Source organism: Cupressus sempervirens, chromosome 11 (genome assembly GCF_028749045.1).
Source record: "Cupressus sempervirens isolate cs-2001-9-10 chromosome 11, ASM2874904v1, whole genome shotgun sequence".
NCBI classification, from domain to species: Eukaryota; Viridiplantae; Streptophyta; class Pinopsida; order Cupressales; family Cupressaceae; genus Cupressus; species Cupressus sempervirens.
Genome location: NC_143128.1, coordinates 59,832,433 through 59,904,521, shown reverse-complemented (window position 1 = coordinate 59,904,521; position 72,089 = coordinate 59,832,433). Strand labels below are relative to the sequence as shown.

Below are 72,089 nucleotides of genomic sequence, written 5' to 3'. Positions count from 1 at the left end.
CATCTTACCACCATTTCTTAATATGTTCCATAAATGTTGTATCTAAGAACCACATTTTTTCACATTTAAAGGCATTTCTAGAGGGTTTTATAGGTTCTAAAATATTAAGAGTTATAGGAAAATGATCAAATCCTGATATTGGGAGAATCTCTGCCATAATATCCATGCCAAAGCTACTTAAATCCCCTTTAAATAAGAATTTTTCCAGTCTTTTAGCAATAAAATTGAAGTCCTTTCTTCTGTTGTTCCATGTGAAGATTCCATTTTTTGTTGGAATATCTATCAGAATATTCCTTTCTGCCCAACTTTTAAATTCCTTGTTTATTTGAGATATTACTTGACTTCCACCATATTTTTCTTCCTTTGTCATTATTGCATTAAAATCTCCACCAATAAACACTGACATCTCTGGAAGATTAAAGAGAAAGGTGTTGATTTCTCACCATACTAAGATTTTATCCACAGATGGTATGGGGCCGTAGATATTGATTAGTAGGAATTTAACATTTCTTTTTAGGCTTATCACTTTGCAGCTCATCTAATTAGAGTTTTTGTCAAGAATACTAAGGTTGACTTCCTGTGGATTCCAAATTATTATGAGTCCTCTAGAGGCCCCCAAGGATTCTTTAAAGTCTGATTGCCATTGTTTTAATCTTTGTCCTAGTTTAGTACTTTCAGCCACATCTAATTTAGTTTCCTGAATAAGTGTGATTTCAGACTAAAAGGCTATTAAATTTTCTTTTAATAGCCTTTTTTTGCTAGAGGCGTTTAAACCTCTAGCATTCCAGGATGTTATCTTCATTGCGAATTGGGAAGGCTCTTCCCCTTCCCAACATTTAGTATATCATTGATTTTCTTCTGCTCTTTAGCTTGCCCTGATACCTCTCTCAGTTCTTTAAGAGATTTTCTCCCTCTTCTACCTTTAATTTGACTACACTTAGGGAGAGTGAAACCTTCCTCATTAGCAACTATGCCTGATAATTCAATGTCTGTCTATTTGTTTTCATCTTCATTTCTTTCTGATTCATCCATAAGTAGATCACTAATGAGAAGATTAGATATGTCATCCTTCTTAGTCCCAGAATTCTGATATCCTTCTTCAGTTTCTGCTTTTTCTGTCATGTTAGGCGTATGATTATGTCCTTGATTTTCCATTTCCAACCGATCTAATGTGTCTAATTTCAGATCCAATTCTAATTCATTTTCCTCTTTTACTGATAGGCCTGCTTCTATTAAAATCTTTGATGTTTCAGGTGAAAGCATCACTATGTGCTTATCATTACCTTCTATCTTTCTTCTATCCAAGTCTTCAGGAAATATATCTGAGCCATATGTTGGAGTTTACCAAAACTTATATTTCTTTTTCTTATTCTTTTTTTGAATAGTTATATGGTTCCATTGCTTATCATCCACTGGTGGTAATTTAACCGAATTTTGAGTAGAAGTTTTCATTACATTTAAGGAATCTGTCAGTTCCTCTATTTTTGAGGGTAAACCCTTAGTAACCGGTCACTCCAGATTTTCCCCATCATCAATTTTAATCTGCTCATCCTCTAGTGCATTAGAGTGTTCTTTGTGCATTTGTTCAGTGATAGTTATCAGATCTTCAATATCACTTTGTGTGATTGCTATTTCATGATTCAAAGCATTTAATTTCTTCTTATTCATTTCCAATTCCTCAATATTTATTCTGCATTTATTGCATTTCATGATTACTATAGAAAAGTCTTTATCCAATGTCATTTGCTCCCTGAGATTTTCTGCTACTATCCCTTCTTGAACCACCTTAGGCTGCTCTATGAGATGTCTTCTACTAGGAGAATCATCTTGTATTTCCCTAACTGATGGTTCTTTATTTTTAGATCCTTTCCTCTGACAGATGAAGCTGAGAGAGTCTTTTATATTTGTATCTCTAAAGCCAACTTCCATACTAGGAATAATTATGCCAGAGCATTCTCCCTCACAAGTTACAAATTCTAAATTATAGATCAATCTGTTTGTGATTAACTTTTTAAGTATAGGTTTTGCTAGTTTTGAATCTGATTCTACCAGAAATTTGACAGTACTTTTTTTGTAGTAATCAGATTCAATACCAATCAATTTACCTAAGGAGTCACCTATTCTGGTTAGGGTTTTAAAAAATTTAATTTCTGGTGGGAAATTTTTACATTTTAACCAATATGCAATCATGTTTAGATTTTCTTTTGACCAATTAGGTACCCATTTTATGAATTTAACTAAAAAACCTTTGTAAAAATAATTTGTTATCTTTGCTAGTAAGTTCCTCATTATCTTTGATTTGCATTCAATGAACAATGAATTTTTTGCAAAGAAGCTTATACTTACCTGGTCCTAACAGTATTTGTCAATCTTCTATTTTAAGTGTGGGATATACGTGCTAGGGCCATTCCAAACAGCAAAGAGTCCTCTTTCTTCGTACTCAAGCCATCGTTCTTCAATGATCGTATCACTGATGATTACTGTATTGGCAAAGCTTTGATCTAATGGTTTCTTTTCCTCTATTTTTTTGACTTCAGGGGCTCTATATTCCTTTTGTGTGGAGGAGTGTAGAAATTTTGTATCTTGGTCTCCAGAGTTCCTGATTCCTTTCTTTTGGCTGGAAATGACCACGACCCTAAGGCCGTATGATTGGCCTCAGATATTTGTCACGGGGGCAACCATGCATTAGATTCTGATTGTTTCACTTTACTTTCTGTATTACTTTTGAATGGAATCTCCTATCTTTGGCCTTTATTAGGGTTTAGCCATTTTTGTACTCTTTGTCGTGGCAAGTGAGTTTGATCTTGGGTTTGCTTTTTTTCCACCTTTGGATGATTTGCCATCCTTTACCTGTTGTCTATGGAAATTCTTCCTCTATGCCATTGTTTAGGAGCTCATGCCTCCTATTTTCATGTGCTTCCACAAGATTTTTGAATGATTTAGTGCGATATGCTTCACTATATGATAAAGCTTCAAATCTATTGGATGTAGTAATTTGAAACCCAACATTCATAGCTTTCCCATTGCCTTGCAGAACTCTGCGATTAGTTTGGTATGTGTTTGCCCTGGGGGTAGGGTTTGTTGTTCTGGAATTAAGGTATGAATTAATTATGACAGTCATTTGCTTGTCACTTTTTGTATTGCCCATAGTTTGCAGATTATTATAATGTCTCGAATCCGATGGTTTTGCTTCGGTATAATATCCCTGCTTTTTTTCGAGTTTCACAATTTGCTTGGTTTCTGCCATTTTTTTTGTCCATACCATTTTTACTTGCTTCTTCATTTTTTTCCAATTATGTAGCTTGTTATAATAGTGTATGTAATTTAATTAATTTGAAGGGAAATGTGCAATTTGACAAACTTGTTTTCATTATTTATCTACAAAATACCAAGTGAGCATTTAGGGAAGAATGTGACTGTGAAGATTGAAAATATCAAAAAATACCCATACTTCCTTGCCCTCCAATTTTTATATTAAAGAGGGTAGATGTAATGAAATAACTTGCACAATAGAAGAAATAATATAAAATATTATATAAATACTTGATAATTACTAAGAGTAATAGGCCACTTCGAGGGGGCAACCTCCAAATATCTCCAATGAGAACACACTTCACAATATGATGATGAAATAAGACTCGCAACCTCCTATATATACCTAATTATGATTAGGTTGAATAGATTAAGATTTATTGTTAATGTTAAGTTAATTTTGATTTAAGCATTAGTAAGGATTGCATGGGGTTTTGTGTTAGAGTAACTATTGTTAGATTTTAATTATTTTTAGCAAGTTAAAATTAGTTGTTAATTCTTAATGTTAGTGAATACAAATTATTATTATTTTTGAAATAATAGTTAGTTTTAAATGAAAATGATTGTTTATTCTTATGAAGGTTAAATTGTTGAAGATAGAAATATTGGGGTAAATTTTATGTTGCATTATGAATGCTTAGTGATTAGGATGTTAGGAACTTGTTATGGATTGGTAAAACTACTAAATGTTAGTGATTAATTAAATTATTTGTTATAAGACTGAGATTTTTTTCGTTTGAAACAATTGTATTTGTTGATGAAGTTGAGTGGTTAAATTACTAGGTGTTTAGTTATAATATCTTCTTATAAGAATATTATTAATTGAATTATCCATTTTTTTTCTATTTTGAGTATTCTAGAAATGCTTTAGAAGTAATATTATGTATTTAATTATAAATTAGTTCAAGTGGCTATAACAGGATTCAAAAGTAGAGTTGTCTAAATAGCTAGATAGAATGGGTTGGTTTTTAATTATAAGATGCATCAATGTCATGATTAATTTGATGATGAGCTATATTGACAATAAGGAGATAGTTGTAAGAATGACAGTAAACTTTGACAAATGGTTTATACCTAACTAGTTACAACCCTACAACCTCAGGATGAATTGCATAAGTCGTTTATGACTAGGAGACATGGAATATCAAATTACTGATAAGAAAAATAGCATTCAGTAGATTCTCGGATGATAATTACAACTTGTGTAAACAATGGAATAACACAGATAGTGATATAGTTATGAATACCAGATCATACCAAATTTGGTGAGATTGATAACACAACTTCAACTGGTATATTGTGGTGAATTTTACCTAAAAAAGATTATGGGTATGTGCCCTAATATGTAATTTTGGTAAATTAAGGATGAGAGATTTGGTTTTGTAATTTCTAACTTAGAGTACGACTCTGCTGACATTGAAGTTTCCCTAATGTTTTGATCTTTCGAAAAGAAACCAATGTAACAACAAGAGGATTGAAAGGGACTCATATTAATATCCTCGCATTAGCACTTTTGAGTGAGTTCTAATCAAGGAAAAACCCCCTTTGTACAACAAACTCTAATCATAGGGTGATGTCGATAAAATGAGCTATGTAGTTAGTATATGGGATCAATCATGGTTTGAGCAACATGATCATTTGACCACCATCTAATTTCAATTCAAGATCCATGCAATGTTATTAGAAGACCTAAGATCCCTCATTTCCTTCAGAGACCTTGGTATGACTGCATTATGTCAATAATGCAAATTTTGTAAGTAATTGGATTTATGTCCTTGTCTGTCTGATTTTAGATGTTGATATTTTAATATTTTTTCTTTTTGCTAGCAGTATAATGTGGGGCTATTTAGCCAATTGTATTATTGATGATTCTATTTTGCCTCTTGTTTATATCTTTATTTCTTAATTTAATTTTACTATTGTGGCCACTCTCTATTTCTTTGATTTCCTGACTTTTACATTGGATGTTTCATCCTTGATGTCGAATTTAAATTGTGAGGCACTTTATTTTGAATTTTATTGGCAAAGTGACATATGATGAGCCTACTGAAGGGATTTTTGACTTTCACGTGGATGTACAACATTAGGGTTTCGAGTTATTAGTAAGAGTATTCGTGCCCCACCCTCTCCCAGACTTCGAGGTTAGGACTAGTGATATCCATTGGATGTTATGAGTAATGAAATTGCACCCCAACATAAACTTGGTTATGGTTACAACTTAACCAAATGGACTTCTAGATGGATAGGTGCATGCGTAGTGAAGGTCTTGTGGAGTATCCTATCAAGAATCAGTGCATTATAGAAACTCTAAAAGGAAAGTATTTAGCCTTAAATAAAGGGACAAGGTGCTTAATATGAAACCTCATTTGAGGGAGTCTCGTATAGTTGATTACATGATGAGTGGGTATGTAGAAATTAGAACATCTTATGATATTATTATTGCTAGAGACTCTATAAGTATATTTATATTATATTAGCAAGTTGTTAATATGTGACTTATATGTTTAAAGAGTGTTTGACCCTGGAAAATGTAACCATGTGAGAGCTTTGGATTGAACTTTGATTTTAGTATGAATAATTAGGTAAATATGTTATCTCCCCCAAGTATGTAAGTGAATTAATAATCATTCTTTTTATAAGAGTAAATTTTGAAAGAGGTCTAGACAAAGTCTAGCATAAGATGAAAATTGTAGTTGTGCAACTTCCAAGAGGAAGTCAAAGGCTAGTGGAGGAGGATGTGAGGTCCCTTCTTGCATGTACTTATTAAATATGAATTTCTCTGTCAAATCTATTGTAGGAGATTTGAACAGATACGAAGTAATGTTTGATGTTGTGAATGTCCTAATGAAATTAAGAGTAGTTGATACATCCATGTTTTAATGCTTCGTGATTCGAGAACTACTACATTATCTTGACTAATTAAACATTAAAATTTCACTAATAATGATACAAGGCATTTTCACCTAATGATAAGGATGTTGATTTTGATACCTCGATGATTAAGCTTTATGCTTCAAATAATTCAATATTCTTTAATTGGTGATGTTATGATGTTTAGGTATATGCATACCTAATGATGACTATACTAGTACTTAATTTGAATTAATAAATAAGTTATGTTATTTTGATTATGTGATTACTGATGATTAAATGTGAGTAGAAATGAATTAAATAGTTAATTAATTGAAGCATTATGTTCTAAGTTGTGTGATTTCCCTGATAAGTATATATGTGCATGAGATTTTCTTGAGCTACTAATGTGTGCAATGAGTGTGCAGGATATTTTAGTCGAGAAACCCGACGGAGGAATGGAACTAATCCCTATGTGCTATTGTGGAAACCTTGTTGTTCATAACTAAATTATATTGTGAGATGTATGAATGTATCTTTTCGTGATCAATAAATGTTAATGTTCATAACTGTATTCTTATAGTGTCACTTGACACTCGTGAATTTGTTTACAATTTCCTTCCCTCTCTTGTATACAATTTCAAAGTCATATCCCAACATCTTAGTGACCCATTTTTGTTGCTCTTCTAAAGATAATCTTTGTTCCAAAAAATATTTTAGGTTATCATGGTCTGTCTTAACCTTGAAGTAGCGACCCATTAAATAAGGCCTCCATTTTTTTTACAGCATGAAGGGTTGCTAGCATTTTCTTCTCATAATTAGGTTTGAGTTGATTTTTACCTTGGAATTGATGAATCTCAAAAGAAATTGGTCGACCTTCTTGCATGAGAACTGCTCCTATCCCATTTCTAGAAGCATCACATTCCATAATGAATTCCTTGGTGAAGTCTGGAGTGGCAAGCACTAGAGTTGTACACATAGCCTTCTTCAATTGCTCAAATACTACATTAGCATATTCGTTCTAATAAAAAGAATCCTTCTTCAATAGAGTGGTAAGGGGTGTTGCTATACGACCATAATTCTTCACATATCTTCTATAGTATCCTATCATTTCCAAGAAACCTCTTAGCTTCTTAATAGATTTTGGAATAGGCCATTCCATGATAGCCTTAATTTTGTTATGGTCCACCTTTAGTCCTTCATGTGAAATTATGTGTCCCAAATGCTCCACCTCCTTAAGACCAAAAGCTCACTTTGATGGCTTAGCATAGAGTTGATGATCTTTGAGTAATTGCAATGATTGATCTACATCTTGAAAATTTTCTTCCCAAGTCTTGCTATAAATTAATATATCATCAAAAAATACTAACACAAACTTTCTCAAGAACTTGTTAGAAATGGAATTCATCAAAATTTGGAATGCAGATGATGCATTGGTAAGACTAAATGGAATCACCAAAATTCATAATGACCCTCATGAGTTTGAAATGTTGTCTTGCAAATATCTTCCTCCTTAATTTGAATTTGGTGATACCCCAATCTAAGATCTAACTTGGTAAAATACATAGCTCCATTTAATTCATCTAGAATATCATCAATGACTAGAATAGGAAATTTATCTTTAATGGTGTACTTGTTGAGCACTCTATAATCTAGACACATGTTCCAAGTTTCATCCTTCTTACACACCATCAAAATAGATGAGGAGTAAGCACTTTGGCTATGCTCGATAACTCCTGCCTCTAGCATTTCCTTGACAATTTTTTCTATCTCACTTTTTTTGTATGTATGGGTACCTATAAGGCCCAATTTTTGGTGGCTAGCTCCCTAAAACTAGTTGTACGGTGTGGTCATGATCCCTCTTAGGAGGAAGTCCTCAAGGTATATCTGCAAGAAACACTGAGTGACGATCAATTATTGCTTCTAAATCTGGATGAGTAAGAGCATTAGATTGAGAGACTTCTAATGAACATTTTTGGGCCACAAATCCATCTCCTCCTTTCTTAAGAAACTTTTACATTTGATGAGAGCTTACCATCTATGGGGATTTTTCCTTCAATCCCCTTAGTTCCACTACCTTTCCTTTTGATTGAAATCGCATGAATAGTTCTTGGAAGTTCATCTCAATTGTTTCCAATGTAGTAAGCCGTTGCAGTCCCAAAACAATATCTTCCACACCCATGGATATCACATACATTGGGGTATCAAGTTGATAATCTTCCATGGATAATTTGATGCTGCAACACTTCCCTGAACAACTAATTGTGCCCCCATCTGCAATCAAAACCTCAAACTCTGGGGCTGGATATATAAAACAATTTAGAAGAGTTGCCAACTTTTTATTGATGAAATTATGAGTGCTACCTGAGTCAATCAACACTATTACTTTTTGCTTCTTTAAGAAATCCAGTACCTTGAAAGTTTGTGGTGTATTTAAACCTGAAAGTGCATGACAAGAAATGATTGGTTGAGAATCATGTGATTCCTCACCTGACTCCCTATCCTCCTTTGATATGGGCTCATCCTCTTCCTCCTCATTTGGACCTTCAATATAGAATAATTTCTTTTCATTACATTTATGTCCTAGACTGTAATTGCTATCACAATTGAAACACAACCCTTTTGCTCTTTTCTCCTCAATTTGTTATGGAGTCAACCTAGTATCTTGAAGAAGATAAGGTGTTGAATAACCTTTCTCTCTTCTCACATTAGCCCCTTGCTTTCTAGGAATCAAGAACTTCTCCTCTACCCTATGTGCCAATATAAATTTCTCATTTACTGAGCTAGGACTAAACATGTGTACCTCATGTTGAATGTGATCCTTGAGACCACCAAATAATAAATCAATCAAGTTCTCCTCTGTAATTGTACCCACTCTTAAGTATAATTTTAGAAGTTTTGAATATAATCCTGAACCAGTTGATCTTATTTGTTGAAGCTTAGCAAGGTGGCTAAAGAAGTTTTCTATCACACTATTGCTATATTGTGCTTGGAGTTCTTTTGTAAAAATTGACCATGATACAATGAGACCCTTTGTCCTCCTATGAGTACAAAGCCAGCGATACCAAATGAATTGATCTAGTTCTAGATATAAGGAAGCCATTGTGACCTTTTGTCCATATGGGTTTTGATGTACCTCAAAAAAATCTCCATTTGATTTATCCATGTTAGAGGATCCTTGCCATCAAATTTGTGCATATCCACCTTTGGAAAAAATTTCCTATATCCCATAGGAGTACTAATTTTTTTGTCATTATTAGTTGACTTGAATGTTTCACTTTGATTTCCTGACAACTCCTTCCTTGTTTCATTCATATAGGTGCTTAAAATGCTTTGTATATCTAATATCTCTCCTTTTAGGATGCACATATCAACTTACTTATTTCCTCATTGGGATTACTATCCTCTGTTGTCTCCCAATCTTGATCAGAAGATTTCCCTAGTGTGATAACATTCTTTTTGCCTCTTGTTGGAGGCACTGTCATGATGGAAACCAATATTTTTGAAATAAATCACACAATTAAAATATAATTTCTCTAATTTTTTAATTATTTTTTTTATTGTAACTTACTAGGGCCAAGATACCCTTACTAAGGAAAATAATTTTTTTTGGCAAATTTGTTGCCTTCAAAGCTAATTTTTTGAATTTTGTAATAACTTGCTTATTTTTGCTTCAATTTCTCCAAGCTTTGAAATGTAGGCTCCTCTAATATGTATTCAAAAACCCAATACAAGTTATACTTCAATTCGACAGGATGTGAGAGATATGTAGATCTTAATAAATTGTGTAGAAATAGTAATTTTGCAATAATTTGCTCAAATTTGCTCCAATTCCTTTGAATTTTGGACTATACCTTCTTTAATGTATTCTTCAAAAACCATTTAAAAATATTTGAAAAATTTGCTAAGATCTGAAAGTTATGCTCCTCTCAAAATTGCCCTAATACTGAGAAAAAATCTTGCCTCTATGGTGCCAAGATCATGCTCTGATACCACTTGTAATGAAATTACTTGCACAATAGAAGATATAATATGAAATATTATATAAATACTTGATAATTACTAAAAGTAATAGGCCACTTCGAGGGGGAAACCTCCAAATATCTCCAATGAGAACACACTTCACAATATGATGATAAAATAAGACTCACAACCTCCTATATATACCTAATTATGATTAAGTTGAATAGACACAACCCTACATAACACCTAGGCTGAGCCATCTACCTAAATACTACTATAATAATGATAACATGACTTAATTAAGGATTAAGATAGCCACAAGTTGACTACTCATAACCCCATATACACCAATATTAAGGGTTTAACAATAGATATATATCATGGGAATTGAAATTTCTTGGGGAAGAAAGTGTCTTGCTCAAGACTAGGTCTCTAAACCTAAAATTTTCAATTTTGAGTGAACAATTACGTGGCAAGCTTCTCTTATAAAGTTACTTCAAACCAAAAGCTGTCTTAAACTAGAAAATAATGACCTGTAAATGGTTTTCACACTATCAGTAAAGAATTTTGCGATCATGTTTTTTCCTACAATCTATGTACATGCTTTAAAAACATTTCAAAAATTCCATGAAATACTCCTTAGTGGTTGCAACAATGATGATAGGCCATAATATAGGTGAAATATTATTTGTGCCTACAAATTAAGTGTACAACATTCAATAGTAAAACAATTTTTAGGTGATTTGAGTTGATAACAAGCCATTTCACATATAACATTAATGAGGAAAGAAGGCTCTAATTGAAAATTTCCTCCATGACATGCCATATTTCTCTTTTGAAAGTCAAAAATAAGAAATGGTACATATATTGAATTATAACTTGAAAAACAACACTTGTAGGAAGATTGGTCACAAAGTACTACTCGTGTTCATGTGTGTAGAAAGGAAACCGAAATGTGTAGATGACTCCTAGTGGGCTTTTGTATGTGTAGAAGTGGACTCAATGTTTGTAAGCTGCAAGGGGATTTATGCAACCTAAAACATGTATGGTTAGATATGGTATCAAAACCTAAAACATAAGAATTGAAGTTATGATTGAGATTCTTTATGTTGAAAAGTGAGCTACCAAACTATATTGTATTAATGACAAATTTGAAAATTGAAGTAGCATGAGGTTCAAGCACATCCTTTGGGTGGTCAACTTAGGTTATAGTTGTGTGTATTGAAAAGTTAGACTAACAAACTTATAAAACTCACACATGTTTAAGAAATTTTATGTAATTTCTAAGATATTAATCAATAACAATTTTTTTTTTAAAAATTATTAAAAGGATTTTTTTCCTTTTTCTAAATAGTTGATCTTTGTGAAATTTTATTATTCCTTTATTTAGGAGGATAGTAAGTTGGGGAGGGGGTGTTATTGACATGATTACAACTATTTAACTAAAATGTTTCAAATTTTTGTCACTCTTTTTATTTTCTTTCTAATCCTATTTAGATGAAACTTTGATGGGGTTTTGTCATTTTGTGGGATTCTATTGCTTTGCATTTAGCCATGTTGCATGCACATCACATTTCAAGTGAGCTTCGCCTCTCTGTTAATCAAAGATCATCTCCATGTAGTGGAGTGTTTCACATCACAAATACCTTGCTTCTTCGGTGAAAATAGTGTATGATGGTCTAGGATATGTAGGTTATTCATTGACAAATTTGTAATAGAAATTTTTACAAACTTCAAGGTTATTTGGAGTAATCACTACTAATAACATTAATGTTTTATTTTGTAGTTTTCAATATTCCTTTAATAAATCATATGATATTTAGCTCGTACCTTTTAAAAGTTGTTGGTTAATGGGATGTTAATATTTTTTCAAGTTTATAAAATCAATTTTGGTATACACTATTTGATTGGGTACTAAAGCTGTGTCTATGTATTGATTTTGTATTCAAATTTTTTTATGATGTTAGGATGACAAGCTATACTACACATTATTTTTATATTCATTTTGATAATTCTATAGGTGATATGTATGTTATTCATTGACAAATTTGTAATAGAATATTTTACAAACTTCAAGGTTATTTGGAGTACATTACTACTAATAACATTAAGGTTTTATTTTGTAGTTTTCAATATTCCTTTAATAAATCATACGATATTTAGCTTGTACCTTTTAAAAGTTGTTGGTTAATGGGATGCTAATATTTTTTCAAGTTTATACAATCAATTTTGGTATGCACTATCTGATTGGCTACTAAAGTTGTGTGTATGTATTGATTTCGTATTTGAATTTTTTTGTGATGTTAGGATGACAAGTTATACTACACATTATTTTTATATTCATTTTGATAATTCTACAGGGTTTTTTTATTGGACTACTTGCTTGTATTTATTAGAAACAATTTTAAGAAGCTCACCTGTAATTGTTCTTACAATAGATCTTGGTTACTTTTGCACTTGACTTCTAAGTAGTGCACTTTAACTATTCCTTTTTGTTTAAATTCATGAAAATTATTGTTACCTATCAATTATAGTAGTCTACGATCTATAAACTCACAATTGATTATTAAGTAGTTTACCATCTATAAATTCACACTTGATTATTAAGAAGAGGAAACAAAAAACACACATTAGAGCACTAATTAGCTGATAGGTTTTCCTTGCGAGGTTGCTTGCAACCGGGAGTTGTCTCACACCAGTAAACAACCTTCTCAAAATGGTTTTTTGATCATTTTTTTGGGTGAATGTTTTGTATGTCAAATCAAATTTGCACTCAAAATCTTTGTATGTCAAATCAAACCTGCACTCAAAATCTTCTTTGCAAAATCATATCCAATCATCAAACTGTCAATCCACATGTTATTTTTTTATATTGTCTGACAAAGCGTGATTGGACTATGTTGCAAAACGAGGTAGCATTTATTGTGTTATTTAAGAAACTTCATCACTTTACAATAAACCATCCAAAGAAAGTTGGAGTCCTAGAAGTGAGAGCAGGTGGGGGTTACAAGGTTGAAGGCCTTAAAAAGAGCCTACAAAAATGCACCCATCTAGTTCTTTGTCTTCATCTTTAAGGGATGGCATTGCTTTAGATGTAGGATGCCCTATTGCACCCTGGCAGGCATTGGTGTAATGTTATTTTGATTCCTCCTAGAAGCCAAAAACTACTTCACAGAGGGGGTCTCCACACAATGAGACACTTTCAATACCTTGCTATGCAAATCACTCTTTGAGGTTTTGCATTGCAACCACCCAAGAATCCTAGAGGGCTTCAACACCTTACTATGTAATTTTTAGGGCCGTTTTCTCAAGATTAGAGGCTTCAACTTGTTAGTTGCTGGAGCAGGTTGCAGGGAGATAGTGCCCGTATTCAAAAGAAAAATGAAGGGCCCTCTTGTTGTCCTTCCCAATAACTTTTGTACAATTGGGTGGCTTGTTGATCAAAGAATTAATTCAGCATATCTTCACGACCTTGTCGTGCTGTTTATTGAATTGCATCCATTTCGTAGTTGTTCTTGCGTAGAGCCATATATGGACTTATTGTCAATAACTACTATGTGAGCTCTAAACTGCCTGTAATTGATGCAAAGTGTAATGGAACATTGTCTACAATGTCTAAATTTTCTACTAGATTGGGCCCAAATCAAAGAGGTGATATTTAAGATCTATCAAATTGAACGAGGATCAAAATTAGCCAGGATTTGTATATGCACTTCAAGCTTCGAAATTAATCTCTTCAATGTTCCTCAAATGAATACGATTACATGGTGTACCCAATAAATGTGAGATAGTTTTCCAGTTTTCCAGTTAACAATAAATATGGTGCTACAACCACAACTACATTTTCTTGAATCTTTCTAACCTTTTTTTAGTATCTATCTATCATTACAATTTTTGAGAGAACATTTATTTGGGACAATGTTGAAAAGGGTTCATGTGTTTTTATGTGATTTCACACTTGTGTTTTTAAATTTGAAGAGCCAATATATTAATAAAAAGTTGTTAAGAAACCTTTCAAGAGCATAACCTGAAAGAAAGTGTGCATACAGTGGCAGATCACTATTCTCTTTTTGTGCATGTGCATGCATGCAAGTTGATAATTTATAAAAAAGAAGAAGTTGATGACAGTAAGTAAATGAAGAGAGGCCAACATATTGTGAGTAGGAAGCCACCCACTTAATACCCACTTGGCAAAACATACCCAGGTAATAAATCTATTTCTTCAATTCCTTTGGAACGTATATATTAGCTATTTTTTATATCTCACAATTAATGCTTATTTAGGGTTTTCTTATTGCTTCCAGATGATTATAGAAAGAATAAGGTAAAAAAATATAGATTACTACAATATTTTCTTTGGCAAGAGAATGAGAATTTTTGTTTGCAAGAGGTATTTAAATTTTTTTTTTTTTGAACAAGTTGGGGTTCTTCTTATGTGCTTTCAAATTTGTTTGTTATATCTTCTTTTCCAATGCTTCTTTCAAATTTTTTTGTTACAACAATGGTAGATGGGATTTTGAACTCAAAAAACATGTGGTTTGGTTCATTGACAATCATCTATATATTTCATTCCCTGAAGGATATTGAGTAAAGCATGAAGCTTATTTTTTTAAAATTTGATTTTGTTCTTCTTGAACTCATTTCTCCTATTCTCTATTAAAACATACTTTTTGAGATTATCTTAATGCACTCTAGGGCCCATGTTCTTTGTTTTCTTCAACTTTTTCTTCAGACTATCACAAAATCATTTATTTTCCTATCACTGAGAGTCAACATTTGACATCAAATATTTCATCCAACTGTATAATGGTATGGTAGATCTCACCATTAGAAAATATCACAAAACCAATCTCCATACTAAGTGCTATTAAGTGGGGCATTTAAAGATTTGCAGGAGGCTAGCACACTATTAGAGTGTGCACTACTATCTTGCAGAGTATTAGCTGAACTACAAAACATGTCTTGCAAAGTGGGGTATTCCATTTTTGGAGTTTGCAATTCCACTTTGATCACCCTTCCTTCAATCATTTTTTTTCACTACCACTATAAGATACCAACGATTTAATTAAGAATCCACAAAACATAAATAAAATATCTTGTTGTGAAGCCCTAAAAAGACAAGCTTCATAGGATGTGTTTCTATAAATCCTTATATTTTTGTAATGCACATGAAGCTAGTAACAATCTATTGCCCTCTATTTTGTTAAAACCATGGATGATTCAAAACAGGCAAAATGGGTTTTTAATTAAATTTTGTTGATTAGGTGATTTAGTTTTGCAAGTAGAAATTCTTTATAATCTTTTAACTAATTATAATGATTTCATTGGTATCATTTACAAATTGCAGAAAAGTCAAAATATTGATTTTCTCTCTCCAATTTTAAAAATACAAAATACAATATTTTTTAGTAGATTTCTTGGTATTTTCTACTAACCATTGAAATCAAGAATAGGCCATACTAAAATTTATGTCAAAATTCACTGTAATTTTCAAAAAAATAAAAATCAAAGGTGCAAATTGTCCAAAGGACCTTTATTAGTTTATTTGTAGTGATGATGACTTTAATATGCATGTTTGAATTTTTTAGATATATATAAATGGATGGATCTAAGTAGGTTAACTGCAATTTAAGTTTTTACCCTTGTGGTATTTTTCTTAGTTTTTATAGTTGTAGCCTAGTAGGTCCAAAGTTTTGAATGGCATCATTTATCAACTATTTTTCATTATATCTAGTTATGCCTCTTGGATGGAACTAATGTGCATTGCACTCTGGGGAAAAAATAGGAAAAAATTATACGATGGAGAGGGTCAAACTCAATAAGATATAGAGATTCTACTTGCATCAAGTGTGTTATTATGTCCTTTTCCACATTATTCATAAGAGTGATTATTGTTCTTATTAATTGATTTGTACATACTAATTTGTTATTCATAAATAGTACATATTCAATTTGTTATTCATCAATAATCAATGGTTGGGTGTTTCATTGTTACAACACATGATTTTAAATCATCACGTTTTAAAAAATTGATTTGTACATACCAATTTACATATTGAATTCAATAAATCAATAGTTTGGCGTTTCATTGTTACAACACATGATTTTAAATCATCATTTTTTTCTATTGCAATGAATAAAAAAATGTTTTAATGTGTGTCAAAATAAGCTTCATTCACATTATTTATCAACAATACATGAGCTAACATAGGGCAATTCAAAGTTGTATTTGGCAATAATGCTTATATTTACACAATGCATAATACATAATAAATTTAAATTTATTTGTTTTTAGTTGTGGTTGTAACTATAGATACCCTTTTAAGAAAAGGTGAATGAAAATGAACAGAAGACATAATCTCTTGTCAAAAAATAGGAAGATAATGAAGAGAAGAGAAAAAGCTTAAAACAAATAATTTATAATTATTTTCATAAAATGGGTCATGTTGGCATCCAATCTTTAGGCCGTTCATGGCATGAAACATAGTCTTTATCTCATAAAAGTACTTAACTAAGATTGTTTTTAAACTTTCATTGCATTTAAGAGAGTTAATATGTGCCAGTGAAGTGGGAGAAAAAGAGGTTATCTCAAACAATAAAAGAAAACATAATACATTTGAAATACACACAATTCAAAAATCTTCATATTTCATACATTTGAATTACACACAATTTAAAATGGACTCTAAATTGATCTTGAATTTTTGCCAAATATTCATAGGTAAATTTCATAGATTCAGATTGTCAATTAGGGAGAATATTATGTGAAGCTAATTATATGCCTTATTTTTTTAGTACTAAAATTATTCAATTTCTTTACATAGAATTTATTTTTCTTATCAATTACACCATTTTCTCTTCTATAAATTTGTACCTTCTTATCAAGAGTAGAAGAGTAAGAATATTTATAATTATAAAATACAAGAATTTCAATGCTCCTACAATGATATATGTGTCTACACTACTACTTTCACATGCTTTCTTTTTTTTTTATGAAGTTTTATTTATTCTTTTCAATCAAACACCTATCGATTTTTCCAATATGAATGCCACAATATAGAAAGAAAACCAGCTCTATTTATGCTCTCGAATCGAACACCCAGGAACTGCTTTGGGTGCATCTACATGAATGCATTATTATTAGTTCCTGCCCAGTATCATGGCAGGAACTAATAATAAACATGATAGTGTAAATATACATACAGCACCGTAGCAGGAGCGTTACATATTTACACAAGGAGCGTCTTCCATAAAAATCTACAAATTGCATCTTCTCACGCTACTATGCTCAAACTTTTTACAGAAAACATCTCAAGCTAACGATTCTCTGTGGCTTTTGAGAATTTCAGGTTATCAATCGGTTTCACTATTTCGAACTTGTGGCCGTCTATTAACAGGTAATTCACAACTTGTGCAATTCGAATTAAGGTTTTTCTTTGTTTCATCAGATTAAAGCCCTGCCTTTAAGATAACGCAGATAATGTGTATCACATGAAATAAGCGTTGAAGATTTTTAAGATGGCAGGGGAGGGATTGATTTAAACCCTAAGAAGAAAATAAAGCAAGTGCGTGTGCATATTGATGTTTTTCCCTTGTGATAATTTTTCGTCTATTGGTAAAATGGAAAATGGGAGCCCCAGGTCGCTTGTGTGCGCTAATGGAAACCAATTCCCCGGGTCATTTGGGTTGCCCAGGCCTATACGTTTAATTAACGTAGATTGCTTTATGGCTAATGGGCTAGGCATTGAAAATAGCTTACGGCCTGTAACTGGGCTTCACGTCGTGTGGGAATTTGACCTTGGGTTTCGGATATTACCGTCTGTAGGCTTTGGGAGCGCCTTTTGTCTGTAGTTTTCCTTAATGCGGTGCAGAGAATTTGAACCTCGGTTTCTAGCTTTATCGCCAATGTTATTTTGGAATGTAATTTTGGCAGTGGGTTGCGCTAGCACTGTGTAAGCAATTGAGCTTCAATCTCTGACCTTGTTTCCTCTATGCTATGTGAGTGCCCTTCTGATGGTAGGTCGTCTTAATGCAGTGTGGGGATTTTAACTTGGGCCTTCGATGTTATTGCCAATGTGCTGCTTTTCCAATGGCCGTTAGGGTGTAAGCACGGCAATTTGAAGTTGATTCTCTGCATTTATTGTCCATCTCCTTAGAGAGTGTTCTCTAAGCTATAGCTGGCTTTCACAGTGCGTGGGGATGGAAACTTCAGTCCGCGGCCTTACTTCTCATTCGCTGCTTTGGAAGTGTGGTGCAGTCCGTAGTTTGGTCATATGTTGTAGGTCCCTTGGTTGTGTCCTTTGGGTTGTAGGTCCATTTAATGTTGTTTAGGGATTTGAACTTTGAGAGGATACCCTATTAATGCATTATGAATTTTACTGGAATTTCTTAAAGTAGCTTGTAGCCACGAACAATTTGTTTCATCAAGCAATCACCGTTAACTACGATTTCTTTGGCAAAGTGCTTATCGGGAATATGGGCAGTTTGCTTTTTTCTTTTGGATATTTAACATGTTTTTATAGCTAGTGTCTTGCAAAATCTTCCGAAAGGGAATATTGATGTCATGAAGTTAATACAACATCTTTCATTTGTGGGTATTTACTATTTCATTTATTGTGGAGTTTGCATTAGGGCTGCCTGTTCTTCCCCCACGTTGGCAATGCTATTTTTTTGAGATGTTAGTCAGTTGTTTCAGGAAAATTCTTAGTGTACTTGCATTCAAATTGGAAAGTTGAGGATAGTTCCATTTCCACTCAACTATAATCTGGCGAATAACTGTAGAATTTCAGGGGCCAACTATAGCTCCCTCCTGCTCTTACAACTATAGCTGGCGAGGGCCCTACAAATATACCTCCCAGAAGGCCAATATATCCCCCCCTACTGCCTGACTGGGCCTGTTGGGTGGGAACTATAGTTGGGTTGGGTGGGTCTGGGGTGGGAGGAGGAGCTGGTTACCTATTTCCATTTTTAGAGCCACTTTCATGGATGATTGCTAGGTTTGTTTTTGTTTTCAAACTGATGCTGTAATTTAAAATATTGCTTGTCCCTTTTATATCTTGCAAGTACCTCTGGAATCATTTTTCTCAAAAGCTTGGTATTTATACTTGAATTTTATTCAAGGTTAATTTGATATGTTATTATGTTTTCTAGAATTGAAGTTACAGCCTCTACTATAAGTACTTCCTTTGTTATTTTTTGGGTAGAATATATTTTATATTATTTACCTGATGATTGGCCAGTCTTCACGTTTATTAATACCCTGATATCCTGCAAAGGTTAAATTGTAATAATTTTAGGTAGTGGCTGTTCTAGTTAATAGACTGGTGTTGCGCTTTTACCAAATTGGATTATAATGTAGCTAATATTTTTTTTCCCTTGCTGGGAAACTTTGTCAGAATAATTGTTTCTAATTGAAAACATTTGTGCATACTATTCTAATCTTTTTTGCATAGCGAGAGAGAGGTGTGTTTTTGTTATCCTTGCATCTCCTTGGATGTCATTTCACTCAATCTTTGCATGGTGATCGGTGATTCTGAAGATTAGGACTGCAAAGTGATTTTGATTTTCCAAAACAATTTCTGAACGAATTCCTTTGAAATGCCGAGTCAAAGTTATCTCCGAGCCTTTGATACATTTTGAACCTCTATCTTGCTGTGAGCTTAGGATATTTGTGGATAAGAAGTTCACTCTTTGTTGATAAGAAATAATGTGAAATTTGTAGAAAGGAAAGATATTTGTCATCTCCCTTTATCAGGATGGGAACAGTCTTTGGACTTTCCATTCACACATTGCCAAGGCAACCTGCTGCTGGTTGGTATTAACCAATATCTGCTACATGTATTGAATTTATGAAAGTCTGTTTTGCTGACATTATACATGTTTGTTGTTTCTGAAACAGAAGTAGTTAAGCTGTTTCTTATTTCATTTTGAAAGATGTCTGATTTTTATTACATATTTGAATTTTGTTTGTGCAGGGTTCTTCAAGGAATTTGTTTCTAGTTGACTATAAAAAATTCACCATTTTGATAAATTCATGGATATTGATAAGACAGACTCAATTATTGAAGGAATCGACCATTGTAAAATGATGGATATTGATCAGAATCAGTCAGATATGAGGAATGATGATCTTCACAAGGTAGGTGATGATATTTCAGATGGCGAATTACTAGAAGATGATCATTCTAGAAGCCCAGATGAGTTATTTGGACCAGAATCAAGAAATAAGGAACATCCTGTTCTTCATGTTCTCTGGCATCCTGATGATGGATCATGTAGTATGATCCGAAAAGTTGATGATAAAAAACTACACACAATCAAATCCAGAAATTAAAACTCAATAAGGAACATCAAAGCAAGGGAAAATGAAAATGATAAATTAAAAGAAAAAGAGATCAAGTCCGAAAGGCCTAAAGATTATGATAGGGAACGAGATAAAGATGACAATTCACTCAAGGAGACGGAGAAACTTAGGGATCATGACAGGCATAAAGATCGAGATCGTGAGAAGGATAAAAATAATTTCCGGGATCGTGATAAGGACAGGAAACGAGAACTTGACAGGGTTGAAACCAGGGATAGGGATGAGGACAAAGAAAAGCATAGAGGTAAAGGCAGAGAGAAAGCTAAGGGAAGAGAAGGTGGGAGGGACAAAGAAAACGAAGGCAGTTCTAAACATCGGGACAAGGAGAAGGATAGGGAGAGAGGGAAAGAGAGGCGCAAGTCAAAAGAGAGGGATAGGGAGGATGACAAAGGAATAGGAAGAAGAAAGGATCTGGAAGTTGGCTATCGAGATTCTGGAAAACAGGAGAGAACAAAGGAGCGAAGCAAGGATATTGAATTTGATATAGATTTTGAAATTCCAAGAGAAAGAAAGGAGAGGGACAGAGAGAATGATCGAGAAAGGGAGAAGGAGAAAGATAGAGATAGAGAAGGCAGGGAGAAGGATAATGATAAACACAGAGAAAAGGACAGAGATAGAGAAAGGGAAAAGGATAGAGAAAAGGAGAATGATAGGGACAAGGAAGGGAGAGAGAAGGAGAGGGATAGACCGAGAGACAAGGACGGAGACAGAGAACGGGGAAAGGAAAGAGAAAAGGAGGAGAGAGATAAAGACAGGGATAAACTGAGAGATAAGGGCAGGGATAGAGAAAGAGACAAAGACAGAGATAAGGAGGAGCGAGAGAGGGATAGGGATAAATCAAGAGATAAGGACAGGGATAGGGAGAAAGACAGAGAGAGGGAGAGAACTAGGGATAGAGATAGGGATAGGGTAGGGACAAAGTTAAAGAGAGAACTAGAGACCGAGATCGAGAAAGAGAATCAGACAGAGATAAAGAAAGAGAAAAGGAGGATAGATCAAAATCAAAGGATAAAGAAAGTAAAGATGGAAGCAAATCTAAACAGATAGAATCCAGGGGATATGATGATGCAATTGAGAGAGAGAAGAATAAGGAAAGGGACAATGAAGAAAAGATTCGAGGAGAACCAGACAATCACAACTTGTCAACAACTGAACTGCAAGAAAAGATTGAAAAGTAAGAAACAGTTCTTTGCTATTGCAACTTGCTTTAAAACAGACTATAATCTTTGCTACTTAACTCTCTTTTCATTTCATTCAGTCCATGATTGTCTGAATTTCCATTGCTATAAGTTGATGCATGATATATAACTTCGTCTTCCTTGGAATAACTTTCATGAGTTCTATGCAGTAAACAATATTCTGAAGTAATGCTTTTCATTGCCTTCTGTTTAGGATATGATACAAATTATTATTGTTTTCAACAGCATTGTTCAAGTATTTTAGAAAAAAACATGATTTTTTAGTAATAATATTATAATGTTTTGAAGACTGAGGGAGGAAAGAATTAAGCAGAAGTCAGAAGGTGGAACAGAAGTTTTATCATGGGTTAACAAGAGTAGAAAGATTGAGGAACATAAAAATGCTCAGAAGGAAAAAGCTGAACGTCTCGCGAGAATTTTCGAAGAGCAGGTTTGTATTCTTTATAGGCTTACATTCTACTCTACTAGTTTAGGAGTTTCTCATTTTATTGATCAAATTATCTCTGAAAAATTGGTGCCAAATTTTTTCTACTGAATGCAAACTTCCTTTTAATGGCTTTGTTTTATTAGGATAATGTGGAGGATTCAGACAGTGATGATGATGAAAAGATGAAGCACAGTGGAAGTAATAATTTGATCCCTAGCCAATTTCTCTGATTCTGAACTATTTAAAATGTGTATTTAGTTTAGTTTCGTGATCATGCATCTATAGGCATTGGAAAGTCTCTTTTTAATAATTGATTTATCACAGAAAAATAAAATACATTTTAGATAGCAAAGTCTTTGAGTCAATCTTTCTTGTTATAACTTTGTTTTTAAATTTTACTAGATAATTAATTTTTTCTGTTTTCTTGCAGAGGATTTGGCAGGATTGAAGGTTCTTCATGGGCTTGATAAAGTAATGGAGGGAGGTGCAGTTGTGTTGACACTTAAGGACCAGAACATTCTTTCTGGTGGTGATATTAATGAAGTTATGCTGAAATAAAGCAATTACCTGCATGATTTGGATTCATCTCATGTTTTGGATGGTGCAATGAGTCTTTCACATTTATTATTGCAGATGTTGATATGCTTGAAAACATTGAAATTGGAGAGCAGAATGCTAGAAACGAGGCCTACAAGGCAGCCAAGAAGAAAACTGGGGTATATGTAGACAAGTAAGTGGTATACTTGTTTTGATTATCAAGTTCTGAATGTTATATCCTCAGTCTTGGGACAGCTAAGCAATTATTCACTTTTTCTGATAGATTTCAGAATAACATAAATGCGGTTAAAGCAATTCTTCCTCAGTATGATGATCCATTTAAAGAGGAGGTGAGTTTTATTCATGATGTTCAATTTATATGGTCTCCATCTCCTTCAAACTCTTTTTTAAATGATAGCTTAACTTCTTTTCAGGGGGTGACTCTGGATGAAGTGGGAGGTATTAATGATGAATACCAGAAAAAACTTGATGAGGTATACTGAGTATATTTGTTTTTTTCCTTTCAATTCATTCTTGCAGGAGCAGTTGATTTTTGTTTTTAGTTAATAAGGTCTTTTGTTTTTCTGGTTTAATAATAGAAGCTCATGCGGTATATTTCATGCTTGGTATCTTATAATTAAGCCCTTCTTTGTATTTGGCACCTGATAATAGTATTTTTGTTTGTGTCAGATACGTAAGAAGTTGCATATTGCAGCCATGGGCAATCAAGCTGATGAATCACAGGCTCAACCTGGAAGAAGCACATCCGATTATTATACTCATGATGAAATGCTTCAATTTAAGAAACCCAAGAAGAAGAAGAAATTGCGGAAGAAGGATAAGCTGGATGTTGATGCACTTGAAACAGAAGCAATTGCTTCTGGACTGGGTGCTGAAGACCTTGGTTCCAGGGCTGGTACACAGAGAAAGATTTTGAGGGTGGAAGCAGAAAAAGCAGAGGCTCAACAACGGAAAGATGCATACGAAACTGCACTAAATAAAGCAACAGAGGCTTCCAGAGGGCTGCGAGATGCAAAACCATCAGATGAAATGCAGGTGGATGATGATGGTGATACTGTTTTTGGTGGGGAGGACGAAGATCTATACAAATCATTGGAGAAAGCTAGGCAAGCAGCTCTAAAGAAACAAGATAAAGGTATTGGCTCTGGTCTTCAGGCAGTGGCTCGCATAGCAGTATCTGCAAATCAGTTGAATGGAGCTAGCCAAAGCCTGTCATCAAATGAAGCACCGGACAATAAAGTTGTATTTACCGAGATGGAAGAGTTTGTGTGGGGTTTACAGCTTGATGAGGGTGCGTAGCAAAATAAGAAATATTAGAATTAATGAAATAGATTTTTTATTTCTTCTTTCCTGTTAGCAAATAGCATTGATGAGTTTGATTTCTCATATTATATTTTCAATTTTCTGTATTTCGTTTAATGGAATTTCCTTGTGCTTGGAACCAGAATCTCACAAACCTGCAGTTGAAGATGTCTTCAATGAAGAAGATGATATTCCAGAACCTAAAAAAGAAGATTCTCCTCATGAAGAAAAAGGTGTGTGGATGCCAGAATCGATGAACAAGGCAGAACTGATGAACAAGGCAGAATCTGATCATCATAAAGAAGACAGGGAGGAAGAGGTGATAAGAGATGACAGTATTAAAGAAGCTTCTGTTGGAAAAGGTTTGGCAGGTGCCTTGCAACTGTTGAAGGAAAGGGGTGCATTCAGCGAGACTGTTGATTGGGGTGGAAGGAATATGGATAAAAAAAGAGGAAGCTTGTCGGTCTCGGAGACAATGATGGACCAAAGGAGATACTTCTGGACTGTCTAGACGAGTTTGGTCATGTAGTAAGTATCTTTATTTCTAGAGATGTCATGTTCTTAAAGCATATGTTTCATTTATAGCTCAAAACAGCACTACTGCATTATTCAAAGAAACAGAGTTGCTTGATGCTGTCTTTTTTTGTAGATGACACCAAAGGAAGCATTTCGAAAGCTATCGCACAAGTTCCATGGAAAAGGCCCTGGCAAAATGAAACAAGAGAAACGAATGAAACAGTATCAGGAAGAGTTGAAGCTAAAGAAAATGAATTCTGGGGACACCCCATTAATGTCCATGGAGAAAATGCGTGATGTTCAGTCCAAACTACGGACTCCTTATGTTGTCCTTAGTGGTCAAATCAAACCAGGGTAAATTTGTCACCTATCTCATGAAGAAAAGAGTTATTTTACTGAAAGCATTCTATATTTGTTTGATTGTTGCCAGTAGTAATTTGATTTGTCTATGTTTTTGGGCTGCCACAGGCAAACTAGTGATCCAAGAAGTGGTTTTGCAACTGTTGAGAAGGAGCACCCGGGAAGTTTGACACCAATGCTTGGTGATAGGAAGGTTTGTGCTATCATCATGTCTCATCAGATTTTTGTTTATTCCATTTACCACAAAAACTGAATTTCAGAATTAATTATGCATATTTTACTTGAATGCCACAATTGTTTGTATTGTCTTTACACTCACATCATTGCCTTCATTATAGGTTGAGCAATTTTTAGGTATAGAACGCAAGCCTGAAGTTGGAGCATTGGGTCCTCCAAAGAAACCAAAGACTTCATGATGTTGGAGTTAGCAATCATATGTGGGATCTGGACAGTGTTGATTATTGATGCTACTAAAGGACTCTTCAGTTCTAACCTACAAAGGCTGCCTAACAATTGCTTCTCTGATGTTTCTGTGATCTGGTGATTGTGGCAAACTGAAGATTTGGGATACAAGTTGTTTGTGTTTTGGGGACTACATCTTTCAATCAAATAACATGTGGGTTTATGAGATGTTGATGCCAAAACAGTTTAAAGAAAAGTAGTAGTGCATTTGATATGGCAGGTCAGTATGCAATGGGTTATTGAATAAATGGATAGAATGTATTGACCTTTGTCTGAGATTTGATGGGGTTTTCCATCTAGGGATGTTGTTATGGTGTAGATTTTCTTTTTTCTTTTCAGGAATATCTATAGCAATAGCATCAGTGACTGAAGCAAAGAAATAGCCCTACCCAGATGGTTCTGCTCAAAAATGTATTTTGACCAATGTTTCTCAACATATGTAAGGTTTTCTACTTTTCACCCTATATTGGTGTTTTGTTTGGCAATACACTTAGATGTCATGCTTGGTCGCTATATTGTTTATTTTTCCTTTGGTACTGCAGAGCTATTCACTAAATCTCACTTACCTCCATTATGATGTTTTACTATTTTAGTTTTGTTGGAAAGTACATTTGTGTACACTGTTTTTGCTTCTTGCTTTTCTGTATATTCCAAGTTTCCTGGCTTTAGTTCCTCTTATTGGTGACTACAAATTTCAGGGATCTGTGGTTTAGTGGTGAATATGGATTTTTGAAATTGTTCTGCAGCCCCATGAGGAACTTTTAGTGGCTGCTATTCATCAATTCACGATTTTGTTTTTAAAATGCTTTAAAAAAGCATCTGATACAAATTTAAGATTCCAGACTTTAAAATACATTATGTTTTAATTCAATGTTCAATTTCTTGTTTGACGACTCTTTAAGACAGGCCAGTTTTAATTTGAAAATTTGTGGCTCTGAAGTGTTCCTGTGGTTTCATGTCTTGCATTCACAAAATGCTTATGTGCCTGTCATGCCCTACGTTTTCAAGTTGTTCCTGGCTTCTATACCAAGACAAGAGTGCCATGCTGTAAAATGATGTTTTTTGATGAGCATCTAATTTAACTATCTGTGTGATGTCTGTTAATGTTTAAATACCAGGAATGAAAAATAACAGCAGAATGTAAGAGGAAAAACAAAGACACCAAGATACCCTGGGAAAATCCTCATCCTCGAGGGAAAGACCCAGGCAAACCACGAAAAATCTCTTTATTGACTACTGAATGTGTCTGAATACAATTCTCTCAAATGCTGAGACTGTATGCTTAGAGCAAACCCTATACAGATTACTTTTTAACAATAGTGTAAAGTCAGATAACCTTCTCTCACAGACTGATGTATGTCTTAATACGACACTTAAGGTGCAACAATACTCACGAAGAACTACACACTCAGATTACAATCTGTATTAGGCATGCTTGATAAAAATCAGACTCTGCAGATATAGTTCACAACAATATAAACATTATCTGCTTCAGACTTGAATGTAGCAACCCATACATAAAATGTGACTCCAAATATATTCCGCTGGGAATAGCAAGAAACCCAAATTACCACTGTAAAGTCTCTACTATTACTTGGTGGTAATGATTCACGGTCTTGACGTGACTTTGACAGCCACGTAGATGCTGGGAGGTGAGTACCAGCAGTTACCAAAAGATGAGATTCTCTGCATTCCAAACAGCCACGTAGGAATGGTCACTGTGGAGCTCAACAAACATGCACACATATCACTCTAAGGACTCTTCATTGACATCAAACGACATGACTCTACATATGGAATACGGTCCAGATAGTAAATTCTTCACATTCTTAGAATATTTGATCATGAGAAAGAAATAGACATTGCAAAGGCATCACAAACATACCACCTATAGTAGGTAGGAAAAATGTCTCCTGCAGCTATAAACTCTAATTTTCCCTATTAGCGAAAGAGATACTTTTCAGATTCTTGTTTTATGGAGTCTGTCAACATCGCAGCTCAATGGCTACACCTATTTGTGAGAAGATTTTTTTAATATCATGGATTCTCTCAGCATGATATCGTCATGGAGTCACTCAACATGATGCTCAACATGACTGTGTATGTGTGAAATAAACACAAGCTCCCATCACGGAGTCAATCAATATTATTTTGTTATGGAGTTCGTAAATATGATATCCACTATAGCTACTCCCATGAGTGGAAAGAGCAACAAGCTCTTTCACCTCAAAGTTCTGTCTCCGAGAAAAATGCATTACAAGAGTTTTCAGCTCAACTTTCTCGGTCTCCAGAAGATAGTAAGTCTGGGACCAAAAGCATACACAATTCCTATCTCCAGCGAGGTCAGGCTTTGGGAAGTCCATTTCCCATTATAAACCATTCAAGTAAGGCATTCTCTGTGGCCTAACAACAACATGCCATTTTACTGTAACTCCAGCAAGATGAATCAGTGCCCCCAGAAATGCCACCCCTTTATTACGCGATTACATAGAAAAATGATCTAAGCTTCCAGATTGCATTGGGTCTCAGATTTTAAAAAATATTGCAGAAACAATCTGTATAAACTTCCAACAACAATCACCAGAGAAATTTTCTGAAGTGGCTCCAATAATCACAAGGCTATGAAGTAGTTTCTACTTGCTATGAGAATATGTCCATGGACTGTGCATCATTACCCTCACAATGATATACAGCAGCACTAGGGAATGCAGTTTCTTGAAAGGACAAACAAGAATTATTTTACCCAATTGTATATGTAGAATTTGGCTCATTACACAGTTTAAAAATAACACCATGGATTTCAATCAATTGCTCGAAACTGCTATTTTCTGTTATTGAACTTGGCTCTGATACCATGTCAATCTTTTTAGTATTTATAGTGGGAATGAAAAATAACAGCCGAACATAAGGGAAAAAAACAAAGACACCAAGATAACCCTGGGAAAACCCTCCTTGAGGGAAAAACCCAACCACACCAAGAGAAATCTCTTTGTTGAATACGAAATGTGTTTAAATACAATTCTATAAAATGCTGAGACTGCATGCTTTAGAACAAACCCAATACAGATTACTTCTTTATAATAATGTGAAGTTAGATAACCTTCTCCCACGGACTGATATATGCGTTAATAGAAAACTTACAATACACAAAACTATACTTATGAAGAACTACACTCACAGATTACAATCTGTATCAGATATGCTTGGTAAAAACCAGACTCCTGCAATAATCATTAATATAAAAATGACATGCTCTGCAGATATAATTCACTACAACATAAACATCATCCGCTTCAGACTTGATGGTAGCAACCCGTACATAAAACATGACTACAGATATATTCTGCTGGGAATAGCACCAAACCCAAATTATCACTAAAAGTCTCTACTATTACTTTCTTGACTGACTTCAACAGCAATGTAAATGCTGGACCGGTGAGTCTTAAGAGTACCAGCAGAAACAATAAACCGAGATGCTTTGCATTCCAAACAGCCATGTAGGAAAGGCCACTATGGAGATCAACAGACATGCACACATATGACCTTCCATTTTCCAGCGCTGAGGACTCTTCATTGACCTCAAAAGACATGACTTTACAAACGGAATATGGTCCAGATGGTAGATTCTTCACAATCGCAGAATGCTTGAACATGAGAAGGAAATAGGCATCGCTAAGTGAAGGCATCACAAACATACCACCTGTATGTTGAAGAAGTCATAGCAGGTAAGAAAAATGTCTCTTGGAGCTAGTAACTCCAAAAGATATTATTTATAAGAACACATTTTGAGGCGATTCTTAAGATCATATTTTACTAAATATTTTGATCAAATGTTGAATGTTATTGCTGTCTGACTAATGTTTGTATTTATCAAATTTTGAAATTATTACAAAACTTTTCAGTAATAACATATCGGGCTTGTGAAAAGAAGTATGACAAATTCCTTTTAATGATGCTTTTACAGGAGTCAACTTTGTTGTCTCATTTTGAGTCAAAATTCTACTTGGGCCCAAAAAAGAAGAAATACAAGTAAGCTAGACCTAAAATAATTTCAGCAGAGCGATGAAGGTAAAGCGATACAAAACACTCTGATAGTAAATTGGCTTTAGAAAGATTACAAAACACTCCGAGTTGTGGTGCTCAAATAGACAAAACTGTAATGTCCCCTCTCCTTTAGGAACTTAGCAACCAATAATAAATCAATAAGCCTTTTTTGTTTTGTTAAGTCCCCAAGGCTGAGCGATATTTTAAGAAAAGAATGAATTGTTTCTGAATCACTTAATTTTTTGATTTCCAGGCATTGACAGGGGCCACTTTGACTTGCAAAAGATTATTTCGTGATAGCCACTTATGAGGATGATTTTACTAATTAATGGTAAACTTAATACCCGAGGCTAGTTGCGTGAAATCCAGGATTTTGAGTTGTTCACAGTTTTTTGATGGAGAGTATAAGTGGGCCGATGGGGATTAGTAATGATTATGCATCTTATGAAATTGTTTTCTCTGCAAGAAATCACCTAGCCTTGCTTTTTACAGGACACAAACCTTGTAGAAGTTTTCTTTCGGAAAAACCCCAGAAGAATTAGTAAGGAATCAGTTCAGTCTCAGAGTTTCAAGCCTCAGTAGAATTGGGTACAAATATGTATTCAGTTGATAGTTTAGAAGCAGTGTAAGGGTGTTCTCACAGAGATTTTGGTGTTTTTCATCAATCTCAGCATACAAGCAGCCAGTATATTTAAAATGCAGTGCTCAGTTATCTTTCCAAGGTCTGCTGGACAAATCCTGTGACAGCGATTAGACCAATGCTAGTGGTAGGCCTGTTGTAGGAATTTGATTGTTGCAGAACTCTATTTATGAAATACATTTCTAGGGTCCCTATGCAAACCCACAAATCGGTAATTAGTTTCTTTATTTATCTGATAGTCTGGAATCAAGATTATTAAATAATCATTGCTGTGATCATTCTTAATATCTATCACTACATATTGCATAATTTTCAATAGAGCAGAGCAAAGAAAATTTTAGTGGTATCAGAGCTACAAACCTTGCCAGCCTGTAGGGTTTTCAATTACATGTTTGTTTTTGCGGTTAACGCAATGCATGCCTGCCACCATAAAGTGGTTCTATGTATCCCAAAGGAATTGAACCACATAGATATAATACAAGAAGTAGGTCATAGCAACAAGGAGTCACCGAAATCAATGTAGCTGAAGTTTGGATAGGATAAAGAAGAGATGGTAGGCCACAGAGGGAATTAAACAATCAACTTAATAATTCCTGGACAATTTTTGTCTAACAGCAGTAGTAGCAGCAGGAGCTATAGAGGCAATGGCAGCAAAACCAACAGGATGTAGAGATGCAAAAACAACACCAAATATTGCAACAATTTCAGGATTGTATAATCACAACAATGGGACAATTATGAGTTGGACATTTAAGGTCAGGAAGGTCCAGTAGTCAACATAGCAGAAGTGAAACCGAGCATGAGAACCAAGACAAAACAGTGTCTAACGTTGGGAGAATAGCATATACAAATTTTGACTGATCATTGCACCCTACTTTTTCACCTCGTCCAATTGAAATAGAACCAATTCCTGAGGTTGAGGTGGAAGAGGCACACATCGCAAATGATATTATGAATGCTCAAAATGAATACATGCAACTTCCAGCTGATGTAAGTCAGCTTGCGAATTTAGATTAGTTTGTGAACTTTTGTAAGGACAAAGCTTGGAATCCTTTGTAAGTGCAAGACATGAGGCCTAAGATAGACAGGGCTTCCAGTCAGTAGAGTGCGGGGATGCCTAGAACCAAATTTTAATCAGGCAGGCGATGTCAGACCATAACCAACAGACGTTGAAACTTTGATGATTATGATTGTTTTTCGATGAGCTTGCTGATGAGAGCCATTTATAACCTATTTCATGTCATATTTTAATCCATTTCATTTAGTTTCATGCTCGCTTCCCTATTCCATTTCCATCCCACTTCATCCCATTTTTTTCATACGGTTATATATATATATATATATATAAGTACTATTTAATATAGTTTGGGATTAAAATATGGAAAATTCATTATTGATTGCTTTTTACTAATCATTATTATTGTAACATGTTGATTTGTGGAATAGATCTTCCTGTCGCTTACTTTACTAGAATTTCCTGTCGCATTTGGAGCAGAAGCTATTATACATGATTGGTGGGTTATTTCTTCCATTTCCACATCAGAAAGAATTTCAAGGAGTATATTTGTAACCATATCTTTAATTAGTATCATGACTTATTTCAAATCGTGAGCATATCTATGTACCATGTGGAGAAGAAACTAGCATGAACATTATCAATGCCTCCGTTTGATATGTATTTCATAACCATTCGATTTCCAACTTACATCTCTTTTTTTTCATTGGGAGATGAATATGGTGGTGGGGCATGAATTACTATATTCTTATTTTATCAACTTCATAACAAACCTGTTGCTATCTATGAAAGGAGAAACCCATTGACTAGTTTTTCCTTATATTTATCTATTGTTATAGCAACAAATATTCTGGCCCTACGATGTATGGCCAAGGTTTACGTGGGTTGTTTTATTGTAGTTTGTTGGCTGCATGTCTAAACAAACATACTAATTTTTTATAGCTGTTATCTGCTGCATGTATATAAGCAACATAAATCAAACTAAAGGTATATTTTTTTTTCTGCAGAGGAAACTACTGTATGCAGATCCAGACTCTGTTATTCTCTAATGAATAAAAATATCATTTTATCATGATTGAAATAACGTAAGGTTCATCTGTTTTTTATTCATTGTGCAAGTTAGGGAGTAAGGGCCCGCTCTTGGCAAAACATTATGGTATTTTAATTTAGTGTAGTTTTTGTTGTGTAGTAGCTTGTGTAGTAGTTAAGAGTTTTATTTCGTACTCATACATTCTGGTAAATTAGATGTTCATGTTTTTATCTTATTTTGGGAAGAGTATAATTAAAATTCAGATTAGTTAATACTTTAAATCGTTGTTGCTATTAGCTTATTACAAACTGATATTTATTTATGTTTTTGATGTTCCAGTTGCTAGGATTTATTTGGTTTTCCATAGGTTCAATTTTGCATGTTGTAGTTGCATCCATAATCCCTCATCTCACAACCAACATCCTCTGATGGCATATTGCCTAGACACCTTTCAAAAGTTTACGCCCTCGTATTGACACGAATAGACCATGCTGAAATTCATTCTAATTTATGTTAAATCTTTCTCATTATTTGCCCTAGTGTTGGCCTATCACTTGCCACGCCATTGACGAAAGGTCTCGTCGAAACTTTGACCAAACTTCGTCAAAATCATATGAGATTCCAATGATGTTGCCATGTCATCAACAACAACTATTGTTGATAGATCGACAAAAAGTCATTGAAACTTTGACGATATCCCTGTTTTGTAAAAAATAAAATAATTTTCATAAGATTTTGTATATGATGCAAGAAGCAAGATATACAATAATGCAATAATGCACTTTCTAAGTAACATATGTATGCATCAATAAATGACCACAACTACAAATATTTAGCATGATAATTATTAAAAAAATGAGCATATTCTCTAATCATCAAACAATTATAAGTTCCAAAGAATCATAAATATGATTTTTATATAAAGAAAATATTAATGTGTAACATTCCAAGGAGTCATACGTAGATGCATTCCTTTTATTTATAGACATTTCAATCTATAAAAGAATGCAAAGCTACCAATGAAATATAAAAGGCTATATATTTGTACAATCTCATTTTATATAATAAATCATAAATCCATACAGAGTTCAAAGATATTCTAGTTAAGATTGTAGTGGCAATGGAGAATGTATATAAAAAAAGGTTGTCAAATCTAGTTGTGATTACTTAAAATAAAAATTCTTCTAGTAAGTTACACAGTAAGCATTATGACTCATGCGTCCACAAAACTTTAGTTCAATCTATAATGACGAGATTGTAATACCATAGCAAACTCTTATACAGAGAGGATTCATGGACGATTTTATTGGGGAGAATTTATAAAGGTATGGTCCCAAGTCAGCTTTCCCCATACGCTCGACTTACACATTGAACCGATTGGCAATTTTAGAACACTACCAAGACACACATTGAATATTATTGTTATGATTTATATTTGGATGACAAATTCGCAAAACAAATTTTACTCGTGCTAAGACCAAACTAAGAATGTGGAACATTTGGTCTCTATTGTGACCAAGCATAAACTGTTTTTTAGAGCTTAATAGCATCATAAGCATCATGTTGGGGTTCATCGCAATTCCTCAAAATCTTGAAAATAAATCGTACTCCTAAGTATTAGCTTCAACTACCTACATTTGAAAGAAGATTGACTAGTTTATAAGATTGTGGATTTTGCTGATTTCAAAAAGATAGGACAAATAGGTGATAAGAATGATAGTCAAAGATAAATGTAGGGTGCCTAATCCAAGGTGAGTGAATATAAATGATGTTTGAGAAATCATGACAATATGTACGATCACTGAAGGAATGACTTATGAAAAAGTTCTCTCTAATTTGGAAAATAACTCCCTAAGATATGCAAGCTATGTTTTTGTATTTTCTAGGGTAAAATAATGACTATGAAAAGCAAATAAAGGTTCTAAATGCACGATACCAGTTACCTCTTTATGCTAACCACTAGAGAGGTACAAGTTCTAAAAAGAGAATTGTTGGGATATGGTTTAGAAATAAAACAATTTACAAAAATAGAAATTCACGAGCAAGAGAAATACAAGTACATAATGTCCTTCATTCAACACCAAATGTGTAACAAAAAAACATTATGCAATAAGCTTAAAAAAACATTGTCATTGATACTTCCCTACTAGATTCAAACCATAAATAGATTCAGTTTTTACTTGGAATTACCCTCAAATGATGGAGAGATGCTTTCTTTACCCTACAACCTAAATTTCTCATTCAGTTCTACTACTCGGTACCCTACAACCAAATACAATGAAATCATGATCAATTAGTGTTACAAAAGATGTTGAAAAGTTTTAAAATATTTTGTGGCATTGGTGAGTGTTCTGTATGCATCTTAGGATCTATAGTGTTATAACAACAACTTTAAGAAGACTAAGATCAAAACGTTAGCAATATGTTTACAATTAGCCAACACATTTCAACAAAGGAAACAAAACATTACTTTTAATAACATCAAAATGTAGAATGTACCAATAGTCAAAATAAGGAACTCAGCGATAGAACTACAATGTAAACATTGAAGAATCATTGTCTTTAGCCATTAAAGCACCCATATGTCTTTAGCTTCTCTGCCTCCCATCCAAAATAAGATTCAACCACTCTAAATTGAGAATGCACGTGCAACTGCGTTTCGTAAGCATGGGCAGTAAGTGGAGCTGAAAAAATTCACCACGTTTACATTGTTTTAATAGGTCTATACATGTTTTTAATTTATAGACCATCGTGAACATTGGACATTTGGCTGCTATGGCCGAGAGAATGTCCTTAGCAAGGGAGAAAATAAAAAGTTTATTTGCTTGCATGCTGAGGACATTGACCTCGACTATAAGAGTCAAAATTACAATGTTCGCGATGGTCTATAACTTAAAATACCTAATTAATGACGTGTAACAAAAATGCAAACCTGTTGCTTTTTTTAGCTCCACCTGATGTCCTATACAAATCAATTGAGATTGCATATTGAGCTAGGGATTCCTTTTGCATTGCCCAAAACTAAGAGATTGACACAGTTGACATCTAATACTATCTCCATTAATTTGGTCCACTCAAGCATAACATTTTAATTTTTCTTTGAAACATAAATAGTAAAGGATATCCAACATATTAATTGCCAATCTCTTTTGAACATATTCACTAACATGATCAACTCATAGATAGAAAACAAAGTGTCGGATGTAGATGCAATGAAGAGTTTAAGTTACATACCCACAGAATAGAAATAGAAGAAATTTTTTTTATCAATATACAAAGAATAATTTGAGAGTACTACCAAGTGTGTAATGTGTTCATATGTTCTTGTTTCATTCTTAAAATATAAACAAGGGAGTTCCTCTCCTAAATGCAGAGGAATATCACACTATGAAGTGGTTTATCCTATAGTTGTATTTAGTTTTTCACACTTCCATTGGGTACATTGTCAAGAGTTTCAAAGTGACAAGTCTATTTACTAATAGATAATATTTGTGATAGAAGAGAGGACTACGATTCGTTATGAAATGTAGCTATAATAACTAATAGTGTAGACATGTGATGAAACTGTAGTGGCAATTCATATGGAGTCTATAGCAACAAACATCATAAACACATCTACATCAACATGGAATAAATGACAACCATTAGTAACTATGGTGAAGTTCTCCAACCACTTGATGATGGGACCATATATTGGTATTTAGTTTTGATAGGTTTGGTTTGAGTTTCACTTCGTTTCAAGAATCCTTTAATATTCTTTACTTAACAAGGCCAAGCACGTGAAGGTGGAAGCTCATTTGGCTCCCCCCTCCTATAATCACTCTAAATTCCCCATTAACATCTAAGTAAATATTTCATTCATTCATTTATTTAAGAACTCTAACATTTAATCATTATAATCATATAACATTCATTAATAGGACATACAATTCATTAATACGTATAAATATTCATCAATAATTCGTAAAGACATCAATCATTATAATCATATAACATTCATTAACATAACATACAATTCATTAATACATATAAACATTCATTAATAATTCGTGAACACATCAATCATTATAATCACACAAGATACATTAACACGACATACAATTCATTAATACGTATAAATTTTTACCAATAATTTGTGAACACATCAATCATTATAATCACATAACATTCATTAACAAGACATACAATTCATTAATACATATAAACATTCATCAATAATTCGTGAACACATCAATCATGATAATCACATAACATTCATTAACACGACATACAATTCATTAATACATATAAACATTCATCAATAATTAGTGAACACATCAATCATTATAATCACATAAAAATATTCAATAACATGACATAAATTTCATTAATAAGCAATATTCATCAAAACATTCATCATCAAACAAGGTTTTTAACATTCATTTTTTCTTTGATGTTTGGTGAAGATAGAGGCTAATAGGCACATTGTGACTATCTTCGACATTCTCCTTTGGCTCTTGTGGTTCTAATCTTATGACATGATGCTTCCTTTTCTTTTTTCGAGCACAAGGCTGATGTACCCCTGCAATAAGAAATAAATGGGTTAAATTCTTTTTTTTTTTTTTAAATGTTATAAATATTTCATTACTCTAAAGAACATAACAATGATTTTTCTTTACTTAATAGTGCCACATCATCTATTATCACATTTTTTTCTGCCCCAACCTCAACATGCTCAACACTAACATCATGCTCGACTCCATAACAATGATGTTTTGCATACTCAAAAATAATCACATAAAGGTTACACCAATTGCAATGTAAGATGTTAAATGTTTTTTATTAAGGAAAACAAGTTTTGAAGGGTGCTTGAAACCCTTTTATAGATCTTATAATTTTTTTATTTTTTATTTTGATGGAGGTCATCCACAAACAAGTTTTAGGTACCTGATATAGGCCCATGGGTGCCTGAAACCTCTTCGGCTAAGAGGCAAGGACTAAGGCACATCCATGCTACCAAATTCGCCCGAGGCATGATCCCGGCCTCATCCCTTATGATGTTTTTGAGCCTTGCACTTAGCAAGACTTGATCCCTCGTGGGCTCTTTGTGAGCCATTCAACTTCTCTAGTAGACCAAGGGCCCATTGACAATCTTATAATTTTCAATGAAGCCAAAACCCAAAAATAACAAACCTTAAGTGAGACATGTCACCTGACAAAGCAAGGAGACTAGGGTGGCCTTACAGATAACACAATACACTATGACCACCTAAACAGTTTTTAAATGAGATCCTAAAACCCCATGGTTACAATAGAAGACATTTAACCATGTCAAACTACAAGACAATAGGTTAAAGAGACTAGGTTATCCAAAACAAAAAGGGACAACCTCAAAAAAGACCAAGTGAGTAGTTGGAAAAGGAATCCGAGCCTCAAGATTTAATTTTAAATCTTGTCTTTTGAAAATGTAGAGACATATCAAATGATGGTAAAGAGGGCTTGACCTTTTTTCCTTTTACTTTTGTCCATCCATTCTCCACCGTCCTAGTAGCCTTCTACCAAGAAAAGTCATCCAAACCACAAGCATCCCCCAAATCCCTCATAGCTAGGGAAAAAGTACCACCACCACACGAAAGAGGGCCAACAACTCCCCCCAGAGCAAGAGTAGCATCAACCGAATCAGAGATAGCAGTATTCAAAGGAGGGTCAACAGTATCGGCCACCACATCCCTCACCGCTAGGGAAGAAGTACCACCACCACACAAAAGTGGACCAGTGACACCCCCCAGAGCCAGAGCCACCTGAGGAGCATCAAAGATAGTAGCATTCAAAGGAGTAGTATTGGCTACCACTATAGGTAAACATTTAAATCACGCAGAGTAGAATTCGCCTCCAAAGAATCCTAACAAGAATCAACCAAATCACTCCTAATAGAGGGAGCTTTCTAAACATTGTAGTGATCATCCAAAACCCCCTTCCACCAAGAAGGTGACTTTTTCGCTCTAACCTTTCCTGAGGAGCATCACCCTGTGAGATGGCCGGTCTTATGTCATTTCTGACATTTGAACAGAATGCCCTCATGATCTAGAAGCTGAATCCAAGAGCCATTAGGAGAGGCAAGTTTAGTGTTTTCTGGAAGCCCCTTAGAGACGTCAATCTCCACAAGAAGGAAAGCATATGTTGTCCAAAACACATTGGAAGGCATAGAATCAACCATCAAAAAATCCCCTAGTGCCTCCCCCACAGCCTCTGGGACTGAATCCAATCAGAAGTGAAGGGGAAGATTAGGCAACCTTACCCACATAGTTATCTTGTTAAAGGATTCAATAGATAGATCAAAATCTACATACCATGGTTTGACCATCAAGGGGAATCTCTCCTCCCAAGAGAAACCACACCTGAGGATGGCATTTCGATCTTCCTTAGAAGTAAATTTTACAATGAAAAAGCCCTTTGCCACAGGGTAAATTTGGACAATATCTGAAACTATAGGCTCCCAAAAATTGGAAATCCAGGCATGCAGATTCGACAGAGAGGGCCAAAAACCCGTAAAACAAAAAATGGCAGTAGTAGAGGAGAAGTCCTCTGCATAAGTAGAAATCTCTTGCACAGTATTAGACTCTAGATTGATCATAATAGAGTTACATAATGCAACAGACACAACAACATGGGGTCCCGAATGCACAACCTGACTACCAAGACCAACCTCATAAGCAACCACATTAGCATAGGAAATAGCTGAACCACTCACAGCTCATGGGGAACAAATATCCCCACCAGGTTCAAGAGAAGCCCTAGCCCAAAAAGCAGCAAAAGCCAGAGTAGAAACCCTAGCCCGAAATGTAGCAGAAGCCAGCGCTGGAGTGGAAACCAGAGTGGCCACCATAAAGCCAGACGCAAGAGCCGAAGCCTAACGCAAGAGCTGAAGTCAAATGCAAAAAGGAAATCCATGCAGGCAGATTCGATAGAGAGGGCTAGAAACCCATAAAACTTTGGGGGAAAAGTCTAGTCCTATACCCTAGGCTAGTGGAGCAGGTACTTGGCACGAAAGTCACGTAAGGAAAACTGGCCTACAACCCTTCTCCACTATGAAGGGGAGTCAAACCTATGACCTCAAGGAAGTAAACCTCAAGGCACAAAGCAACTCACCTACAGGTGGCAGCTAAAACTTTGAGGGAAAAGTCCAGTCCTATACCCCAGGCCAGTGGAGCAGGTACTTGACACAAAAGTCTCGTAAGAGAAACTGGCCTACAACCCTTCTCCACTACGAAGGGGAGTCGAACCTATGACCTCAAGGAAGTAAACCTCAAGGCACATACCAAATCACCATTAAATGTTATTAATAACTACATGATTAATTTTCAACAGAAATTGAATATATACCTCTATCACTGTGATGCACATCAGGGTCTTCGTCATGTGTAGGATCTGTGCTGGGAGTAGAAGGTTGTAGTGAAATGTCATGCACATTGTTATCATTGTTTGAAATTAACATCAAATAGATTATTTCTCATGAAGTTCTCAATTTGAGTTATTATTCATTAGGCCTATTTACCTGTGTTTGAGCCAATCCAACATAATCTTCTACATCTCTTTGGCCATTGGAATTTGTGCGATGGTGGGAAAACATTGCTTTACACCCTTGCTTGGGGCCAATTTGTTTTTGCTCTTTTGCCAGCACTAGATTAAATTTAATACCCTGCATATTTCGCATAATATCGTCAATATTGAATCTATTGCTTATTTGTAATTTTATATAAAAAAATTGATGCGAAGTTTCATTTATTGCTACTTACAAGTCGTGAATGAAGTTTCATATATCCACCAGAGCCAAGATGGTTTTGGACAAACTTATCTTTTCTATCTTGTGTAGTCTTTGATGTATCTTGCAACCTATATATGAAAACTTTGAAATATATTAGATTATATAACTATAAAGATCACTAATTTGTGCATAATTACATTAATATTACCACATACCTATTTTTTCGGGTGGTGGTTTAATTCCTTTATCTTTTAGTCTTATCTCTTTTGCATCTTCAATGATTTCATTTCACTCTAGCTTTGGAACCATAGGAGGACACTCGTACTTTGGGTTGATCTTTAGGGCCCTTCTATATTGGTCTCTCACAGTCTTTACATGTTTGCAAGCTTTTTAAAGATTTTGGACTCTGTTAAAAATATTTTGACCAAAGAGATCCTCTAGGGATTTTATGAGTTAATTTTTTAATTCTTGGCCTTGCTCATTCCACCTTTTAACAAAAAAAAAAATTGTTAGATAAAAAAATTAGTTCAAGCTATGTACCTTGAATATATTAAAACAAATGGATGAACAATTTTTTTTTCTACCAATTATACGAATCTACACACCTTTTACGCAATGTGGGCCCAAACATCGTCAAATTTAAATTTAAAAAATTCATAGAAGACCGTTTCCTACAAAATCCTCATGGTACCATTAGTCGAACATGAGTTATGAATAAGTAAACTACAATTACACTCTAAATAATTACAATTTTAAAGTACCCAGAAGCTTAGGCAATTTTATGGGAATCATATCTTTCTCGGCAATCAACAATGATGCCTCCAACAATCTAATAGAAATAACACGGGTTGTTCCAAGAAAGGATGGTAAATTATCACTAGTACTGGTGTCTATTTTATCATCATGAGAAGGTGTACTTGTCACTGCACAAAGTTAATTAATGACATACTATGATGAAATGAACAAGAAAGTACAAATCAAATAATATTTAACACATAATAAAATGTAGTAAAACAAAGATTTACCATCTCTAGTTGCAGCATGTGTGGATGTTTGCATGTTCCTTGTTTTCGATCCTGCAGTTGACAATCTCATAGTGCTGGCCGACTTCGTCGAAGGAGGTGTATGCATGTCATCAGTACCTAAAAAAAATCATATATGTAATGTATTGTCTTTTTAAAATATAGATTGCAAAAAAATGACAACAATAATATAAAACTGTTAATAATAATTATGAAGAAAATAATGGTACAATTTTTGACTATTAATGGACTACAATAGAGAAGCATGGTATATGGTGATTTTGATGATTATTCTTCTAATGGTTGAAAATTGAAATCACATACCTATAGGAACTGCACTAGTACCCTCGTTAAGTCCAACAACTTAGCGAGGTCTTAAAAAATGTTGTAACAACACATACATATTTTGGTTCATGATCTATAAATTAGTATAAAACATAAAGTTTGATTAAACTATTGTACTAGCTAAAGATTCATTATTTCTTACTTCTAGACAACGTGCTCTATGACACAATTCATTTCTCATCGCCTCTTTCTCTTCAGTTGGATTTGGATTCATCACAAGCACAATAATTTGTAGATTGATGCTTTTAGGCTCTTTTTACACATGCTTAGAGGGTCAGTGATATATGTGATGTCATCATCGCATAATATTGTGGCTCCCATATCAACAACCAATTGCTCTTGTGTAATTGGTTCTTTTCCCTTTCCCTAAGCATCAAATTATAACAAAAACATTCGTAAAACAATCAAAACAAGTCCAAAACCTTAAGGAAAATAACATAATAATATGACATTTTGCAAAATTACAATTACACCAATTTTTATACAAAAGGTCTACCTGCGCTGAAGAAGGGGTGGGAGCATCATCCCTGCTTCTGTCATCTGATGGATTGCCCATGTCCCCCTATGACAAAGAATATATATAAAAACATTAGCATAATGAAAGAAATAGTCGACTTAGCAAAAAAATAATTAATAAAATGGTATATTGTATATTGGAGTTATTAATTGGAAGTAATTAGTTTAAATATTACATATATAGTACTTACAAGTCCCATGATAGTAACTTTCTTTCTATCTATGCAATTCAAATTGTAATATATTAGCAACTCTTCCCCTACACTTATTAATTTTATCACAGATACAAAAACACGATTTCTCTCATGTGCCTTAAAAATGCAATTGGGTCACTTATTAGTTGACCTAGGACGTGTACTATTTATAAAACATGCAATGTTCCTTGTTGCTTTTGGCATTCCATCAATGTACACATCAAGTCTTTTACTTTGATCATTTTCTTTCCGTTGTAGATAATTTGTTGACAGTGCATACCTACGCATACTTTTTTTATATTGAACTATCTGCATCCAATTATTGTAAGTGTAACAAGGTCCTACATACTCCATCAATTCAACAACTTTGTTATAACTAACCTTTATTCCATCCATGGAAACCAGGCCCAGACCATGTAATGATGATGGAGCTTTGTGATATTTCCTCTTGTTAACACAAAAATCAATGTTAATTGGAGGTAATTCCTTGGGTACCCACTCTTTCTGAAGATGTGTGTACCTCAAGGGAACTTTGATGTCTCCTTTTGTCTCATCATCATAAGAACATGACACCCCTTGAGCAAGGAAAATTGCATGAGTCTATTGAATTTTCATCTAATCCTTTGACCTCTAGTTCGTCTCTCTTTCATAGACCTATTACATGTCTCACTATCATCTTCTATTCCCATATTTCCCTCACTTGAGGAAGACAAATTTGACATATGCCTATTTGGTGGTACCTGTAACCCATCAAATGAGAGATATAGTTGAAGGAGCGAAATATTTTGCTATAAAATGAGGCTAATATTGATGAAGTTGGCCTAAAGTTAATGTTGAAGGTAAAGAGAAAGCAAGCATGTAATAAACTTATACCTCTTGATCCATGTCACTATGTATGATCCTTGTTAAAGGGGTATAACTTCATACATATATAAATCATTTGTCTTAAGTTATTTACAAATTACATGATACTTATGCTACAAATTACATAGAACATAACATGAACAATATGCATACATCATAATCATTGTATACTTTTTAATTTGTTACCTGTACAAAAAATATATTATAAGTAATTAACACTAAGAATTGAGCATCGTAACACATATTTGCAATATGTGTATCATAAGTCACCAATGTTGTTATCATTAATCATGATAACTTGAAACAACTTAAACAAGTTTTTAACGACTACATGAGTACCTCTTACATTTTATTGTTCATATCTAATACATTTCCATTGATCATGTCATTGATCATCTTCTTTGTCCATCTCATCATCATGAACATCATTATCGCCATCATCATCATCATCATCACAATGACCATCGTCATCATCATAATTGTCACTATGACTATCATCATCGTGTTCATCATCATTATCACCACCACCACCACCATCATCAATGCCATCACCATCATCATGAACATCTTCATTAGCATCATCATCATCATCTCCTTGTTCATCTTTGCCATCATCATCATGACGCAGTGCAAGGCAGAAGAATCCCCAAAGGAGATGTGCAAACCCCCAAAAAATAACCACATAGTGGAAACACAACAAAAAACAACAATAATGCAAAATATGATACCAAATCACAACTCTTTATTCATAAAATAATTGATTACATGCAATATGCTTGGTTGTAAGACCTTTTGGATTAGGGCCAAATACAACAACAATTACAATAACAGTTTTGCAAGATCCAACAAGATCCAACTTACAATCTCAATCTTAGGTAGACTAGATCCACAACTGGATAAGAACACCAAGAAGAACCACACTTGTATCCTCAGGTCCACCAAGAAATCCTCTTGTTCTCAAGCCACAACTACTAGATCTTCAAAGTTTGCATTTAGCCTTCATCCTCTTCTCCAAGATAGATGATCATAATGTCTAAAGACTCCACCAAAACCCCCTACTTATACCCAACCAAGCCACAAGTTGGCCCAATTCATTACAAATTAAACTAAATCCCTCACATTAAATATATGTTGAGCCACAAGTTGGCTACAACACAAATTCAATACCCCTACATAATTTAAATGCCAAGGTGAGCACAAACAACTCGACACCAACATGAACCAAGACCAAGGCAAGTGCCAGAGAAAACCAAGCCAAGCATCAACCAAACCATAAGAAATGCCGAGCTCCTAGAGCATGCCGAACAACCAACATATGTCGAGCTCCATAGAGTATATCGAGCTCTATAGAGTATGCCGAGCTCCCAATGTTTGTCAAGCTCTAATAATGACCAAGCCTCCTTCAATGACTGAGCTTCTCGGTCATAACTACACCCTTCAGTGACCAAACACAAGTTGTTTGGTGACTAAGTCCACAACACTTAGCCAAAATACCTCCAACCATGAACGATTGCAAGCAAGCCTAGGATGCTCTTGCATCAGACACCCCAGGTTCAAAAAGATGTTCTTAGTAGATGGAAGAACATCTTCTGGGATACAACACATAAATCTCAAATTGGTTCTTCACATACATATCCTCCAAGTCTTCAACTTGTACCCTCTTTCCCTTGTTCTTCTTTTGCTTCTTCATATGCATCCGCGATGTGCTACAAGTCTATTTTCCATACTGACCTTCAACCTTCTTAGAATCTGTCAACTCAACTCGGCTGCCAATACTAAAGTTCCTCCTACCGAGCTCTTCATTCTATAAAAGAATTAGGGAATACTTTTTGCCACCTTTCTGAACAGTAAACACATTCTTGACACAATCATGCACAACCCTGCAATCATATTGCCAAGGTTGACTAAGCAATATATGACAACTGTTCATGTTTACAATATCACACAACACTTGATCCTTATACCACCCATTCTAAAAATCAACAAGGCATTGCTCCCTCACTTCCAAATCATGCTCACCTTGCAACCAACCAATCCTATAAGGATAGGGATGTCTCACTCTCTTCAAACCAAGTTTCTGAACCATCTCCTTAGCAACAAGATTATCAGTATTACTACCACCCACAATTACTTTGCAGACTTTACCACCAGACTTGCAACAAGTCTTGAACAAACTACTCCTCTAACAAGAATCCAATGCCCTCTAACCAAACAGTACTCACTGAGTTAGCAAACTTTCTCCTTGCTCATGTTGACTGTCTTGGATTACAACCTCATTCACAATAACAACTTTCGTACCATGAGGACATGCAAAAGATCTATTCCCTTCATCACCACATCTGAAACAATTACCACTAAACTCACCTCCACCTGTCCTTCTCTTTTGATCAGTAGGTTTTGGTTCACCTTCAGCACTCAATTTAGCCTTTGTTGAGCTATCCTACTTCTCCTTCCCTCTAGCATTACCTTGACTTTTCCTCTTCAACTTATCTTCTGCCTTCAGAGCATATTGATAAGGATCTCAACTAAAGAAATATTCAGTATAACCTCATCCTGAATATTGAATCTCAAACCATTAATGTACTCAACTATTTTCTCTTTTGATAATTCTCTATGCCTAGACTGAATAGTCAACTTTTAGAACTCCTTAGTATAATCTTTCATACTCATGCCATTCTACTTCAGATTTTGCAACCTCTTAAACAACTCAAGTTCATAATTAGCAAGAATGAACTTAGCCTTCAATTTAGTCACCATTAATTTCCATCTAGTGACCTTCATTTCACCTTCTTCGCTGTCTCTTTGTAGTTCTTTACGCCAAAGAGCAACATGCCCCTTCAACTTAGTTTGTGCCAACCTCACTTTGAGCAAATCCTTAATATCCTCAAGCTCAAACTAGCCTTCCAATTCACTAATCCAATCAATCAGGTCTTTAGGAGTCAAAGTACCTGAGAAATTAGAAACCTCCATCTTATGCTTCAACTTGAACTAAGATCCAGGTTTAGCAAATTGACCAGCACTAGTTCTAATAGGTCTCTCCACACCATTAATTCTATCCTCACCACAAGATCCAGTAACTTCAAATTATTCAACAACTTCCTCATAGCCATCTTCAATACCAACATGCCTAGGTACACCACCTAAGGCACTCACAATTTCAACAATCATGTCACTCTTCATCAATTCAATCTTAGCTCTGAATTCAACTCTAATCTTCTTTGAGATCCTTTCTTTCAAAGCATCACTAAGATCATCAATTTCCCTAGGGTCCAATCTTCTTGGAGGCATCCTCCAATTTTTTTGCGAACCCTAAGCAATAGATTCACTAATCCAAAAGATCAATCAGCTCCACAAGATAAACCTTCTCTGCAAGTTCTGGTGCATATTGCCTCATCTTTGGTGATCTATCTACAGACTCAGGAAAAATTTTGCTCTGATACCACCTGACACAGTGCAAGGCAGGACAATTCGCAAAGGAGATGTCCAAACCCCTAACAAATAATCACACAATGGAAACACAACAACAAGCAACAATAATGCAAGAGCTTATACCAAATCACAACTTTTTTTTCCCATAAAATAACTGATTACATGCAATATGCTCGACTGTAAGGCTTTCCGGGTTAGGGCCAAATACAACAGAAATTACAATAATAGTTCTACAAGAGCCAACAAGATCCAACTTACAATCTCAATCCCAACTAGTCTAGATCCACAACTGGATAAGAACACCAAGAAGAATCCACACTTGTACCCTCAGGTCGACCAAGAAATCCTCTTGTTCTCAAGCCACAACTACTAGCTCTTCAAAGTTCACATCTATCCTTCATTCTCTTCTCCAAGATGGATGATAATAATGCCTAAAGACTCCACACAACCCCCTACTTATACCCAACTAAGCCACAAGTTAGCCCAGTTCATTACAAATTAAATTAAATCCCTTACATTAAATATATGTTGAGTCACAAGTCAGCTACAACACAAATTAAATACCCCTACAAGGTTGGCTCATAGACAACTTGACACCAATAGGAACCAAGAACAAGCCAAGTGCCAGAGAAAACCAAGCTGAACATCAACCAAACCATAAGCAATGCCAAGCTCCCAGAGCACGCCAAGCTCCTAGAGCATGCTAAGAAACTAACATATGCTGAGCTCCATAGAGTATGTCGAGCTCTATAAAGTATGTCGAGCTTTGAGTGTCTGCTGAGCTCCAATGACGACCGAGCCTCCTTCAATGACCGAGCTCCTTAGTAACAAATACACCCTCCAGTGATTGAGCACCACTTGTTTAGTGACCGAATCCACAACACTTAGCCAAAATACCTCCAACCATGCAGGATTGTAAGCAAGCTTAGGATGATCCCGCATCACATCATCTACTTTATTGTCCACTTCTTCGGTATCTTCTTCTTCAATCACATTATACTTTATCAATCTTCCTCTTGGATCGTGTCTCACAACAAATGACCAACTTGGTTTATGTGGAACGCCAAAGCAAAACACTTGCTTGCATTGGCTTGGAAGAACATATGGCTCCTTTCCAACTGACTCAAATGACCTTGTATTAAGCATTGTAAATCCATTATCATGTTCAATAATAGTTCTATCAAGATCATTTTGATTCATTCGTAGCAGTACCATTTGACAATGAATAAAATTAGTTTGAAGGATTTAAAGTCGCACTCAATTATATCGTCCAAAACACCATATCATCTATTTTCAGATTTTTGAGGATGCATGTCATTTCTAAAAAAAATATTAGTGACCTCAAAGAGTGCAGTTATCCCAGAATCACAAGGTCTCTTCATTCTCTTCTTGTTGTCCAACTTTTTTATGCAAAACTTATGACCATTGTAGTACATAGCTTTGTGGTGCTTGACCTGTTATTTTTCAAATATGTCAAAATTATGTATCCGTCCATGAGTTGATATTAATCAAATAAGTCATGATAGATTAACTTATACATACCTTTCCACCTCTCAAACCATTTTCTGTATCAATTACCATTGGCGTAACTTTGGAATCTCGATTACGATGAGCTTCTTTAACCAATTAAGCAAGACCTTCCATGTTAATGAGCAACCATTTTGTTGAGATCGTTCAATCCATGCCAGCATCCAATCAAGATTGTTTGCAATATACAGATGAAGTGCATCCCACTCACAAGAAACTGTTGAAAGTAAGTAGACTAGTTAGAAACAACTTATATTGATGATGGATAAGAATTAATTAACTACAATAAAATCTTATAATTACTTCTCACCTTTCTCAATCTACGTTTCCCCATCAAATACTCGCCTTCAAATCTGTTAATGGAGATGGGATCCCAAATGCGATATACATGGATCTTTGATACAAACTTGGGAAGATATTCACTAATATACTCAATAGTCTCAAATACCATATATCCTTCCACCATGGAACCCTTAGGACGTGCTCTTTTTTGAATCAATCCCTTCAAAAATTTCAAGTGCCTCTCAACCATCTACATTGACTTAGTTGGTACAAGTCCACAAAATTCAATATTCTCAACTAGATGTATGAGGTAGTTTTCTTGTTCATTGAAAAAAGTTGAAGGTAGACACTTGTGCATCTCACACAAAAGCTAAAAAAATTTTCTTTTCCAATATTTTTTAAAATCAATTTCTTTAGACAACAACCACCTAGAAGATATTCATCATGCAAAAATATATAAATGAGACTACAAAAAATTATACAATAAATTACATAAAAAGAAGAGCAAGACACAAAAATAATATCTATACAACAAATCTAACAAATAACTTTTATAACCTCATGTATTTCCCAAGATCATATGTGACTTGTTTAACACTCATGTTGTCGAATTTGTGTGGGAGAGATAGAGGTAGAACATACAACAACAATAATAAAATGATCTTTTCAATATATTATAAAATAAAATAATGAAAATTACATGATATTTTATAAATTTATGGTAAATAGAGAAGAACATGACTTACTTTGACGAAGGTATGACAATCATGCGTTTTCAACCTTGACACAAAATCACCTTTCTTTGATATGAGACTACTTATGTTTGCAGCAAATCCTGTGGGAAATTTAGTTTTTTTATGGCTTCAAATATGGCATCAATTTGTTGTTGTGTTAATAACCATGGAATGACACTCATATTAATTTGGTTTCCATTGCTATTTGATTCAATGAAAAACTTCAATGCTTGATTGGAATCATGAATATCATTACAAATTTTGACCAATTTTTCTTTGTCACGCGTTCCACCCAATATTTTCCATAGTGTTCTGTTACATTCTTTCCAATATACATAGCATCAAACTAATGCACGATTCGGAGGTGTTCATAGTATGCCAACCTACTAAATTGTCTAGGATAGCTTTTAAGTCATTTTGGAAGTTGCTCATCAATGGCTTGACAACCTTTGCGAACATCAATTACATCATTACTAAATAAATGACAGTATCCAAATTTAAATTTCATACAAAAACTTGCATCAAATAGAATGAAATTACCTTGAAGATTCATTCTATTGTATTCCAACTCCCATATGTGAGGTGTCATTTTTCATGGTTTTGATGTTGTCTCTTCTTTCGCATTGAAAATATATTTTTCGATAATTTGATACTTATTATTTTTGTGGAGAAAGTGTCTATGCTCATCAAACACCTACTTTCCTAAACTTTTTTAATGATGAGATTTCATCTTTGAACCACAAATTGGACATGCAAATTTTGCCTTTATCTAAAGACCTACAAGATCGTGTATAATTAGATGGCAGGTGTATTAGAAGATTCATATTTATAATTATCACGCGCAACTTAAACATACAATGAAAATGCGTCAGCACTATTACATACTAAAAAAAATGTGTTAACAATTTTACATACCACAAAAATGTATTAGCCCAGGGGCATCATGTATTGTCCATACAAACATTGTACATACTTGAAATTGTCTTTCACCTATTGGTTTAGAGATGTACATAATGACCCCATTCCATAACTCTAACAACTCATCAATGAGGGGCTCAATATATACATTCATATCTTTCACTTGGTACTTACCTAGTTGAATAAACATAAACAAAACATAATTATTATGACCATTTTGATATTGTGTTTATAAATTAATTTAGATAAATATTAAATGGAAAAATATCTAGTACAATCATTTCCAACATTATGTGCTCCCTCTTTATGGACATATAAGGAAGAATGTTATTGTTAATAAAAATATAGGCCAGACCGAGTATATATATCTCATCTCTCTAAATGGATTGACACTGTCTATTGCCAATGAAAGCTTCAGATTATAAGGTTCTTCTTTGAATATTGGCCACCTATCTTCTATGTCCTTGAATGTAGAACCATTCGCAGGCATTGACATAATGTCATCTTGACTTCTATTGTGTGCATGGTAATTCATAAATTATGTCAAGCTAGTGCATCTGAATAATCATTGTAGACGTGGAATAATGAGAATGTAACGAAGAATCATGTGAGGCATCTTTTTGGTTATTTGATCTAATTGAATCTACTAATGTGAAAATTAGGTTATTGTGTTGCAAATTCATGTTGTTTATGATATATTCATTGGGACATGCATGTATTGTTTGATACTTCATTCCAATATATTTCATAATGACTAATAATTCTTGGTAAGAGCGAGGTATATTTGATGGTGGTAACAAACACTCACCTATCAACCTATGGAATTTTCTTTTGTTAATATAAATAGCATTAATGGTACGCTAACATAGAAGATGACAAGAATGACACTATAACTTAGCATACATGAATTGCTACATTGGATATTCCATTTATAACCTTGAAGTTCACCAACAAAAATACAACAAAGAGAAGCATTGTTTGGGAGCCTTGGTATAGGGGCTCGTATGCCTTTTCAATTACAGATATATCAAGGTTCTCTTCATCATCATTATTAGATGTGCCACTATCATCATCTTCATTAGTTGTGCCAGTAACATCTTCAATCCTATTCTTTGGCACATTATCAGTTGCCCCAATACCAACATCTTCAATTGCGTTCTGTGCCTCAAGATCATCTTATTCTATGGGAGCATTACCTTCTGCTTTAATATTCACATCCCCATGTTCCACTAGTTGGAAATCCACATTCACCAAGGGACGATAGTCCTTTCCCCCTTCTATGTGATCATGTTGCCTATAATGTCTCTGAGCTATTATGTTTAAAATTCTTCGATTCTTTAAGCCCTTGCATTTTTTGCAAGGAAAATAACATTTTCCATCACCTTTTGTTTTGAACTAAGACCGTAATCTAGCACTTGTCACTTGATTTTGCTCTGGATTCATATTGTTAGGTGTGGACTTTCTTCACAAGCAAATATTAGGACTATAAAATTATATCAATTATAAATATACAAGCATTAGTAGTATCTTCTTTATAATTGAAAATAATTAAATATTACTATCTCATCAATAATGGTGGTATGTAAACATATCAAATGAATTATTATATATATATTTAGATACATATAATAAGAAAAAAATTCAAAATCACTGTAGAGACATAGATCACAAGGGCGCAACAAGAGAAAAAATATATATTCATTGTTGAATCCTAAATGAATGAATGACTAGAAAATCTAGGTGGGGGCATAGTTTATAACTTAATCAATTTAATAACTTTTAGTTTCCCTTCCATTGCCCTAATTCAACCAAAGCTTCCATTGTCCAATCCCCTAGTTTAACTTTATCATTGATTTATGTGTATGTAAAGAGGAGAGAGTGAAGAGCCTATGGTCAAAACACCACATCAAATCGACAAGTTAATTACACAAGATACATCTCCAACCATGAGTATGAGGAAGGAATTGCATATTTGTAGTAGTGAATTGGAGATGTAGAGATTAGAACGACGAGATTCATTGATTCATCATTAATATGATTCAGATTAATCCAAACTATGAGTTATCATGGAATTACAACAATTTGATACATGGGTTGTCAATGTCCAATAATGACAAGCATAGAGTAAATTGCATAGCTTTACTTATCTATATTGGGAAAATTCTATTTTAGTCATGAGGTACCATATATGTCTTATAGATGCTACAAAACATTTGGCTTGATTTAACGTTCATATAACAAGATAGGAAGATCTTGTTGTAATGTCATTCTCATTCTTGGGAAGATAGAAGTAGTAATTTTGAGTTCAATAGTGAGAAAATTCTTATTTTTTTGTGAATAGAGAAGGTTATACCTAATCCTATATCGTACCAGCCACCTTCAAGTATGGAGCACAAGGATAGTTGTGGATTTAGTGAAGAAACCTAAGAAAGATAAGTAGCAATGTTAGTGATGACTCAAAAATGGTTATTTCCTTTGTATCCCCCTTGTGACCCATAATATTGAAGAGATTGTTAGTGTAATTTTTTTATTTCTTAGTAGGTTATTTATTTTTCCCTATATTGCTAGGTTTTTCTTACACTTTTAATAATCTCGCATAGGTTAATAAAGCATGTCTTATTAGGTGAATGGTTGCGAGGTGCAACCTTCCTACATGTGAGCATCCATTAGCTATTTTGGGAAGATACTTTGCTATCTTTAGTCCGATAGATGGTTGCTCCTCATTAGTTGATGTTTCCACCTCCTCCCTCTTCCTAGCCTATATAAGCATGCTACCTAGCTTGCATTTGCATATCTTGTTTTTGCATCATCTTAATGCTATTTTGCTTCTAGCATTTGCATTACTCTCTTGGAAACTAACTCTATGTTGCTATTTTGATTTTGTATTATTTGCATTCATAGTTTAGATATCTATTCTTTGCACTAGTTTTTTGGGTTATTAATCTTTTCAGATTCTAATATGGTATCAGAGCTTTTCTATGTGCAAGAGTAGATTTTAGTTTCCTTATTTGAGAGATTCAGGAGGGGCTAATAAATCTTATTGTAACTTTTTGAAAAACCCAGTATGCTCTTCTCTTGCATCTTCAGATGATCTTGAGAATCAGAAAAGTTTGACAAAAACATTTCTAATCTTTGGGTGATTGCAACATTTCTAGATATACTGGCAACATTTCTGGTTGTTCCAATATGTCCAGAAGGCTTGAGAAAGTCAAATTTGACTTTCATTTCAGATCTGGGTGATTGCAACATTTCTGGTTGTTCCAATATGTTCAGAAGGCTTGAGAAAGTCAGATTTGGCTTTCATTTCACCAAGATCAGAGATCCTCATACAAGTTGCAAAACTGGGGTTTCAATCTCAAATCTGACAACCAACTTGCATTTTTGGTGTTTTCAATCAATATTGCAGGTTCCAACATGCCATTTATTGACTTAGGTAGTCGATTCAATCTTTTCATGATGTCTATTGGTTGCTAGGGTCATTTTAAGGTTGTTGGGGCCATTTTTTGTTGTTAAAGGCATCTAATTTACACTACAACTACATCTTTTGTACATCAGCAAGAAAAACACTTTCTGGGTTTTGTTCACATCCCTAAAAAACCATTTGGGTATCTTTTAGTTTTTGCATGCAATCTGTATATTTTGCAGAATCGAGCACAGAAAGCTACAGTCGTACCCCTCTCCATTGGCAGTCACAGTTTTAAATGCAGTTTTCAAATACCTCGTTCTTGCTCATATGAACTTTGATTTCAACAATTCTTGTTATGATCTTGGCTATTGTTTTGTGCTTTATCCACTAGTGCAGTCATTTTTGATTTTTATGCATAATTTTTTTAGAAATTGTAGATTCTTGGTAGTGTTTTGCATAGTTCTCATTTTGGAAACTTTGGAGGATCATAACTCTCTCATATGACCTCATATCGAGGTGATTTTTTTTTTTTAAAGTGCGTGATTTTTTGAGTAGATCGTAGTGGTGCTATTTGTTTCTTTGAGTATTATGCCCAAGTTTCACTCTCAGCATATGCTCTTCGTGAGGGTTTTTCTAATGCATTGAAATCAAGACCACTTAGTATTTCTTGCTAGTGGTAGTTGTAAATGCACTAAAATAAAGTTCCAAATCATATTTCATTGGGGGGTTCTTTGATTGAGTAAAAGGTTGGGGGGTAATGTTGTGGCTAGGTTCTCTTCTTTTTAGCATTTCTTCTCTACATTTCTTCATCATGGATCAAATAAATATGCCCATCTTAACTCCATACAATTAATTTGAGTGGAAATCATGCATGACAATTCACTTAGGAAAAATTGATTAAATAGGATAACTATGGGACTTGAAATTGAACCTGATAAAGATGAAGATAAGCCTAAGTGGTTTAACAAATGTGATGACGCATATGGAGCATTGTGTTTTTCTATTTCTCCTAACTTGTTATTTCACATTGAGTCTTTGGATACACCAAATGAAATGTGGACAGAGTTAGAAACACTATTTGGCACACAAGATTCAATGAGGGGTCATATATTGGAAAATGAACTAATTAGTTTAAGTCCATGCAATTTCAACACAATCCAATGTTTCTTCACCAAATTGAAATCACTAAGGTTGTAGCTAAAACAATGTGGAATTGAAAAGAAAGATGAACAATTGATTCTTAGTATTCTCTTTAAGTTAAGTTCAAAATATTTTGTGTTTGTCTCTACCTTCTATGCTATTAAGGGTGCACTTGGTACTCAATTCACCATGCCATCTTTAGATGATTTTGCTGTCAATCTCACTCGAAAATAGGACAAGCTAATTCGGATGGGCACTCTTAAGTCCTTTAAGCCACATGCCTTGGCTTTCAACCAAGGCACAAAAAAGAGAGGAAAAAATTGTAACAACAATGGTAAGGATGAGAAACAAAATAATAGTGAGGAAAAGAAGGATCAGATATCGGTTGCTTCAAAAGAAACTATTGATACCCCATCTTCCAAGGGCGATAAGCCTAAGAAAGAAAAGGCCAAATGTGCCTATTGTAAAAGAACCGGTCATAATGAACATAAATGTTTGAAGAGACAGATCACTTGACATACCTTCTTGAGAAGAATAATATCAGTGCTCCTGAGTCTATCAAACTAAGTTCTAATGAAGGGTCTAACAAGGCAAAAGAAAACAATAAGGGGAATAGAAAGGGCAAGGCTCTTGTTGCAGTTGCCTCCTCACCATCCACTTGGGCTCTTGATTCAGGTGCTTTGCACCACATGGCTTCATCTAAGGAAGAAATTGCATCCTTGGAGCCGTCTACTATGCCTTCTATTTTGATGGGTGATGACACTCTTGTTGAGGTGTGTGGGAGAGGTTTTGTTGATGTGGGGGATGGCACATTCCATGATGTTCTTTGTGTACCCTCCATATCAGCTAATCTCCTATTAGTATACTAGATCACTCACATAGGTTCAGGCAAGTAGGTTGAGCTCACTCCTGATTCAATGGAGATATGTGATTTGCACAATGATTCTACAGTTGCATTTGGGAGAGCAGATCATCAATCATGACTCTATCTATTTTCTCACTTTATTCCTGATCCTCCTTCAACTATTTTTTTCTCTCACTCTAATGATGTGAGTAAATTATGGCATGAGTAGTTTGGCCATCTTAAGTTCTACTATTTGCATTAGCTCAACCAAAAAAGCATGGTCACAGGGTTGCCTTTGGTTCAGTTCTCAGGCAGTATTTGCCAAGGTTGCATTCTTGGTAAACATCCTAAGTAAAAGTTTGACAAGAGTAAGGCATGGAGAGCTTCACATATACTAGAGTTAGTTAACAGTGATTTGCCTGGTCCATTTCAGCATCCTTCTTTCAACAGGGCCCGATATGTCCTCACATTCATTGATGACTTTTCTTGATATACTTGGGCGTACTTTCTCAAACATAAGTCAGAGGTATTTGATCATTTTCAGGACTTCAATTTTTTTTTAGAAAAGCAATCTGAGAAAGCCTTCAAAGTTTTGCGCAAAGACAATGGTGGTGAGTATGTCAACCATTGTTTTGAAAGATTTTGCACTTTAGAGGGGATTGATTTACAACATTCAGTTCCATACAATCCTCAATAGTATGGTGTTGAAGAATGGAAGAATAAATCCTTGAAGGAAATGGCAAATTGTATGATTCACTCTAGATCTCTTGTACAATAGTATTGGGCAAAGGCCATTAACTGTGCTTGTTATATCCAAAATCGTGTTCCTCATCGAGCCTTGAAGGAAGTTACTCCTTTTGAAGCTTGGAGCGGTCAGAGACCATGAGTTAAGCACTTTTGAGTTTTTGGCTCTTCTACATGGGCCCACATTCCTATAGAGAAACACAAGGCCTTGGATCCGCAGAGCAGACCTTGCATATTTGTAGGATATCGTGATGGTGTGAAGGGTTATCGGTTGCTACACCCTACTACACATGAGTTGTTCATTGAGAGGAGTGTTCAGTTTGAGGAGGGATCTTCAAGCTCACTTTCTATCACTTCTCCAACTCCTACTTCGACATTAGAGTCACTTGGAATACATGACAAATCTTCTGATGAGTCAGATTCACTTGAACAATCTTCTACCTCCACTTCTGATGCAGAGAGTGATTCAGAGAACTCACCTCCTTCCTCTCCTAGTCATCATTCAGAGGTTAATGATTCCCCTCCAGATTCTCCATCTTCTGGTACACTTTGGGCTAGAGAGACCTTGTAGTTTGCAGGTGATTGGGTTGGGGATCCATCAGACACCAGGCAGACTCATTCACAATTCAAGAATGCTGCACATGTCTTCATTGCTACTGCCTTAGATCCATAGTCCTTTCATGAGGCTTCTGGTATTCCTTAGTGGGATACAACTATGCAGGAAGAGTATAGTTCCTTAATGAGGAGCCACACTTGGGATCTTGTCCCTCTTCCTAAGGGAAGAAAACTTGTTCAACGTAAGTGGATCTATCGGACAACATTTGCAACAGATGGGTCAGTTAACAAATACAAGGCTCGCTTGGTTGCCAAAGGATTCTCCCAGGTTCTTGGGATTGACTACTCTAAGACTTTTGCGCTAGTTGCTCGAATGAATTCCATTTGACTTGTTCTTGCCATTGCTACAGCTAATCGTTGGGAAGTACATCAGATGGATGTGAAGAGTGATTTTCTTCACAGTGACCTTCATGAGGAAATCTACATGGAGTAGCCACAAGGCTTCCTTCAAGAATCTTCACTTGTGTGCCATCTTCAAAAGTTTCACTATGGCTTCAAACAGGCTCCTCGGGCCTGGTATGCCAAGATGGACTCCTTCCTTCTACCAGTTGGGTTCACTCGGTGCCATTCTTATCCTAATATCTACATTCTGCAACAGGTTGATTCACTTCTATTTTTGGTTTTGTATGTTGATGACTTGCTGATAATAGGAAGTTCTTCACCCACCATTAAGGTTGTCAAAGTGACCCTTCATGATAGTTTTTTGATGACTGACTTGGGCTTGTTGCATTACTTTCTCGGGATTGAGATCTTTTAGTCTCCTTTTGGGATCACCATCACATAGTCCAAGTATGCTCTAGATTTGCTCTCAAGGTTTCATATGGCTGACTGTAAGCTTGCTTCGACTCCCTTCCTTTTTGGAGTCAAACTTGAGGCTCAATGTTCTTCTCCACTTGTTGATGGCACTTTGTACAACCATCTTTTTGGGAGCCTCATTTATCTAACTCATACGAGACTTGACATCTCCTATGCTGTAGGCATGGTCTCTTGATTCATGCAAGAGCCTCATAAGCTACACTAGAAAGTAATCAAGCAAATCCTTCACTACATTCAGGGTTCTCACAGTTGTGGGATTCACTGTGCAATAGGTATTGAGTTTGATTTGGTGGGTTACATAGATTCAGATTGGGCGGGTGATTCTCAAGATCACAAGTCTACTTTAGGTTACAACTTCTCACTTGGTTCAGGTCCTGTTTGTTGGTCGAGCAAACAATAGTCTGCTATTGCTCTATCTTCTATTGAGGCTAAGTATCGGGGGGCTGTAAATGTTTCCACTAAGACCATTTGGCTTCAACATCTTCTCACTGAGTTTGGTATCCAGATTAGATGACCATCAGTCATATTTTGTGACAACCAGAGTTCCATTCAGATCTCACAGAATCTGGTTCATCATCAATGGACCAAACACATAGAGCTCCACATGTACTACATTTGGGAGCTCATCCATGGTCACATCATCAACCTTTGCTATTGTCCACTTTTGAAGTAGGTTGTTGATATCTTCACCAAACCCTTCGCTGAGAGAAAGTTCTTTCATTTGCGAGCTTTGCTAGGGGTGCAGGATGCTTCATCTTTTGGGGGAGCCTCTTCCTTTCACTCGGAGTCATGACTTTTTTTGAGGGATCTCTTTTCTCTCTCTTTTGGGAGAATTTTATGTACATGGGTACCTCATCAGTATTGACTTGTCGGGACCCATTTCTACATCCACCTAAGCTTTTCTTATGGGGGGGTGTTAGTGTAGTTTTCTATTTCCTAGTAGGTTATTTATTTTTTCCTATTTTGCTAGGTTTTCCTACACATTTAATAATCTCACTTAGGTTAATAAAGCATGTCTTATTAGGTGAATGGTTGTGACGTGTCACCTTCCTACACGTGAGTATCCATTAGCTATCTTGGGAAGATACTTTGTTATCTTTAGTCTGATAGATAGTTGCTCCTCATTGGTCGGTGTTGCCACCTTCTCCCTCTTCCTAGCCTATATAAGCATGTTACCTGGCTTGTATTTGCATCTCTTGTTTTTGCATCCTCTTAATGCTATTCTGCTTCTAGCATTTGCATTACTATCTTGGAGACTGACTCTGTGTTGCTATTTTGATTTTGTATCATTTGCATTCATAGTTTATTAATCTTTGCTGATTCTAACAGAGATGATGTCTCAAATGTAGTAAGGATTTAAACTACGTAGAGCTGCACATTGATCATCTAAAAAAATTAATCCTCAAGTGGATTTATTAACCCTTGTAAAATCTAGAACTTTGCATGTTATCGTAACTTATGGGTATACCTTTTTTAATTAAATAGCATGGTTTATTCAATATAATCAATCGATATTGATGTTGAAAAAAAGAAAATGTATATTTCTAATCAAATAGGTCAATGGGTTCAAAAGTATAAAAGTTAAGGTCACTCACAAGGAGTACACAAGGAAACTCCAAAAATGATACAATACTTATAACTTAAACTAAAATATTAATTGTTCTATTTTGTTGAAGAAAATAGAGAAATCACTCCAAATCAATCAAGTCGATGGAAATTTAACTAAAGCCAAAACTAGATGGAAGGTGAGGCCTTTTATCTTTAATGTAACACAAGTTTTTTGTATAGAATCTTAATAATAATAACAATCCTATAAGAGATTGCAAGCTGAAACACCTAATTTCTAAATTAATAATTTATCACGCTTCCTTCAACCATTTACAATTCTCTTTTTAGGTACTGATTTGGTTTTATCTCATGTTAAACATTTCAAATTTTGTTTGAAGTATTTTAAATGCAATAGTACTCTTCTCGACTACTTTTGTGGTGTATTTTATAGTCCATTATTGGTCTATGATCAATATAAGAACTTAAGTATGATTGCAGTGGCATGGCATGACTAATAAAGGGTAAAAGGGGCTACATTCTGGTAGTAGTGCAAAGGAATTGCATATTTGTAGTAGTGGATAGGCAAACTAAATATTCTAATTTCTTCGTTATTGCTGATTTTTTTTAGAAGTGTTCAGATTGCGCAATCTCCCTCATACCATTGCAATTTATAGGGACATGTTTATCAACACATTATAACAAAAGTTATTTTGTTTGGTAGGGACAAAATTGATTCCTAGTACCAATTATCATCCTCAGGTAGATGGGAAGATCGTAATCGTGAATAAATGGATTGGATGGTTGTGTTTGGGTGAGTATTGTTATGATACTACCTATCACATGACTATTGAATATCTTCAACTAAGGCATTGTACGACTATGAAGCTTTTTCATTTACATGCTTGGTCTTTGATGATAGCAAAGTGCCCTAAGAAAAAGAAACCATATAGAGTTAATAGTACAGATGTCATATGGTTTGAGGTGTCAAACCTCAAATAGGGTGTATGTTGTATTTAGTATGTGTTGGTCCCAATTCTAAAGTAGTCAAAATTTGAACTTTGATATAATATTCAATATCTTCAAGATGAGCCATCATGTGATTCAACTAATCGATGTGAAGTCATATCTTTCATGCTATATATATGTATGTATATATGTGCATACATACATACATACATACATACATACATATACATATACATAAATATATGTAGCATGAAAAAAAAATATGTATATGTATATGTGCACACACACACACACACACACACACACACACAGAGCATGAAAGATATGACTTCACATCTATTAGTTCAATCACATGATGGCTCATCTTGAAGATATTGAATATTATACCAAAGTTAAAATTTTGACTAGTTTAGAATTGGGACCAACACATGCCAAATACAACATGCACCCTATTTGACATGTGCCCTATTTGAAGTTTGACACCTTGAACCATATGACATTTGTACTATTAACTCTATATGGTTTCTTTAATATTCAATATCTTCAAGATGAGTCATCATGTGATTCAACTAATAGATGTGAAGTCATAATTTTCATGCTATATATATATATATATATATATATATATATATATATGCATATGAATGTATATATGTACATATATACATACATACATAGATATATATGTAAATATATACATATACATATATATATATATACAAACACATATATACATATACATATACACACACACATACACACATATATGTACCTACATATATATCTATGTACATATATATATATATATATATATATATATATATATATATATATATATATATATATATATATATATATATATATATATATATATATATAAGTCATTTAGATCCATATTCTTGATACATATACAAAATTGGAGAGAAAGATACAATTGCAAAAAAATTATATATCCTAAATTTGTCACTGGCATGTTCGAAGGCTAGTTGAAACACTCAACGATTGTTAGTGCTAATGATAGGTGGTGGTAATGAACTTTCACAACTTTCTTCAAAGAATCAATAAGTGTATATGGTCTTCACCAAACATTTCAAAAGACTTTAAAAGTGATCTAAAGCCCAAACGAAAAGATGAGTTGTCAAAGATGTTAAAGGCACAACCCAAACAATTTGAAGAATAAATCTACTCTAAGTAACATGTTATTGCTAGTAGATTACAAAAAGTTTGAAAGTTTTTTAAAGACCCAACTAAGCCTTCTTATATCAATAAAAGCACAACATCAAATGTGTCCTAAAATATCTATAAATTATTCAAAACACCAATTGTAAAGTGGTTGGTTTGATGATATTCTTAATCATAGTCAAAATACAATATGTATATGCATTGTTATTTTTAAAATTAGGAACATTTTTATAGTTATATAGCATGGAAAGTTTTCACTAGGTGACTTAAATTTGATGGAAATTTTTTACTATTGTCAATTCTACTAGAATGAGGGTGCTTCAATATAGTGAGAAAATAAGTCAATTGAGAAGGGAGACAATTTATTTGTTCCAACGTATTTGTATATGGTTAGTTTTTAAATATTTCGAACAATAAGTTAGATTTTCAATTAAGAGTTTAAAATAATAATAAAAAACTAGCAAACCCAATATAATCAAAGTGTCTAGGATTCAGTGTATCATTCATATTAAAGGTTCAAGCCATCATGATTGAACTAATGCGACCGACATCAAATATAGATGCAAATGTTATGCCTTTGTTCCTATTAATTATTGGGGACAATAAGACACTTTTTTTTTCGTCTCTCTCCTTTACAATTTCATCATTGTCAGAAGATAGTCTTAATTGAAATTCATTTCAATTTCTTTCTATGTGGGGTGTCATTGATAGGATTCTTGGAATATGTTATCACTATGAGGGGGTGTGAATTAGTCATAGGAAAACCAAGTATTAAATTTTAAAGCCAAATTTTTTTAATCAACTCAAATGAAACAATGAGAGGAAGACAAAACTATGCAACCATAAATGATAGTTGGACGCAATAGTTAGGAATATAAATAAAATAGTTGAAAATCAAATGCATACAATCTTCATTGTCTCCTATGTAATCAAGCATTTTAGCCTACATGACAATAGTTACAATTATATCACATTTGATCAACATTATTAGTATTAATCATTCTCAAGTTCTTAAAGTCATTGATGCCCTTGTGATCTATGTCTTTGTTGTGCCCTTGTGATCTATGTCTTTGTTGTGCCCTTGTGATCTATCTCTCTATTGTGCCCTTGTGATCTGTCTTTTTTGTGCCCTTGAGATCTATGTCTTTTTTGTGCCCTTGAGATCTATGTCTCTAGTGTGCCCTTGAATACGATACTAAAACTACTTATACTAACTTACCTAGCCTCCTACTACTTCCATAGGCCCTTAATGTGGTTGTATGTAAACCACTTTTACTACATCGTGTATACAAAACCATTCCTTTTCCTTTTTGTTTTCTTCTTTTTCCATTGAAAAAGATCATTGCAGAGACATGGATAACAAGGGGAAGAATGAATGAATGGAAAATTTAGGTGAGGGAAATAAGTTATAGCAGAATCAATCAAAATTTAATGACTTTTAGTTTCCCTTCCATTCTCCCAACTCAACAAAACCTTCAAAAATTACCTTACCTGAGGAACAGGTTTCTCTTGCCGCAATCAGTGTTTCTCTTTCCTGAGGAACAATGTTGTACCCTCCCACCTACAATCTACCATGCAAAAACAAAATGAAGTGTTTCACCATTTTTTTTTCCTGTTTATATCTCGACAACGTTGAAACTTCGACAATAAACTTAAGTGTCATCAAAATTTTGACAAAAAACTTTAGTATCGTCAACATTTTGACGTTATTGGGATCATATTAAAATAAAAAAAGAATTTGACAAGCCAAATTGGCCTATCATCAAAAATTTAGGGAAAAAATGGAACCGTGATGTACTAGTGTCCTATATAGTATTGAAAATGACAATAGAAATCGTACAAATAGAAGGGCAGTTCATCGTTGAGAACATTGGTTAAATGAGGGACTTTCTTAAAAATTCTAGTTGAGTATCACCATTCACTGCCTGTGATAGTGGGCTAGAGTTAAGAACTAAGTAAAAGGGTGATGTAATAAAGACTAAAAGTTTAATAGTTGAATTCATAGCAAGGGATATCTACAACTAAATATTACCTTAACCAACTTTATATAATTATATATATAGAATTTGAATAAAAATTAAAAGAAAAAGAATCAATTAGAATATACTCTGTTGTCTCCCCAAGGATTAAATTTTGTCTCTCATACAAATTCCAGAGAGCAAAAATGCTCTTGGGTGTGTACATTTTTTTTTAGTGTAGAATATTTTCTAACATGCATAATTTCTCCAAGGCATATTTTTGTGTCTTAAGGATTTTTTTATACAAGGAGGTTTATATCTTCTTCCTCTTCAAATTGAATACACCAATTCTTTTGTTAGCAAGACGGTTGAATAAGTTTTGTTTATCAATTATGTGAGGTTTGTTTTATCTCCCAATAAGCATGAGTCAAATTGAAAATTTCAACATAACAGAATTTCTTCCTTAACATAATTGAAATTTGAGAATTGCATAGTTCGAAAACATCAACATTTGAACTATTCTTCCACACACTTATACATGAATTGAAATAACACATGATACAATGCAAGGAGGTTTTCTCAATCCTTTCTCTCTATTTATGAACCTGGTTCAAGGCTCCATCAGGAAAGAACCAGTAAGAAAATCTGACGTCTTTGCCAAATACATCAAAATTTAAAATACATTTTTTACATAATGTTACAATTAAATTGAATTCTCTTCTAGGTCTTTCACAAGAGGTCTTTTCCAATATCTTCAATGCATCAAGGGAATCATGGGAAAGACAAGAACTTACTCGGAGATAAAACAACATATATGATGAACAATTCAAGCATGCATTCCCAACCCGTTTTTGCACAATAGGTTCAACAATGAACCAAACTAAGGGGGGAGGTAGATTTTCTCAATAGGAGACATCAATCACCATATCATAACATAGCCCTTTCGAGGCTAAAACTCAAGAACTTTTGTTCTTCTACAAATGCCCTTTCGAGGCCAATATAACAAGGGTTTTCATTCCTTCATTTCTTAAAGAATTCAAATTTTCATACAAGGTATGTGATGACAAGTAGGGGTCCATACACCCTACCCTCTTTCCCTCTTCTCACCATGAGAGGAGACTCTACACTATTGAGGTCCAACTAAGGCCCTTCCCCCGTACTTGGCCACTTCTTCCCTATCTAAGGGTGAGTAATGCCAAAACAATCCCCATGAAATCCACTCAAAATTTTAAAGTAAAGCATAAGAATGACATCCAAGAACAAGTCAAGATCCCTTCAAAAACACCTTCAACACCCATACTAGCAATACAAAGATCATCACAATGCCTTATGCATGAATCAAGCATGAACAATAAGAAGGAACATGATCAAAAGAGTGAAGAACCCTACCTTCACAAAAAGTTATGGTAAAATGACCAGTTGAGAAGAGCCTATCCTTCCTTTTCTTCAATCTTCAAACTTCTCTCTAAAAATTAGAGATTGGGTAACAAACCCAAAACTTCTCCAAAATGCCTCTAAATATGATCCTAACTCAACTAGACTTTAGGTAACCCCAAGGTGGAGTTTGAGTCACCAACTCATGAAGGAGACAAATCAATTTTTGCAATAAACCAAAAGTAGAGTTTTTGAGTGATCCTAAAAGTCAACCAAAGACGCTAAGGATGTGGAAAGTACTCCCAACCCACACCCTTACCCCTAGGGTACTTAAATTTAATATTTTTAGGCCTTAAAGACTTAATAGGAACCAATCAAAAGCTAAGAGAATTTTAAGACCATATAACAACCTTCAAAGAAGACAATGCAAATTAACACAAATAGCAAGCGGTTTAGTTTTGTCTTTCCATTAGGTTTCTCGGCTAAATATCCTGCACACTCATTGCACACATCAGTAGTTCAAGAAATCGCGTGCATATATGTAAATTATGTATCAGGAAAATCATGTAAATTTAAAACATCCATCTTTCTAATAATCAATTGTTTATCTCATTGTACTCATATTTTTTACCATTAAAATTGAAAAATCAAAGTGTTAGTTCTACATTCATTTACTTCATCATTATACATGTTCATAAAGCATTCGATGACAAAATCAAATATTTGGAAGTAAGCATCACACATCATAAAATAGCATAATAATGTTTAGTGCATCAAATAATGTCCCGACATATCGAGTCATGAGTATCAAAATAATAATGTATCAACTATGCTACGATGGGTCGGGGTGAGGCCTCACATATTATCCTTGAGTATTAATTTGGTCTCTCTCTTATTATTTTTTATTTTCATTACAGTATGAGCTATTTGCCTTGATTTTTTCCTTCGAGAATGTTATTGAAAAAAAGGGAGGATTGATATCAGATTTAGAGGGAGTCTGATACTTCCTTAAAGGTAAAGGAGCTCAGAAGATTGATGTTCAAAGAGTGTTTGACACATCCATCAGAAGGAGTAGATAGAGGACATGATTTAGTCAACCTTCAGCAATCTCAATCATATTGATTCAGAGGGAGTAGATCGTGTTGAGATGGATTCTAGAGTGATCAATAAATTGTAGTAGTCAAGAAGACTGTGACTCATAAATATACCTCGTGACTGTGTAATTTTAATGGGCCTACCCCCTGTGTACATCATGAGGAAGTGATGACTTCCAAATGATGTCACTTGTATTTGCAAAAGTTATTGAAAATGATGATCTTACAATAACTTAATTTTCTATTATGATGGATACCTTATGATGTCTACGCAAATCATAATAGATTATTCTTTTCATAGTGGATGTATATGGTAAGCATTATGAGAATGCATGTGCACATACCTTATAAATTTTTTTTGAGTACATGGTGAATGTTATGCATATTGATATTCTAGAAGGCCATTACATAGAGTAGATAAATATCACACGTCTTGATGTTTTGGAAGGCCATTACTCATAGAGTACTTGGTGAGTATCACACAACTTGATGTTCTAGAAGCCATTACTCACAGTACTTGGTGAACATCTTGCATCTCAACATTCTGTAAGGCCATTAACCAGAGTATTTGGTGAATATCATTGATATTTTGGAAGGAAAATACTCATGATATCGTATGTGATATCAAACATTTTTGAGTAAGTGGTGACTATGATGTATTCTAGGAGACCAATACTCATGATATCTGGTGTGATATCAATTTTTTTTTAGTACTTGGTGGATATCAAATGTTGATATTCTGGGAGAAAAAGACTTGTGATTCAAATGTGATATCAAATCTTAAATGAGTATTTGGTGAATATCATGTGTTGATATTTTGGAAGACAAATACTCTTGATATCAAATGTGATATCAAAATGTTGAATATCTTTTGATCAAAGATATTCGTATGTTACATTGAGTTAATATGTGGTCATGTGTTTATCCTCCCTAGCTAAGAGGGAGTATTGATGTTTTTTAGCTTTACTCGAATAAATTATATCAAGATATATATATATATATATATTTGTATTAAGAGATATTATATATTTATAATATATAATATATAACTAAGAGATTTTAATTATGTTAATGAACATGCATGTCCAATGAAGGGACATCTCCATTCTCTCACTCTCTTATAAATATAAGAGGTGGCTACAATTGGAAATCACATACCAACAAAAATGTCAATGTTAGTAATTTGCAGCAGATCCAAAACTCAACACAATTATGCAATATATTTAAACATAGTTACAAATTAAATTTTATAAATATAGAAATTCACAATATGCGTGATAATTCAAAGAATGACTAATACTACTACCTCTTAGGATTGCTCACTCAGATTCACACTTGAGAAACTCCTACACATATAATTATTCATAGAAACTAAACCTAGTCAAAGTTGGAAAGTTTATTTTTCAAGCACTGCATTTGGATTGTAAAAAAGAATATTTCCAACTAGCTGATTTAGTCTATGCTCTTATCCAATCTAATATACTGAAAGGTACATGCCCAACCAACATGTTTCCCCTTAGATTTAGGTGGTAGATGTGAGAAAGATTTCCTAGATTGGGAGGAATGCTGGCAGAAATCATGTTGTTCTCCAAAGAAAGAGAGCTAAGATCAATAGCTTGCCATCATAACTCATAGGGAATATACCCTAAATTTGCAAGCATCAACTCTTGAAACCTCTTGAGGCTCCCAATCTTAGCTAGTAAAGGATAATACATTGGATTGTTTTCCATTTTGGCTCTGTAAGCTAACCAAAGAAGGGGGAAAACCTGCGAGTAATCTTTTTGTTGCTGAGAGTAATGATCTCCTTGCTTTTTCAATAAACTAAAAAATTAAGACTATTGGGAGCAAAATCTGAACATCATTCATTATGATTTTAAACTCAAAACTAAAATCATGTACTCAACAGAACATAAAAGTTTGTAAACCGTTGAAGAACCTTGCATTGTCATCAAAAGACCAATAACCTATTAAAAATAAATAAATTAAACATCATAAGAACATTTTTTTCCACATATGGATTGAATTTCTTGGAATTTGTTATTAAAAAGATTCCATATTGATACAATGTATACTAACAAGAAAAATATACATAGTTATGGCTACTAGGTATCAACGCGGTGAGTATTTTGAATAGATGAATAAAAGGAAATTAACCTGCATTACTTATGTATCCTATGTTACTTCACAATTTTTAGGCTTAAATTAAGTTAATGGTAAATTATTTCCAAGATCAAATCTGTCATAAATAAGACCAATTAATGTAGAATTCAACAATATACTTATTGGTCTTTAAAAGAGGCATATATGCTAGTCTGTGTGTCCACAACCATAAGAAGCATAGAGGACCATCAATCAAAATCATCTTAAACACAAATGCACTGAAAAATATATAGCATACACCAAAAAAAATTATCCGGACAAACCACAAAAAGAATGATGTGGGCAGAAGCTCTAGATTTAATGAACCCCATATATTAAGACAATTTTATGAGCATCAATTAGATCTGTTGATGTCAGCAAAATATCTATGTTCCAAAACATGAATATTAGGTAATATATGTTCTATATTTAGATAATTTAAACTTTACAATGTCAAAATATATGTTCTATATTCAGATCATTAAAACTTTATAATATCAACATCTAAAAATCCTTGCAAATATCCATCAAATGGGATGTGAATAACTATCTGAAAAGGATATGAACAACATAAGAGCTACTAAAGCCTTGGAAACTTTATTAAAATGTATTATGTTATCTCCTCTTCACTCAATATCAAGAATCCTTTGGCTCTATCAAGATCAACCACAAAGGTGTTATGTAATGGCCTGCCCACAGATCCTTGGAAACAAAGATAAATATATGCCAAGATATTTTTTTAAACAAGTATGAATACACACGACATACAACATACAAGGATCACAAAGATCGCAATGAAAGACTAACCAAACATGCTGACACCAACAGATCTCCAAACACCACTACTAACCAAAACGACCAACAATAAAAGATGCAAAATTGAATTCAAATCAAAACATTTTGAATTCCAAATGTGACACCAAAGGATTAAAGAGAACCAAAGAGGGTAGCCAAAAAAATTCCTGAAAAGTTCAGTTCAAACCAAAAAGTACCCGCTGCCTACTCGGACAGGTTTTTTCAAATACTAGGTGATACTTTAAATCAACATTGGGTGATACTTTTTAGTATCATACGACCTTCGCAAGAAGGGGTGTGACACTTTCAGTTTTGGGCAACACTTCTCTCAAGGGCATGTGATACTATACAAGTATTGTATGACACTTTTTCAATGGGGGTGCAATACTAGAAAGTATAGCATAACATTTCTCAAAGAGATGTGTAATACAATCAGGGAACACATGACAAAACTCTTTTGGGCATGCAAAACTTTAATGTATTGCACCATGCTGACACATGATCACCCAAGAAATGCAAGAAAAACTCCTAAGGACAAACTAAAGAGACAAACCCAGTTTATATTCTCCACACCGAGGAGTACCAGATCCACAATTCGAGGCATAAAAACTCGAACACAATACTAAAAGACAAAAACATAATCTAACCATCTAATAGGTAGTGAAGAGAAAAGTACAGAAGGAAACATCATAGTGTACTAAAATAACATCACAATGAACGGAACAACCAAACTAAGTATGTTGCTCCTCCCAACTGTCAACATCATCATAAGACCATCGTGGGTCCTAGCCATCCCCCATATGTAACATCCCAAACTACTGACCAAATTGTCAGTGTTATCTTATGACGACGTCATTACTAAAATGTGCTACAACATAAGAATAAGGAAATCTAACATGCTAAAAGTAAAGCATTAGATAATCTAATAAATCAACCACATCATCTATCATATGCTAAACATCATACGGATAGGAAATCTAACATGCTAAACCAATAAGTAATAGATACACCAACGAAGGAATTCAAATCATCTAATCATATGCTAAACATCATAATATAGGAATGCGTCAAATAAACTAACATCATCTAAATATGATATCCAAGCATTCCAATGAAAGCATAAATCACAAGAAATCATACTCTGGAACCTAAAGTATCAAGTGAAAACATCTAGCAATGGTCGCACTAGGATAAAAGGCCATCTTTGTACATCGGTCCCCAACAGTGGTATAGGTAGCTACACCTCCCTACCACATGGAACCCATAGCCCACTCCCACCGTGCTGATGGAGATAATGATCCAACCACAAACACACACAAAGAAAATGTCCATGTCTAACACTCATGCCAGATAGTATGATGGTTGAAACCAAGAGCATAGACAATGCATAACATACAAGTCCTGGTCAAACACTCAATGGGCTACTAAGTAGGGGTTCACATCATGGAGAGTCACTTGGAATCGACAAGCCCAAGCTCGGATCATGTGTCCTAAAACTTAAATGTGTGCTCAAACATTGTGTCCTTAAACTTAATCAGGTGTTGAAACATTTTATTATCTTAAGTTTTATTAAATCACACATTATATTTAGTTATCACTTACTTAAAACTTCTGTGTGCCAATGAACGAGAAATCGACACCAGGTTGTAGAAAATAAGCCCCCTCCATATGCTACCCTACCCTACCTATGCTCATCCAATGATGAGTGCCAGTGGGCATGCAAATTTCCAACCCAACTCCAATGATTATAACTTTTGGAAGTACCACAGAAGATCGAGCCTCGCAAGTCACCCAAAAAATGTATGCACACATACTCGTGTGTGGCGCACCACCATCATGAAGATCATAACACAAGGATTGGATGAGAACACAATCAAAATATCACTCAACTGAAATAAGCTTGGGAGGACAGATTCTACATGGATCCCAAAGACAATAAAACCATGCATCATGAACTCACTCAACCAGCCTCAATTAGGGAGTATGGATTCTATGCAAATCCCAATGATGCAATAAGACCAAACATCATGAACTCACTCAACCGACCTCAATCCTAGAGTATGGATTCTATAGGAATCCTAGTGTCCACAAACCAATAACAAAGGTCCAAAAGAAATCATAGTATTAGGTATAAAATCACTCAACTGAACACAACATCGGGAGTACCGTGTGGCACACATCCTAAATCAAACACAAAAGTACAACAATGGTCTAACTGACATCCGACAAATGATCAAGGTCCATGACCAACATCATGCCAAGAAAACTTAAGAAAACTGGGTAGCACACAAATCGAGGTGAAAAATCTCAAAACTCAAAAACTTTGAAATTGAAACCCATTTGTTCTTAGGGCACAAAAGCCACACATATCTAATAAAATCTGGGTTGAGAGTCTATATGCAAAAACCGCCAGCATAACAGTGCAAAATGCCAAACCCTCAACCTGAAAATAGGGAAATGCTCAAACCTGTCCAACTGGGTAGAGTTAGCATACAAGAATAAAGGGGAACACTAGTTCTTAGCCTCCTAACAAATGACTACCAAAAACAGAAGAAGAAACGAAGACAAAACAATAAAATAGGAGAGCCCTACCTCACAGCCAAATGGCCAAAACAGGGATTTGAACCATAAAATAAAAAGCTCGTAGAAGTAGCCAAAAATTGTAGCAATCCAAGGTCCCCCTGAGCTAGATCCAACGAACTCGATCTCACAACAATACCATGCCTATAGCTTCCACAACAAACAAAACAGTAAATCCTCATGAAGAGGATTTTGGGTTTTACTCTCCAACTTTCTAATTGAAAAGTGAGAAGTGAGGAATTAAATTCCTTTTTCGATACTTATTCACTTTTCAAGTGAATAATTGATTAGGGTAAATAACTAGCCAACCTAGTTAAAATTTAAATTGACCAAAACGAAAATAGGCTATTCCTAGAAATAGGAATTCATCTATGGAAAAGTTGTTAGAAATTAAAAATCAATTAAATAAAGCTTGAAAAACCCAAAAACATAGAATTTCCTTAACAACTTTAGCGACAATGCAAACATCTAAATGCACAAACACGATCACTAGTCTAATCACATAATGCAAATGAGTTCAAATTTAATGATCACTGAAAGTATTAATTAAACAATTAAAATAAGGACACATCAACCATACAGGGACGACATTGGTAAAATATGAATAGGTAAATCACTAACTCCATATGCCACTGCCAGGGCTATAAATCCTACACAGTAAACAACACGATCAAGTGCAATTGTATATAATAACTTAGCTGAAGCAATAAATGCATTAAATCACCTAATTTAACCATTTATTCAGTTATATTGAAATAATCTATGAACATCACTTGCATTCGCATATAGCATAATGAAGCAAGAATGAAGTAAATAACCATAGCAATAAATACATCACATAACATAATTAGAGATATGTCCAAATGCCAGATAACCAAATATCATCATAAAACACACCGTCATCTCAAAATGACATCATCATGCAATATGATCAACTGAACAACATAGTAGTCTAACATCTATGATATTGAAATCAAAGTATAACATTAGACCCTTAGGTCATCTCAAATGTAAAATATCACATAAGTAACAAAGATCTCTTGATTTGTAACATAACAAGGTAAATATCTGCAACACATAACCAAAGAATCTAACATGGACAATCCATTTCTAATAACTTAAGCATTTAATAATGGTTGTTTAAACAACATAAAAAGGCACTTAAAAAACATAAGCAAACACAGTCATAAACATGACTAACTACTGTTGCAGGAACCTAGTCCAATGTAGCATGGTAATGGTACATAGTGAAATCTCTGCAAACATCTCAAG

General features: G+C 34.4%; 1 long non-coding RNA gene, 1 other non-coding gene and 1 pseudogene across 3 annotated transcripts; all 3 read left to right on the top strand.

The window, feature by feature from the left end:
* Positions 1 to 19,836: 19,836 nt before the first annotated feature.
* On the top strand, positions 19,837 to 19,955 carry LOC149528240 (U6atac minor spliceosomal RNA). The gene has a single exon (XR_016359420.1). It is a non-coding gene; the product is annotated as a U6atac minor spliceosomal RNA (small nuclear RNA).
* Positions 19,956 to 20,158: 203 nt separating this feature from the next.
* On the top strand, positions 20,159 to 25,776 carry LOC149528239 (SART-1 family protein DOT2-like; annotated as a pseudogene). The gene is made up of 13 exons (XR_016358348.1): positions 20,159 to 20,399; positions 20,460 to 21,662; positions 21,976 to 22,117; positions 22,258 to 22,312; positions 22,545 to 22,640; positions 22,748 to 22,844; positions 22,935 to 23,001; positions 23,086 to 23,145; positions 23,342 to 23,963; positions 24,118 to 24,502; positions 24,624 to 24,844; positions 24,959 to 25,043; positions 25,189 to 25,776. The product of XR_016358348.1 is annotated as an SART-1 family protein DOT2-like (transcript).
* A 3,125-nt stretch (positions 25,777 to 28,901) lies between these two features.
* LOC149528238 (uncharacterized) lies at positions 28,902 to 29,789 on the top strand. The gene is made up of 3 exons (XR_016358925.1): positions 28,902 to 29,037; positions 29,277 to 29,380; positions 29,610 to 29,789. It is a non-coding gene; the product is annotated as an uncharacterized LOC149528238 (long non-coding RNA).
* The last annotated feature ends 42,300 nt before the right edge of the window (positions 29,790 to 72,089 follow it).